Consider the following 71,222-nt stretch of genomic DNA (forward strand, 5'->3'; position numbering starts at 1 on the left):
AAGTACGTGGCACGTTCTCTACCGCCCGTACAAACCTTTTTTGCAACATATGAAGTTTGTTTATGCTTTCTTTAGAAGTTAGAGCCCAAACTAGATGGCAGTAATTGATTCTTGATAAAAATAAGGTATTGTAAATTAACAACAAAATATTCCGAGGAAGCAAGTGCTTCTTTCGGTACACAAGGCCGACTACCTGAGAGACCTTCGTAGCTAAGAAGTGTATGTGGTGATCCCATGATAATGTTTCTTGAAATATTACTCCTAATATTTTAAGAGAAGGGACTATCTCTACAGGGGTGGAATTTAAAAAGATCGTTTGTTTTACAATTTCCGCTTTATTTTTAGCATGAAATACCATAGCCTTAGTCTTTGTAACATTTATTTTTAGACCGTTTTCTCTTGTCCATTTTTCTAATCTAATCAGCAGTAGATTTGCATGTGTTATTAATTCGTTCACAGATTTTCCCGTTAAAAATATATTCGTATCATCTGCATATATTATAAATTTTACGTTAGAGGAGATGTTCACGATATCATTAATGTAAATATTGAAGAGTAAAGGTCACAAAATGCTTCCCTGTGGAACTCCTGCAACGATTGACAAAGAATCGGAATTGCAACCACCCAGGCTAACAATCTGATTACGGTGTTGCAAATAAGACTGTATTAATGATCCCGCCGTTCCCCGAATACCGTACCGTTCCAGTTTTTCTATAAGTAATTTGTGGTTAATGTGGTCAAAAGCTTTCGTAAAATCTACGAACAACCCCAACACAACGTTTCCCTGTTCGAATTGCTGATAAATGTACTCTTTCTGTGCCATGAGAGCATATTCTGTACTGAAGCCTTTGCGGAAACCATACTGCGAGTCATGAAGCAAGTGAAACTTCCTTTCAAAATTAGTCAGCCGTTTTAATATTAGTTTTTCTAATGCCTTTGATAGGACTGGCAGAATGGACACAGGCCGGTAATTCGACATGTTATTTCTATCGCCTTTCTTGAAGAGGACGGTAACGCGTGCAACTTGCATTTTAGTGGGAAAAACAGCCCGGCCAAGGCACAAATTGAATATATGTGGTATATAAGGAAGAAGGAATATAATGACATGCTTTATAGGTTGAACTTGTATCCCGTCAATATCAAGTGCTGTACTGTTTTTCAAATTCAAAACTAATTCTTTCACTTCATTCTCACTTGTCGGATCAAGAAAAATGGTACTGTCGATAAATGGGACACTTCCAAGGTTACTACTCACATCACATTTTTCTGCGACATTTACAAAATATTTATCGAAAGTGTCGGCCAAGGGTTTTCCTGATATGACCTCGCCGTTAAGATTCATGCTATGTACTGAACCCGTGGACACATTGCGATTTAAGAGAGAATTTAGCCTTTTCCACATTATATCTGAACACCCAGAAACTGAACTAAACATATTGTTATAATATTCTTGTTTTGCCTTTTTGAGATCTTTATTTAGGCGATTTCGTTTAACCTTGAATTCTTTAAACAATTTAGGGTCTTTCGTTTTAAGATAGCGGCTAAATAACATATTTTTTTCTTGTATTCTTTTCCGAAGTTCCGCGTTGATCCAGAGTTTACGAGCTTTCCTGTTCTGCTTTGTTTTAACCAGAGGAAACGAAGCAGTATAAATTGGCTTTAGTATGTTCAAAAATTCTTCGTACGCCTTGTTTGGCTCATTCATTTTAAGTATATTCGTCCAAGGAGCCCTCAAAATCTTTGTTCGTTTATACGCTGGGTGAAAAATGTGGTTGGTTTGTTTTTGTCACATAAGTGGTTCCTACAACAAATGTATATTGGCAAATGATCACTCATATCTACAGTAATAACACCAGCCTTGAGGTTTTCTGTCGGTATATTTGTTAAGAACAAATCAATCAAGGAAGAAGACATTTGTGTGATTCTCGTAGGGACAGTGATCATATTTGAAAAGCAATGAGGTCTCAGCAAAATATCAAGTTTTTGTACTATAGCTTCCTGTTTGAGCATATTTATGTTCATGTCACCGCCACACACAACGTCTAAGCGATTTGTGTTAGTGAACGCAAAAAACGTATCCAGGTAATCCAGAAAGGATGCCGTTTCGCCATTTGGTGGTCTATAACAAACGGCAAGGACCACATTTTGTAGTTTAACTGATAGAAATTCGAAATCATTGCAAGAGTGGGTGAAATTTTGAATCAGGTCACAGTCAAGGACCCTTTTCACTAGAATACATACGCCACCGCCACGACCAGAAATTCGATTAAGGTAGAACGTATTGTACGAAGGCAAGCGAAACACGCTGGCTTCATCTGTTGACCATGTTTCAGTTAACATTATGACGTCGAATACATGATTTAATTGTTCGAAAAAAAGGCTAAGGTCGGACTGTTTATTATTTACCGATTGCACATTCAAGTGAAAACATTTAAACGAGTTTGAATAGAAATTTCCTTAACTCTGCGAAAACGCTTCCGGAAGCACATAAGAATCGTTTCCTACGCAAGCCATGTTCAGCCGATCATTTCTTCTTTCTTTAGCTTAGTTTGTTGTGATCACTAGCATTTGCGATGCGTATGGCTTTCTGCCCATCAGCTTTACGCACTAGAACTTTCCCGTTTGAGTGCCATGCATACTTGAAGTTCGCTTCTTTAGCCCAGTTCTTTGCCTCAAACAACAGCGCACGCGCTCTTTTGGTCAGGTTTTCCGTCAAGAAGAAGGGCTCATTTAGGCTGCTCAGTTTCTTTCTGTTTTTCCACCAGAAATCTCGGTCCGCTTTCTTCGCAAAACGACAGATAACGACCGGCGTCTTATCTTTTCTGGGCGGAAGCCGATGAATGGCGACCACATCACTTTCTGCGAGTGGTGGGAACTGGTGTTTAATTGCCATTGCATGGATCGCTTCTAGCAAGTTTTCATCTTCCGTTTCCTGTATTCCATGGAATTCTAGGTTGAGTCTGTGGCTCCTCCACTCAAGATTATCTACTTCTGCCTGCACTTCAGCTACTTCTCGGTCCCGCATCTCAACCTTTTCCAATCTGCGCTTAAGGTCCTTGACGTCACGCTCGTTTTGTTCCGTTTTTTTGAGTATTTCGTCGTATTTCTCACTCAAGTATTGCACCGCGTCGTCAATGCTCTCAACTGTTTCTTTGAGCAGTACTAGTTTATCCAGCTTGTCGTTAATAGCTTTCATCCAAATTCGGACATCTTGCATGTCGGCCTCACTGCCCGGTTCTTTTGATTCAGCTGATGCTGCTCGCAACCTCGACCGTCTACAGGTAGGGCAGCGCCATGCATCGCAGTATGCCTGCCCTTTGGACTTGATAGTTGCTTCAGAAATTCCAGCACATTTGCCGGCGTGAAATGCTTGACAGCAGTCGCTACATTCAATCCATACGACGTCCCCAGTGAACGGCTTATCGCACACAGAACATGTTCCATCTCGGGGCATAGTTGCACAAAGCGACAAATGAGAACAGTAGTTTACACAGCAGCACCAGCACTAGCAGCAGTAGTTGCGGCACAACCAAATTTACAGCGGGCATAGAAACAACACCAACCTGCGAAACAGAAGAAGAGACCATGTTCGTTTACGCCGTTCTTTCCGCCGCAACCGCTGCTGCCAAGTGGTTCTCATCTCTTCTTTTTCCCCCCTTCTTTCTCTTTTAAGATGCGTTTCATTATAAGGTATTTTTGGTAAATTTTGTAATTCGCTGACATTTTATTTTGTATTGTACACGTTGCTTGTTCTGATATTTTAGACACTTCTGTTTCTATTTGATCCAATACAGTGTGTATATTAACAGCTGCTGTAGATGTTCTTTTTTTACTACAGATGCTTTCGGTAGGGACCCTTCAACAAATCTGTTGGGTCCCAAAAGTGTGTTTCTTGTAATCAATACATGTCTCATGTCAAATAAACTTCGAAACCTTCAAACATTCCAATCGAACCATTGCGTTCGCACGCGCTGAATCCTTCCGTCAAATTTGGCATGAGGCAAGCTTGAAAAGTTTATTTCGTATTCACGTGTTCCTAAATGGGCAATAATAGTAGCTTTCTTTCTTATTATCAACGCAGTTTTTTTTTTCAAAAAAAAAGTGCAATGCAAAATTGACTGCCATTAAATGGTATATTTTTGAGAGCGTAGCCAGTGCAACGTTGTGTGCATCTGATCGAAGTATCAAATTTTCACTCTGCTTCATGCAGGAAAGTGTCACCCGTGGAGATAATTGCTTACTGTACGGACAAAAGTTAGACTGTTGTAGTCATGCCCAGTAAACCAATCTACTACTTGAGTGCCGTGAGCGAGCGCATGTGTATTGGACCTTTATCTGCCTTTTTTGACCCTTTCAGGAGTGAGAGGGGGGGGGCTGACGGAAAGGGCTAAATTTAAGCCGCCCCCCCCCCCCCTACCTTACCCCTCTGTGCGCACACCTATGGTGGATAGAACGGGTCTGCGGGCTCAGTCCTCTGTTGTTAGTAAAGCAACAGCGAATTCACATTAAAAAATGTACATTTTCTGGGAAGCGACTGTCTTTCAGTAATCAGTTGGACAAATATGTCCCCTTTGTATATTTCTCGAAAACCGGTAACAATAGAGAGCTCGAATTTTGTACGTATGATAAGAAGCAAGATAAGAAACAAAGAAAAGTAGTTTTTGTGTTAGCTGTGGAGGCCGGCAAAGTCGAAGTTTATCGTTTTGCCCCGTGTCTCATTTTACCCAACCTTCCCCTAGACAGGACGCACGTGTCTGTAAACAAGAAAGCTACTTTCCCTGCGTTTACAGACAGAGGAAGCTGTTTTCGCTGTACTCTCCAACGGACGCGTAGCTGTGCGGTAGAACATTCGCATGCCACGCAGACGACCCTGGTTTGGTCCCCGACCTGACCCAGGTTCTCTTCTGTCATTTTATGTTATTTGCATCTTTCTCAATTTTTTCGGTCACGCGTAAGATGACGATTTTCCGCTCACAATCAACGACGCCGATGCAGGAATTTCTGCGAAATGAGCTCTTTAACGCTATCGAGCTAAAAAATTTGAACTCACCCAGACTCACTAAAAACAATTTACCTTGCGCTTTCGACTCATTCGTACTTGTGAATTCACCGAAAATTTTCTGAGCCGGACTCGCTTGGATTCACATTCATGTATATTAAAATTTTCATCAGCCGGACTTACTCGGGCTCAAACTCGCCAGAATACTACCCACCCAGGCTTCTCAGACTCACACTCGCGGCTCGATCTGAGTGTGAGTGAGCCCGAGTGAGTCGCCTCACGAGTTCGTTTAATAATTTCCCAGACTGTTGTCCTCGCACAAATAGAAGACGCACCTAATATACCTCGAGCGTTTTTTTTAGTTAAAATAAATCTTTCAGAGAGAGAGAGCGAGAGAGAGAGAAAGAACACAAGAAGAAAGGCAGGGAGGTTAACCAGGGCTGAGCCTTGGTAGGCTACCCTGCACTGGGTAAGGTGATAGGGGGAAGAAAAGTTATGGAGAAGGAGAAAAAAAGGTCACTGACTGGGCCGACGCGTAACAGTTTCACATCACAAACGATGAAACAGGCCGGCGTCTTTGAGAAATCGCAACAGTGCTATCGTTGCCTTTCGGAATTGGGGTGGGCAGTGCCATGGTCCCAATATTTTGTCGACAGTGAATCTTTCCGAGATTTCGCGTGATTCCCTGTGCAACCGTTGAGAAAGAAATACGAGAACAGTCTCTCCTTGCGGGTCGTCAAGATGCCTCAGAGACACGTTTTTGGTCGCGGCTGTCAGGCTGTATGAATGGCTGGCGCCCGCGGATCTTCTCCTTGAAGGGCGGAAAAACCCTTATAATTACACAGCTGTAATTCATTAATTCATATTGCTTCCCTATAGCTCAGCTGGTCCTTTTAGTTGACTCAAGACAACTGTTGTCCTAATTTTACTGCAAGTTGTCGGGGTGAATATCTTGCCCAATCCCTGCAGAAAAGACACAGTTGCCTGTTTAGTTCTTTGAATGTAAATAGCAAGAAAGGAAGCTTACCTTAACATTATTAGTGAATTACCTTTTCGCAATACGAGAAGCATCGCCCTTCGCCGTGAAAATACGCTTCGTAAGAAAAAAAAAAAACGCGAGGCAGAAATGCAATACAGCTTACAGGTAGTGACGCCACATTGAAGTTCCCGCATTAACTCACCCTAATGTCACAGATTTTCAGGGCGTCTGCGAGGCCCCACATAATGTTTTATTGGTAAAACTGAATCACATTGTGTCCTAAAGGAGCCACACACGTCATGTGCAAGTTTGAGGAAATTTATTGCGCGGACATGTCCCGAACACAAAGGAAGTTGAAACGTGCGTCGCCACACTGGCTTCCAGACGTCGTTGTATCGACATGAAATTAAAGAATGGCAGTTCGACCTTCATTTTTCTTTTCTGATAATGAACGTAGGAGAGTAGAATAACGACAATAGGGCTATGCGCCTTAGTGCTACTTCTTAGTGCTACATTTGGACGTCTCTTTCGTGCCACTATACATTTTTATACATTAGGGTACGTTGGCATTCTTTCAAGTTTATGGCAGTCTTAATGGCTTTCGATGTCGCACTCAGCCTCATGCATTGCTTGAATTTCTGTATTTCCTCTTGCTAGCGTTCAGGGGATGCACGGGCCTCGGTACGGCCTTTCTGTTGTTTTTCTTACGTATTAATGTATTCACTTTCAAAGTATTCTGTCCTCCCGCGCCTGCCTCTTAAAGGCAATCCAAGGCAACAGCTTCTGAGGAATTAACTATCGCTTTGGGCTTCCTGTCGTAAACAAGCTTTTGTCGAAAGTGTTCTCTCATCTCAGCGCGTTCTGTCATCCGCCTGTCTTCCACGGGAGCTGCACAGCCGGAGCTGCTTTTCTTCCACGTAAGAACCCACAACCGACGTCGCACTTATCACTCGGTCCCGAATTGCGTCGCTATAAACAACGACATTACGCAACTTCGCCCTATTCTGATTGGCCGGTATCCTCTTAGCCGCGACGACAAGGCTGATGACGGCATCGTTCGAAAGACGCCCCGGTGCAATAGTGGAGTCGGTGTACAGCGTGCAAGAGGGTGGTGTGCGTACAAGGTGTTCCGAGATGCGTTTCTCAGGGTCGCTCCCTTCACGCAGATAGAAAGGGGAGAGAGGAAGAGATTTGTTGGTTTTGACGGCGATGGATCATCTTCTCTGCTGCTTCTCTGTTGCCGCCGAAGGATGGCCTCTACGCGGTGCGCATTTTCGCGCGGCAGCGAAGGTGTAGACCATGTGCTCGTGACCGAAGTGCGTCGTCAATACTGTGACGTAGTGACATTCGGCGTCGCGGCCTTCGACTCGACTGAAGCGGCGACTCCCCGCGTTGCAGAGGTCGCCGCTGATGCCGCTGAGCGAGAAAGTTCCTCGATGGAAGCGAACCTTTCCCGTCTCTCAACAGGTTTCGAGGTTTTTACTATTTCAGTATAGCCATAGGAATAAAATGGTCTGGTGGCAGTTGCAATGCAATGTGACGCAGTCTTTTTACGGGCAGCTCGCAGCAAGACCCAAATAACAGAATCTGCAGGAAAAGATCGAGTCCCTTCTCGCACTGAAAAAAAGGAGAGATATTCAGGAAAAAGCATATTTAATTAAGCGCTATACTCAGTAATCGTACGACGTAAGCTAAACAGAGCAGGTGTCATGCGTCTATCAGAACTGCGAAAATTCACCAGTCATTACAATACAGCATAATGTGAAGTCTGAGCGCAGCCACATGTTGGGGCAGCACCGAATGTGTTTCAAGTTTGGGCTATTTGAAGTTGCAACACTGTAACCTTCGTTACATATGGCCGCAGAAACTGCCATCGCTCGAGTGGTACGTTCGCCACTCGGCGCCCTGCAGGCGTCGCGAAGCAAGCAAAACATCGGCGGCCCCGTTACGGCAAGCAGAAGCCAATCGCGGTGCACGCGCCAGCCCTGCATGTGCATGAGATCTAAACGACGGCCCAGCGCGCATATAGGAGGGGAAAAAAAAAAATGCGAGGTTAAATGCAGTGGTTCGTGATATCGACAGACTACTCGTTCACTTTCTTTCGTCCTCGTTCACCGTATTGGTTTTGCCAACACCGGCCAACAATGGTGATGCTACTCAACGCAACAATGGGCACACAAGTCTACACTCTAAAATATTTTATGTGCTGCAGTCTATAGACTGGGCTGATCAGTCAAGTAGCAGTCACTGTCCAGTGGCTCTCGATATCGACAAATCCAAGTTCACGTTCACTCTCTTTCATCCTCGTTCACTGTATCGAATATACGCCAACGCCGGCCAACAACGGCGATGCTACTCAACGCAGCAAATGGGCGCAAAAGGCTGCACTCTAAAATATTTTATGTGCTACAGTGTATAGACTGGGCTGGTTAGTTAAAGATCAGTCACTGTCCAGTAATTCGTGATATCGACAAGATCCACGTTCACTCTCTTTCATCCTCGTTCACTGTATCGGGTATACGCCAACGCCAGCCAACAATAGCGATGCTACTCAACGCAGCAATGGGCGCAAAAGGCAACACTTTAAAGTATTTTATGTGCTACATTGTATAGACTGGGCTGGTTAGTTAAAGATCAGTCACTGTCCAGTAATTCGTGATATCGACAAGATCCACGTTCACTCTCTTTCATCCTCGTTCACTGTTATGGGGTATACGCCAACGCCGGCCAATAACGGCGATGCTAACGCAACAATGGGCGCAAAAGGCTGCACTCTAAAATATTTCATGTGCTACATTGTATAGACTGGGCTGGTTAGTTAAAGATCAGTCACTGTCCAGTAATTCGTGATATCGACAAGATCCACGTTCACTCTCTTTCATCCTCGTTCACTGTTATGGGGTATACGCCAACGCCGGCCAATAACGGCGATGCTAACGCAACAATGGGCGCAAAAGGCTGCACTCTAAAATATTTCATGTGCTACAGTGTATAGACTGGGCTGGTTAGTTAAAGATCAGTCACTGTCCAGTAATTCGTGATATCGACAAGATCCACGTTCACTCTCTTTCATCCTCGTTCACTGTATGGGGTATACGCCAACGCCGGCCAATAACGGCGATGCTAACGCAACAATGGGCGCAAAAGGCTGCACTCTAAAATATTTCATGTGCTACAGTGTATAGACTGGGCTGGTTAGTTAAAGATCAGTCACTGTCCAGTAATTCGTGATATCGACAAGATCCATGTTCACTCTCTTTCATCCTCGTTCACTGTATCGGGTATACGCCAACGCCGGCCAATAACGGCGATGCTAACGCAACAATGGGCGCAAAAGGCTGCACTCTAAGATATTTTATGTGCTACAGTGTATACACTGGGCTGGTTAGTCAAAGATCAGTCACTGTCCAGTAATTCGCGATATCGACAAGATCCACGTTCACTCTCTTTCATCCTCGTTCACTGTATCGGGTATACGCCAACACCGGCCAACGACGGCGACGCCACTCAACGCAGCAAATGGCGCAAAGGGCTGCGCTCTAAAATATTTTGTGTGCTGCATGCAGCGCATAGACTGTAGTGACTCGTAGACACATCATTGTTTCCCTGCATTTTTTGCATCTTTACCTAAAGAATTTATAACAGTTCTTGTTCCGTATTTACGAACGCTTCATATAATGAAAATTTTTTGTAAGAGAATACTTTAGCCAATCACGATGTGGGACATATCATTAGCGAAGCCTGCCAAGCAATGGCGCTTACGAAAAAGAAGCTCTGTGAATTCGGTTTCCGGAATAGGAGGCGAGGCTTCTCAAGACCTTTCTAACTTTTCCCAAAATAAACTTTTTAACTTATGTGTTATTTTGGACTCATCGTGTTTCCTTTGCACACGGATGATCAGTTCAATCCGGTACCCTTGACAGCCGGGTCCACTTGAAGGGGTGTCGCCGCTTCTTAGTATCTTTCTTGGAAAGACGTTCTTATAAACACCGCTAATATTTCTGTTATGCTGCTGTAATGACGTTCACGCGATGTGTGGGTGTGTGGACAGATGAACGCGTGCTTCGTCGCCGCGATGCATCTGACATTGTCGTTATGCGTCGAATTGATGACAGTGGTGCAGGAACGGTTGTCGGTGTTCTCTTCGCCACACATACATCACATATTACCTGACCCATGACAGTTCCAACCGAGACTTCAAAGTTTTGTCGGTTCAGAATGCAAGCATTTCGGCGCCTTCTTTCGAAAACAACGGGCCTGTGCCTTTTTGTTTGTATTAGGTGGTGCTGTGTCAGTGCGTGCGTTCAAACTTTCACCGCAATTTACCTCCTCCTTCTTAAAGCGATAGCGTTAGGAAACTTGTTTCGCAGAAATGTCGATGTTAGTGTCGGCGTTGTTGGCAGTGAGCGAAAAATCAGCGTTGAGCGTGAGTGAAAAATCGAGAAACATGCAAATAAAACAACTAATAAGAGTGTTTAGTTTGAAATAAAATCAATCAAGACCTTCTGTACGACAAACAGGTGTTTTACCTCAGACTCTCAGAGCCACATTATTGCTTGAATATGCTTCCAAAAAAAGACAAAACTAAATAAAACTAAATGAATGTAATGTATAGGGGGACGTGCCTCCTTCACGCACGTAATAATGCGTGACAGAAGTTGCGCCGCCGTTCAAAGCATGTGTATTGAGCGACGACACATTTGATGATGATCAATAGTCGCAAAAGCATCAACACAGCAGCTGTGCCGGCTCACATGCTTGTTAGCTTTGTCAATTTCAGAGTACACGTACCCGCACAGAAGTTACGACATTTGCCTCGTCTTTTTTTTTTTTATAGGGCCGCTGACTGAAACAGCCCTTGCCTTCGTGGCCATCACTGTACATTGTGATTTTTATTTCTCGTTACTGACTATTTGTGTTTTTCTTTCGTGACTGTCACCGCTATAATGACCACCCTCTGTATTAAAAATTCCCTTTAAGCGATCCTTAAGGTAGTAAAAATGAAATAAATGCTTAAGCTTTGCCCCAATACTGAAGAATGCCTATAGCGCAATCGGGGCCCGTCTGTAACTCCTTCTCCTTCATTTGTCACACTTCGCTTTTCGTTAGACACTTCAACCGTGCCGTAAGAGCAAAAACTATAATCATTTCTTCGTGTAACGTTAACCATCCTAAACTCTTTTATAGATTGCTTCCTTCAAGAACAGTGGCAATGTACCCACTCCGGCATAATTCATTTTTCGAACTGGCAAAGTGCCCGTCGCATGTCCAGCGTGCACATCTGTGGAGCCGCACGCATTGCCGATGCTGTGGCTTTAACTACAATTAATATGAATTATGGTAACATATACACAGCTTTAAACCACTGAAACGTTACGTAATTAGCTTGGTCTGACACCTGGTGTGATTCTACGCTTCTGCTCCGCAGTATCACATATGTGAACTCGACTCATCGCACTACAAGAAGCCTGTACAGCTTCAGTTGTTTTTTTTAATGATAGCGATCACATGGACACTCTCAGCTGGATTTCGCCGCTGGCGTCGGCGTCGATGTCATGCACCGTATATATATACGTATCTATGTATATAAAAACGTAAGATCATGAAAAAAAATGACCCTGGCGCGCGGAATCTAACGTGCCACCTACTCATCGTGAATGCGAGGCGTTATCCACTGAGCCACAGAGGGGTACCTCCTTCAACGTTGAAAGGGCAAGCTATTTATATCTACCACTTACCGATGTTGGCGGGCATCTCGAGGGGGGGGGGGTGTTATGTTAGATGTCACGGGGTCGTGACGTGGCCGAAGACAGGAGACTTCGTGTTGGGATTTAACTGTTTATTTGGGTGAACCTGTGCCCGATAAACGGAAAGTCCAATTACAGCAGCAGTCTCGCACAGATAGCAGTCTCGGACTGATAGCGGCGAACGGAGCGTCGGCCTTCGATCAACAACTACTGACAAGCGGCGAAGCGAGTCGGCATTTATACTCTTGCTGTCGAATGTTCTAGCGTTATCACTGGCGGTGGCGTAGGTTCCAGAACAATCTGTACCGTTCGCGCAGTGGGCGTGATCTTATCGAAATGATCTACTACAGTCCGGAACCTTCTAGAAACCTGCAGGCGCGGTTTGCGCCGAGAATCGTGTGGTGTTTCGGAACGATAACAAAAACTTGTGAAATGGAACGTGGCATTGCCCCCCTCTGAAAAAGGCATCGTCTCGATGCTTTAACTAAAGATGAAGGTACAATAATAATGCAAGAAAGTACAATGAATAAATTACGATACAACAATAATACAAAAAAACACTGTTTCAGTTTGTTAACGCGCATGAAACGGCTTGAGGCGTGCGACATGGACGACCTCAGGTCGCGATCGGCGTCGTTGAGAGTTCGTGATGCCGTCGGGGACAACCTCGTAATCAAGTGGGCCGAGACGTCGAACCACCCTGTACGGTCCGAAGTACCGTCGCAGAAGCTTTTCACTTAGTCCACGTCGGCGTATCGGCGTCCACACCCAAACACGTTCACCGGGCTGGTATTCCATTAAGCGTCGTCGAAGGTTGTAACGGTGGCTGTCGGTCGTCTGTTGATTCTTGATACGGAGCCGCGCAAGTTGTCGGGCTTCTTCGGCGCGATGAAGGTACTCGCTCACATCGAGGTTTTCTTCGTCGGTGACGTTGGGTAACATAGCATCGAGCGTCGTTGTTGGGCTCCTTCCGTAGACCAATTTTTATGGAGATATCTGCGTCGTCTCCTGCACCGCCGTGTTGTATGCGAAGGTCACATACGGAAGAATGGCGTCCCACGTCTTGTGTTCGACATCGACGTACATTGACAGCATGTCGGCGATCGTCTTGTTAAGCCGCTCGGTGAGGCCGTTGGTCTGTGGGTGGTACGCTGTCGTCCGGCGGTGGTTTGTTTGGCTGTATGCCAAGATCGCTTGAGTTAAGTCAGCAGTGAATGCCGTTCCTCTGTCGGTGATAAGGACCTCCGGGGCGCCGTGACGTAGGACGATATTTTCGACGAAGAACTTAGCCACCTCGGATGCACTGCCTTTTGGCAGGGCTTTTGTCTCGGCGTAGTGGGTGAGGTAATCGGTAGCTACCACGATCCACTTGTTTCCGGAAGCCGACGTCGGGAACGGCCCCAGTAGGTCCATACCAATCTGCTGGAAAGGTCGGCAAGGTGGATCAATTGGCTGCAGAAGTCCCGCTGGCCTTGTCGGCGGTGTCTTGCGTCGCTGACAGTCCCGGCATGTCCTTACATAACGAGTGACGTCGGTGGTAAGACGCGGCCAGTAGTACCTTTCTTGTATCCTCGCGAGCGTGCGAGAAACACCGAGGTGCCCTGCCGTCGGATCGTCGTGCAGGGCCTGCAGGAGTTCTGGTCGCAGAGCTGAAGGCACCACAAGGAGGTACTTAGCCCGAAGCGGTGAAAAGTTTTTCTTTTGTAGAAGACCGTTTCGTAGAAAAAACGACGCAAGTGCGCGCTTGAATACCTTCGGGACTTCGGCGGTCCTGCCTTCGAGGTATTCTATTAGGGCCTTAAGTTCCGGGTCGGTCCGCTGTCGTTCAGCGAAGTCGTCGGTAGTGATCGTTCCCAAGAAGTAGTCGTCATCCAGGTCGTCGGGTAGCGGTTGGTCGACAGGCGCACGAGAGAGACAGTCGGCGTCGGAGTGTTTTTTTGCCGGACTTGTAAATGACAGTAATATCATATTCTTGAAGTCTCAGGCTCCATCGTGCGAGGCGACCTGAAGGGTCCTTCGAAGTGGCTAGCCAACACAAGGCGTGGTGGTCGCTCACAACTTTGAAGGGCCTGCCGTAGAGGTATGGGCGAAATTTCGACGTAGCCCAGATGATGGCGAGGCACTCCTTTTCTGTTGTGGAATAATTTGCTTCTGCTTTGGATAGCGATCGGCTGGCGTAACTAATAACCCTTTCAAGTCCGTCAGCCCTCTGCACAAGAACGGCGCCAAGACCTACGCTGCTTGCGTCAGTATGTATTTCTGTCTCGGCGAATTCGTCGAAATGGGCAAGTAACGGAGGCGTCTGGAGGCGATGTTTAAGCTCCTGGAAAGCGTGTTCCTGTGGCGTTTCCCACTTGAACTCCACGTCGGCCTTGGTAAGGTTAGTGAGAGGATCGGCGATGCGGGCGAAGTTTTTCACAAACCGCCTATAATAGGCGCACAGGCCCATAAATCGGCGCACGGCTTTCTTGTCAGTGGGCGGCGGGAAGTCGGCGATGGCGGCTGTTTTCCGTGGATCAGGACGAACTCCAGACTTGCTGATAACGTGCCCCAAAAACAAGAGCTCTTCATACGCAAATCTGCGCTTTTCTGGCTTCAGTGTGAGTCCGGAAGTCTTGATGGCTTGAAGTACAGCTTCAAGGCGCCGAAGATGCTCGTCGAAACTCGAGGAAAACACGACGACGTCGTCCAAGTACACAAGGCAAGTCTGCCACTTCAATCCTGCCAGTACTGTATCCACAACGCGTTGGAAAGTTGCGGGCGCTGAGCAAAGACCGAAGGGCATCACCTTAAACTCGAAGAGGTCGTCCGGTGTTATAAACGCCGTCTTCTCTCGGTCTCTTTCGTCGACTTCGATTTGCCAATAGCCAGTCTTGAGGTCCATTGACGAAAAGTACTTGGCGTTATGGAGCCGATCAAGTGCGTCGTCTATTCGTGGGAGAGGATACACGTCCTTTCTTGTGATTTTGTTCAGGCGGCGATAGTCAACGCAGAAACGTAGGGTCCCATCCTTTTTCTTCACTAACACCACGGGGGATGCCCATGGGCTCTTGGACGGCTGGATAATGTCATCCCGCAGCATTTCATCAACTTGTCTCTTCATGGCCTCACGTTCTCGCGTCGAAACCCTGTACGGACTCTGACGGAGTGGTCTGGCATTTTCTTCGGTTATGATGCGATGTTTCGTGATTGGGGTCTGCCGAATTTTCGATGACGACGAAAAGCAATCTTCGTATTGCAGGAGCAGGGCCTTGAGCTGTTCTTGCTTATCGTTCGGAAGTCCGGGATTGACGTCGAAAGCTATGGGAGGGGCTTGGTTCCTCTGAGCAGGTTCCGCAGAGTCGGCGAGGGCGAAAGCACTGGTGGCTTCGACAATTTCTTCGATGTATGCGACCGTTGTTCCTTTGTTCACATGTTTGTACTCATTGCTGAAATTCGTGAGCATAACCGTTGCTTTGCCTCCCCGCAGCTCTGCAATTCCTCTTGCGACGCAAATATTTCGGGTGACCAACAGATGCTGACTGCCTTCAACGACGCCTTTGAAGTCAGGTGATTCAGGAGCGCCGACAGAAATAATGACGCTTGAGCGAGGCGGAATGGTGACTTGTTCTTCCAGCACATTCAAGGCATGGTGTCCAGACGGCGTGCGCGGCGGTAGTGCTTCTTCTGTGGATAACGTTATGGACTTTGTTTTTAGGTTGATGACAGCACCATGGAGGTATAAGAAGTCCATGCCAAGGATGACATCTCTCGAGCAACGCTGTAGGACTATGAAGTCTGTAGGATAAATACGGCCGTTAATGGTGACTCTTGCTGTGCAGATTCCTGCAGGCGTTACGAGATGACCTCCGGCTGTGCGGATTTCAGGGCCTTTCCAAGCTGTCCTAACTTTCTTTAACTTCGCGGCGAACGACCCACTGATGACAGAATAGTCGGCTCCAGTATCGACGAGAGCGGTCACACTGTGGCCGTCGATAAGAACATCGAGGTCGCTAGTTCGCCGTCTCGCATTACAGTTAGGGCGTGGCGTCGGGTCACGGCTGCGTCGGCTTGTTCCGCTGCTTCCATGTTGCGTCGTCAGGCCACCTTCGGTAAGTGAGCTTTCGCCGTCAGGGCTTTGCCTGGTTGGCGTTGTGTTCGGAAAGCTCCGTCGCGGCGTCGTCGTCGTCGGAGCATCTTCGGTAGTTCGTCGCACAGCAACCGCACCTCCACCGGTTTCTGCCCTTAGTTTCCCGGATACGGGCTAGGAGACCGGCCCCGCGTTGGGCCAGAGTACTGTCGGTGGTGCGGTGACGTGCGGTGGCTGGGCGACGGCGAACGCGAAGGGCTTCGTGGTGTCCACCGAGTTCCTGTCAGGTAGTCGGCGATGTCACGTGGTCGTTCTCCTGGCTGCGGACGTGGTGCATCGACGGCGAAGCCACGCAGTCCCAGCTGTCGGTACTGGCAACGGCGGTAAGTGTGCCCGGCCTCGCCGCAGTGGTAGCACAGTGGGCGGTGGTCAGGGGTGCGCCAAACGTCGGTTTTCCTCGGCGCACTGCGCTGGCCCGCTGGTGAACGGTAGGTCGTCGGTGGGGGTGGTGGCGGCGGTGGTGTCTGGCGACGGAAGTGCGACGGGGCGGCGTTTTGGCGTGAACGGGGAGGGGCGTTGTGGCGCACTGCAGCGGCGTAGCTCATAGTTTCTGGCTCGGGCAGCGGTGTATGGGGAATTCGAAGTGATTGCCGAACTTCTTCTCGCACAATGTCGGCGATCGAATCCACTTGAGGTTGCGCCGAAGGCAACAGTTTGCGCAGCTCTTCCCGCACGATCGCTCGGATCGTTTCACGCAGGTTTTCGGAGTCACTGGTTTGAGCAGCAGCGCATTCTGGAGTCAGGCGACGATTATACTGTCTGGTGCGCATGTCAAGGGTTTTTTCGATGGTGGTCGCCTCGGATACAAATTCTTGGACAGTGTTCGGTGGATTCCTCATTAGTCCCGCGAAGAGCTCCTGTTTGACCCCTCGCATGAGGAAACGAACTTTCTTCTCCTCAGGCATGTCTGGGTCAGCGTGACGAAATAGGCGGGTCATCTCCTCTGTGAAAATTCCAACCTTCTCATTCGGTAGCTGAACCCGGGTCTCTAGTTGAGCAGCGGCCCTTTCTTTGCGAGCGACGCTCGCGAACGTTTGCAGAAATGCGCCGCAGAAGACATCCCACGTTCGGAGCGTGGACTCACGATTCTCTAGCCAGGTCCTTGCGGTGTCTTCCAGGTAGAAGTACACACGCCGGAGCTTTTCTTCATTGTCCCAGTGGTTAAGGGCGGCCACACGGTCGTATGTTTCTAACCAGGACTCCGGGTCTTCGAACGATGACCCATGGAAAATTGGTGGTTCCCTGGGTTGATGCATGACCATCGTGGGCAGGGATGCGGCGGTTGTCATTGTCGCTGCAGTCGCGGTCATGGCCTTGGTCTTCCGCGCCTTGTCTTCTAGAATCCCGTACTCCGGTGGTAGCCCTTGCTGTCGGCGGCTTGTTCGCTGCTCCTGGTTGGCGTCGGTGTCTTCTCCGCGGCGTGGGCTGGGTTCACGGCTTGACGGGGGCGTGCGGTATATGAACGAAGCAGCACCTCCACCAGATGTCACGGGGTCGTGACGTGGCCGAAGACAGGAGACTTCGTGTTGGGATTTAACTGTTTATTTGGGCGAACCTGTGCCCGATAAACGGAAAGTCCAATTACAGCAGCAGTCTCGCACAGATAGCAGTCTCGGACTGATAGCGGCGAACGGAGCGTCGGCCTTCGATCAACAACTACTGACAAGCGGCGAAGCGCGCCGGCATTTATACTCTTGCTGTCGAATGTTCTAGCGTTATCACTGGCGGTGGCGTAGGTTCCAGAACAATCTGTACCGTTCGCGCAGTGGGCGTGATCTTATCGAAATGATCTACTACAGTCCGGAACCTTCTAGAAACCTGCAGGCGCGGTTTGCGCCGAGAATCGTGTGGTGTTTCGGAACGATAACAAAAACTTGTGAAATGGAACGTGGCAGTGTTTTCAGCATTATCAGCAAGATGACACAATGAGCGCACGTCGGCTCTCATCTCACGCGTACTTTGGCCCGTGGAGAGGAGGGGAGTGGACGATTCGTCGCGCGCCCTTATCTCCCGGTGGGGAGGATCATACATCTTGACTGGCGTTTGGCTTGCACTGGAACGATTCTGTTACATTTATGGGGCGCGAAAAGGTCACTGAAATCATTGCACGCCTCCGTTTGCAAAAGGAGCGATGATGATGAACAAACTTTATTTAATTAGGAGAATGATTCTCCTCTCCTTTAAGGTGCGAGAGGAAAAGGGAGGACCAAACCTAGACGACGGCCGTGATCCCATGGGCCCTGCCGGCGTCTTCGGCGAGCTTTTCAGACACAGCGAAGGAACAACTGAGACGCTTATTCGCGTTCATCTGTACCTGTGAGTATGTTTCGTGCGTCATTTGTGCGTGAGAAACGTGGGGAACGTTTGAATCTGCTTTTAATTCTGCGTATGACCTTCCAATATGTTGCTATCGCATTGATTGCTTCGCTTTTGCGGCATAGCTGCGATTTTTTTCTCACTTTATATTTTCATTTTACCCTTTGAAAAAGTAGAATATATCCAAAAAAATATTCTGCAATATCTCCGATTTACACATCTATCCAGAGCTCCGCCGAGCGAACAACAGCCGCGCCTTACGTCCTGAGCTCTCGCCTGCATTCGCCCATGGCATCTTGGGCAAGCCGCCTGGCCGGGCACCGATCGATCTCCCAACATGCCTTTAGTACTTCGAAAGTAAGTTTCCTGGTACATATCTACAATCGTGCGTGTCTGGCTCCTCCGAATCTATACGAGATACCTTCGCGCAGGCATCGCAAGCGACTAGCAGGAGTTTCGTCAATTAACTTTCGACACTTCACGTGCGAGACGTATAGCTGGTATACCGCTTACGAGAAAGCACGGTGGGACTGGAGCGATGGACGCGGAACTTACTAATAAGGCTGCAAAGAGGGGCCAGTTCGTTCGTCTTCATATTTTGATGTGCCACCCTGCGCATCACCCTGCGTTGTTTCTCGATTTTTGCCGTTTTGTCTCTTACTTTATAACGCAGCCTATCGAAACATGAAGTGGAACACACACCACACGCGACGTCTCCAATGAGTTCCCAAATAAAAAGCGCCTGTTGACGCGATCTGTGTACTGGCTGTAACACTTCAGAAAAGTTTATACTTATAAATATAGCTCATCGAGGGCGTAGCCAGAATTTTTTTTCGTAAAGGACAGGAGTTGAGACGGTACTTTATGCATGCTCGTGTGTGCGTTTGTATGCTTGCGTATATATATGCCAGAAAAATTGAAAACTTTTTGGGGGTGGAAGAGAAGGGGGGCTATAACTCCCTTTGGCTATGTACATGACCGCATTGCTCTATTTCTCTACTCTTTTCTCATTTCTTTCTTCCGAGTAAGTCAATTAAGTCAGTCGGGCAGCGGCCGTTTTTCATACGCTCGTATTGCAAGTGCCCGTGGCACAATTTTTCGTATTTACTCGCGCGCCCCATCCCACAGAGAAGCTCCGCAAAAATGTGCACGTGTGGCGCAGTTCCTCGACGTTTCAGGGACAAGCGTCGTTAGCACGACTTAGGCCCGTGTTCATAAATCAACCTCAACCTTACTTCGAGTTTTCCTCATAAGTTTTAAGCCGTTGTTGCGCTTGCTAAACAAAGTAGGCTAGTATACATGGAGCAATCTTGTTGTTATATTTTACCCTATTACCATTTCTGTGCCCTTATAACGCACGTAGAGAGTACATAAACTTGAGGAAAACGTGAGGAAATGCCAAGGTTGGTTTTGGAATACAAGCCCTACAGCTCGGTGTCGTCGACGCATTCCCTGAATCGGCACGTGGCTCTCAGTTTTCCGAAGGCCGCTTATAAGTTCACATTACGCTTAATCAAGGACTGCACAACGAAAAGAAGCAGACCGCAGGAAGGCCGTTTTCCTCGTCACCGCATCCTGAGGCACTCCGCCGTAACTAAACCAACAACGCGGTGGTGTCACCTTCGGAAAACCACGACGGTAACGTGAAGCAACCATGGTGACCCAAAAGCGTGACAAGGCTCTACGTAGGCGCATAAAGAAGGTTAACAAACGCTTGATGCGTCCACACCAATCCTCAGCGTCAGGCGCTGCACGCGTTTCGTAGTGTCAGCTTCGCTGGAAGCGTTGTGCAAGAGTACAGTTACGCACAAGCGTCAACGTGAAGAAAATCGGAGAAAGCGCGAGAGAACTGGTAACCACTGCTGCGGACGATGTCGTATACCTTTTCAGATTTTGCTGTTTATTCTGACCACGGCGGGCGTGCCCAGTTGCTTGCGTCTTGTACTTTCTTCTTGCTTGCTTCGAGTATTTATGGTTCATAAACAAAAGAAGCAGCAGTTTCGACGCAGCGTCAGCGAGTGAACGTGAAGCTATTCACGAAACAAGCTTTTCCAGTCGAGTTTTCCGTAGGCACTATTTCTGACGCAACAAAGAAAAAAGCCCTCCCCCCCCCCCCCCCTTTTTTTTTTGTTGCCAGCCATTTTTGCTTCTACCTCTTACCGCTCAGTTTAAGGAATAACAGCCTGCTTATAGGCTTAATGGGAGAGTGGGTTTATATACTATCCACCATCAAATGTACGGAAAGGATTTGATTGATATGTCAGGTTTAACGTCCCAAAATTACCGCTCGATTACTGTGCCCAATTCGATGAAGATCGCCGGACTCTCCAGTGTGCCTTGAATAGACTCGATGACCGGCCATTTAATGAAGCAAAGATCTTAGGAACCTGGTCGCGCAGCACATCAGCACAGAAAGCCACACGAGCCCTCCTGAGATGCTTGTCAGCAACTTCATTGAGGGACCGCCTGTGAAACTCGGCATTGTGTGTGTGATGTGAGATGTGCCTATCCTTCTCTCTCTCGTTTACTCCCCTCTCCCCCTCCCCATGTGTGGGGTAGCAAACTGGACGCATAGTCTAGTTAACCTCCCTACCTTTCCTACATTCCTTCTCTCTCTCTCTCTCTCTCTGTATGAGAGACGCCGTTGTGGAGGGCTCCGGAAATTTCGACCACCTGGGGTTCTTTTACGTGCACCCAAATCTGAGCACACGGGCCTACAACATTTCCGCCTCCATCGGAAATGCAGCTGCCGCAGCAGAGATTCGATCCTGTGATTTGCGGGTCAGCAGCCGAGTACCTTAGCCAGAAGACCACCACGGCAGGGCAAAAGAAAAAAAAAAAGGTACAGAAAGGGAACACCAAACCTGTTTACACAGATAAATCACTCTTTCATAACTCTATTGTTCTTATTCTCACACTTACGGGTTAAATACTGGAAGAGTAAAGGAAGGTCAATGCAATTCTGCTTGAATATTACGTCGTAACGTGAATGTAGGTTTGACATCACAAATTTCAACGTCCGTTCGCGTAGTTTGGCCGCATTGTTTCAGGGAAATTTCCTGAAACGCCATGTTGTTTTACAACACCTTCGTCTTGTAAAATACGACATGAAGCAATTCTAGCGATAAACGATTGTGTATATTCAGACTGACCCCGTCAATATCCATCAAATGTCGCGGCGGGTTTGTGGCCACACCTCAAGACAGAGTCGCCACCTGTATTTTATTTTAGCACATTGTCTTGCTTACGAAGAGTGTTTTCACCCTAAAAGCGGTGCATTTTGTATTGTGGAATACAAATTTAGTGAAAGGATACACCAAGAAGAGAAAGCGTGACTAGATGCAGAACATCAAGGGGAAAAGGGGTTCTAGGCATCCCTGTCATTTAACCAATTAATTTTCTCGGACTCAACACTGAGTCAAAAGAAAAGAACGGTGAAACTCTTCTACCGGTGTCACACGAGAACTTTTGATTGTGATCGTGACCTGTCTCGATTAGACTCGTTTCGGATAAAGTGCTGCTACATGGTCACATATAATCGCGATCAGGCCCGATCGAAATCAAGGGGATCGTGATGTGCATGTCGTGACGAGACTCCGTGATCGTGATTTCGCTGATGTCAGCGCGAAACACGATTCAGATTAGGCTGTACACCGTGTAGCAGACACAAGTTTGTTGATCGCAATCAAGAAGTACTATTCGCACCGGCCCTGACAGCGGCCAAAAGTGCTTGAGTGACGTCAGCGTTACGAAAGTATTACGTCATAAGGCTGCATCAGGGTGCACCCTTCGCGCTTGCACTGTTGGACGCCTTCCCTCTTCCTCTACTAACCGCATCAGTTACGTTTTAACTTAACTGTTATAAGGGATAAAAGGACAACATCGATACGATCGCCAGGAAAGTGTTAAAATAAGTCCCAAGATTGCGCGCCAGCACCAGCACCGAGAGAATAATGGAATATGGTGTAAATAGGACGCCTTGGATGAAATAATTGAAGCACCGCTGATAGTCCAGTTGGCAGTGAGATTGGCAGAAGTGTACACGATAAATAAAAAAAAAACAAATTACCACAACTAGAAAAAGTCGTGAATTGTGTTAGCCAGACAAATCAGTGGAAAGATTGACGTCCCCAATTTACCCAACAATATGCACATGAAATTCAATCATGGCAGAGTCGGAGTTACGCTATTGTGAGTGACTGTTCAACATATGTCGGTGTGTCAACATAAGTTTAGCGTTGTTTCGTAGCGTTTCGCTAAATGAAAAAAAAAGCACCACAGTCACGCTCCCTCCACATGCTTCGCATAACATCAGTTATCATGGTACGAGTAATCTGCCGAATTTTTAAAAATTTATTTTATTTTCATGCTTTGTCGATTTTTCCCGTCCCGCGCAAGGTGATGATTTTTCGCTCACAACCAACGATGCTCTCAACGACGTCAACGTATACAGGAGTTTCTGTGAAACGAGCTTTTTAACACAATCGCTTTAATAAGCTTGATTTTTTCACGTATACGGTTGGAAAATCAGCCTTTTTTTAACAATTTAATAGACGTTTCGGGCCCCTAATCAAAATATTTGTTCTTAAAGTCAACAGAAATTATATTGAACTTTCATGTGCAACGCATTCATTCCGCAGTGGTCCATCCCATCGAAGCATTCCTGTGGTTTGCGTGGATTAGAATAGGAGACGCTTAAGAGGGTCGTAGTATACGACTCATGGTAAAAGCAGTATTTACACGCGACATGCACAAAAAAATGGTATTGACGACATAATTCTGGTGAAAGGTGGAAATTTCCCGACCGAGAGTACCGGTAAACAGATTACGCAATTTCTGATTACGAGCTCAGAGTGTTTTTCTTTTCGATAATTTATGCTGCTGTGCTTCAAGCGCACGCTGCTGTCGACAAACAGGAGTTTTGTGCAATTCTTGCAAAACAGCTGGACATTTTTGTTATTATCTTTCGGAAATTCCCCAGATAAATGGCTTGATAGGTGCTCATGCGAAGACATGTAAGCCCGTGTGCTCAGATTCGGGTGCACGTTAAAGAACCCCAGATGGTCGAAATTCCCGGAGCCCTCCACTACGGCGTCCCTCATAATCATATGGTGGTTTTAGGACGTCAAACCCCACATATCAATCAATCAGTCATCAAATTTGAAAATGTTATATCTAATCTAATGACGCGTGATGGTGTTTCTAGAGGTCGTTTTCTTAGTGCTACGAGCGCAAATAACTGGCGTGTATGTGCCACAGATATCGGGAAAGCCCTGCTTTACCCACCGCTGGTCCACTAAAACATAGAAGGGAACACACGAGCGGCAAAAACTTAGTAAGATTTCCGGAGAGACGTAAAAAGCAATGGGAAGACGTAATGAACAGTGCGAATTAAGCCAGTCAGTCATCAACGCCTAGGTCGCACGTTCCGGCTTTTCTGGTAAACAACTTGTACGTAGTTGTTCTCGTTTTTGGCCAGTTGGTACATTTCTAAGAATCAATAGTCAACGTGACGCTCACACACACACACACACACACACACACACACACACACACACACACACACACACACACACACACACACACACACACACACACACACACACACACACACACACACACACACACACACACACACACACACACACACACACACACACACACACACACACACACACACACACACACACACACACACACACACACACAAACACACACACACACACACACACACGCACGCACACACACACACGCGCGCGCGCACGCACGCACGCACACGCACACACACACACACACGCGCGCACGCACGCACGCACACACACGCACGCACGTACGCACACACACACACACACACACACACACACACACACACACACACACACACACACACACACACACACACACACACACACACAAAGGAAACCTATATGCACCCACCCAAGTTTCGCATTGCCTCTGTGATCGCCTCCCCCCACCCCACTTTGACCAAGCGACGATGTTATGTGATGACGTCGTGTTATGTGATGTCATGATGACGTCGTATAGTGAAGTCACCACTTTATGACTTTTTGCACCACTTGTGCTGACGTCGATGCCACGAGACGCCACCGGCAGTCTATTTTGTGCGCTTGATGAGGCATAAGGTTTTCTTCTTATCAACACGTAAATGAATGTATACGCATGTACTGTCTTTAATCATACTGCAAGAACGCCACCCCGAACTGTACAGTCGCGCTCAATATAAGTTGCAACACCCTGGCTGTGGTTAAAGTGGTCCCAAATCTGAACAATCGCACGGGCAAGCGTTAAATTGGTTCTGAGAGTGCCGCCAACTGAAAAAAATCAATTCACCCTTTTTCTCTATCTAATTGCCAATATGCAGTCTTAGCGCCATTTTGAGCCCTGACGGTGTGTTGCAACTCATTGAGGCCCCGCCGCGGTGGTCTAGTGGCTAAGGTACTCGGCTGCTGACCCGCAGGGCGCGGGTTCGAATCCCGGCTGCGGCGGCTGCATTTCCGATGGAGGCGGAAATGTTGTAGGCCCGTGTGCTCAGATTTGGGTGCACGTTAAAGAACCCCAGGTGGTCTAAATTTCCGGAGCCCTCCACTACGGCGTCTCTCATAATCATATAGTGGTTCTGGGACGTTAAACCCCACATATCAATCAATCAATCAGCAACTCATTGAGCGCAACCCCACATATTCCGGACAGTTCCCGTTCAGGGGGGTTTCAAGACCGCTGAAACGCTCATCACTACAGCGCAAGTCACACCGTACTGGTTACGACGGCAGGACTAGTTACCCCCGTATTCTAGAACGTCCCTTCACTCAACGCTTCACCTTCACTTGAGAAAGCCGATGGAAGCGCCGTCTCTAGGCACGGCAAATCACTGCATATCAGTGATAATATGCTGTGTTTTTTTACTAGCGTAGCGTCATTTTCAGCCGAGCGGTGGCGCAGTACTTAACTCTGTCCAGTGAAGGGTGGAAGTCGAGTGGAAGAGCTTTTGTGAATACGGGGGTAATCCCCAACCACCGACCGCGAGCTGTATACGCGAGCGATTGAAACACTTATATCCTACCCACCAATAACAGGTGTTGCGTCGACCGTGTCAGGGCGGCTCCCATCCCCTCAGACGCCGCTCATTCTTGTCGGCGGCTTTATTGTTGCGATTGGGGTCCACGCACCCTACGTATGTTTTTTTGTTTTTTCTTTCTTGGCACTACGCCTGCGGCCTCTCACGTGAATAGGACTCCACGCCGTCTTACGCCACGCCGCGTGCATTTGCAATTAGCTTTCTCCGGTCGTGTCCTCCCTTTCATCCTGTCGTGCCTCTTTGGAACATACCCATCTTTCTGTCTTCATTTCACCTTGTACGAACTGGCGATGAGTGTAGACTTCGTGCCACCTAAGCCGCGGGGTGTGACAGGCCTTATAGATATTCTCGCCGGTGTTTTCACCCATTTGGGAAAGCGGCACAGTATATCGAGCACAAAAAAAAAGGAGTTTAAGAGAAACGAAACGATAGAAACCTTGCTTAGATTCCACGCATTGCTTAGATATCAGGAGGAGGCCTTGCGCACAATAATCTGAACGTCTCCGTTTCTTACCCGCCACGGGGGTCTAGTGGTTTTCGTGCCTGACTATATACTGACCCGAAGGTGGCGGGGTAAAAAAAAAAAAAAACATTTATTTCAACTATTTACAAGTGAGAGATCGTGAAAGCATTTCGATGGGGATGGAATGTTATAGACCCTCGTGCTTAAAATTCAGGGCCAGAACCCCACGTGGTCGAAATTTCCCGAGCCCTGCATGATGGCGTCACTCATACCGTGGTTTGGAGACGTAAAACGCCAAAAATTGTTATTATTAGTCTTGTTTATTGCTGTTAGCGTCTTTTACACTGCGCCTTAGTCACCTACGATTACATGACTTTTTTTATCGTACACCAAACTTCAATTGTGAAAGCAGAAAAAAAAAGTGAGAAAGCGAGAAGTCCGCATGAAAGACAAAAGACGTGAAGATGAAAAAAAAATGAATAACGAGCCTATTGGCACCTTGTAACAAGTTTAAAAGGAAGAGCGAATCTGATAGATAGCTAATGTTGGCACACATAGGTAACACTTTAACCGGTAACGCTGTTAAGGCTAACCGTAATTTTGTGTGGTTTACGGGTATCTGCCTTGTGACGTATGCGTGGAAACTATAATACTCATAAACGATTATGTTCCACAGAAATGGCGTAAATATAAATAGCACAACCAGTCTTTTTACTGGTCCCCTCCATTCTTTTCTCTTTCTTTTTCTGGGAGAAATAAACATACCACCACCCGCACCACTATACTCACTGATGGTCCGCTAAAAATGAAGGAGGCAACAGTTAGCCACACAAATGGTTATGAGGCGATGGTGTCAAGCCGAAGACCACGAGTACGTACGACGAGAGGATACTATACTCTGTTTCATACGTCAGGTGCAATGCTGTGGAAGCCACGCTAGAAGTTCGGTCAGCAATATGTGCGAATACGCACACCTCTCGCTTGGCTTTCGTCGCTGTAAATGTTCGTGCGAGACGAGCACGAACGCGCATTCACAGCGTCGCGAAAGGCTACAAACAAAACATCAACAAATGAGAACAAAGAGACGCTGAGTGATTCGGAACAACATAACGGGGTGTCTTCATGTCTGACGCGCGAAAAATCTTCATTTATTACTAAGCCCGAAGAGGAAGGGAAATCATGTCTCGGATGGAAAAACCGTCGTACTATTTCTGAGTGTGAACGCAATCATTGCAAGAAGCCTCGCTAGCCTCCACAGCGTTGCACCTGCATGATGTATACAACGGAGTAGAGGTAGCGAGAGAATACTATAGGGAAAGGCAACGACGATGGCGAAGAGACCCCGAATCGATGGAAGGCACACGCCAACGATGACGACATCTCAGCGGTGCCGCGTCATTTTTGTCGATGCGGTCTCATCAAGTGTGAGACCCAAGGGACGGATTTGAGCTCTCCCATAGAACGAGTTCTTTAAATCGTTAACCACTTTTTCAAAACACACGTGCCCATAGATCTATAACGAGTGCGAACTCTTGGTTTCAGCGCCAACTTCTGTCCCTCGAGTCGGGACACACGTGTTGTGTTTGTGACTGTCTGTGGTCTAACTCGAACCTCTTTTCCCCGACAAGCAACCGAGAAACAACGTAAACACCACGTTGATAAAGCCCTTACTAACTACTTATAGACGCGATGAGATTAGTCTTCAGAATCATCTGGTTTCGCTGTTTCGAGCCCTGCGCGGGTTAGAGCAAACTTTGCCAAGTTGTATCTTAAGTCTTCTACACATCCATATATGTGCGTGTTAGCGGAAGATGACGTAATACAACGAACTTCATCCGTAGTTTGACCCGTACTGACTGTACGAGGAGACGGCGATTGACCGTTGAGATTTAAGTATACTCAATAATCAATATGTCAAACATGTCATAAAGGATTTTGTTGACGCGTGGTCTTCGGAGTAACCACGCAGTGAGAAGTAGTGCAAATAAGGCTGGACACTGGGAAACGACGCGTACAGTACAGGTGCTCAGTGCTGAGTCTATCGAGAGAGAAAAAAAAAATCCTGGCTTCTTAAATTTGGGCCGAACTTCTCCACAGATCAACTATGAAATATAAACATATGCGTCCCTGTGTTCGGAGCAAAGCCATACAATTCCCTCTATTTTCTACCCTCATGTGTCTATAGTTTTCCTCGCGCTGTATCGCGATAACCCTGCACCAGATCGCTGGGTACACCACCTTGAATATGACCAGCTGCGGTATTATTAGCGTCCATGTGAAGCATGGTGCGACTTCGTCGTATTGTACTAAGTACTCTGAATCGTTAACCACTTTTTCTGAACAATTTTTCATTGGTGCGTGGAACCTACGGGCAGGACAGAAGCACTAATCCTCTCGTTACGGACGCCAGTATAAACCAACGGTCAATATAAAAAGAAATAGTGAGGCTTATAAGTAGGTTATTCCAGGGGAAGTAAGAGTAAGGTAACTATTCCCAGCTTAGAAGCCGATATTTGTGGCGCTTATAGACCCCAAGATGAAAAATACAGTGCCACAAGGTGAAACATGGTGCTGTTCTCTCGGTGTAGCTCCTTACATCACGAATAAATAGACCTAGTTAGGCCATATGAGGCTCGGGCAAAATTATAGTCCACAACCGCGATCATTTCATACGACGATAAGGCAGCGATTGATTGAAACGAATGTTCTGAACCGCGCCGTTCGCGTATGAACCATCTCGACAGCCACCATTCAGCGCTAACCTCTAACGCCTAGATTAAAGGCGCTGCGTTCATTTTTGCAGCAATTTCTTCGTGTGTAACCTCATTAGTCACGAAGAAGAGTATAGTGGCCAATCAGACACGCCAGCCAGTGTGGAAAAGAGTGACAATCGTTAGAAAATAAAAAAACAACAACGTGAGTGATTCAGTTTATCGCGAAACCATCCGGTCACTCAACTACGTTAGGTTAATTAGTCCTTGGTTCAAAACCTGCCACGTGGCTGTCAACTAAGAGTTACTCTATGTAGTTTCCTTTATAGGTTAGTGTTTCAAAACATGCGTTGCTGACCAGTTTTTCCATTCGTTCTTCGTGCTATACAGCAAATGTACGTGCAAACTTTTCCTCGTAATGTCCGTACCCGATACACCACATCTCCGCCACACGAATGTACCGGCATTCCGAGCATACGTCAAGCGCTATTCACTCGTAAATGTTTGAGCAAAGAGAAAAAGAGGCCAGACGAGGAGGGCTTTGTCTTTGATCGAGTCTCTTACGCAGCGACGGGCGCCAAGGCGATCACGATGGAAGCAGCGTGCCTTTTTTCGCGTAACTTGTTTCGCCGTACACGTTCGGCGACATTCTCGTGGTACATACCGCACTCGCACGAATGCAACTTATAGCTTCGTAAAAGCGAACTTTTTTTGATACCGCAGTAACGTCGCACTTGGCGTGCACTTCATCAAGTTTTCTCGATGACGTCGTATGAATTGTGTTACCGTTAGGTTGTAGTCAAAAAATTAAAAAATTGTCTATTCTCTGTGATTTACTGGTGACAAACACTTCGGCAAAGAAACGTGGACGTTTGATGGTTGCAGTGGTGCGTGCAAAGCTGTTTGACTCTTGGTTCTCCAATAGAGAATGAATGCCAGAATTTTGGCGCGCTACAACTTTTTTCCCGTTAAGTTCACATCACGATGAAGGTAACTGCAATGAGTGGCACGCTCACTTACGGGATTTTTGTACATTGTGGTGGCGTTTTTTTTTCTTAGCTAAACACCTTTTTTTCTTCGTGGCAGACAAGTGAACATGGAAGAAACCAAGTCATACCTAAGCAGTACATTATGGTGATAAAAATTAGGATCTTTCAAACAGGAATCGCCGAACACAAAGGGGGCTGTATTTGTTTCTTCAACTTCAACTTTATTATTTATTTTATAGAGGACCGTCTAGAAACGTCCTCCGGTGCTAAAATCTGTTATCAGCAGCTTTACTAGGCTCAGGAAGCGTTCTACTTGACAGACTCAACTAAGTAAAAACAGAAATTCGATACCGAGACACAGGCTCTACAAAAGGGTGTCTAACATTTAACGACAAACATTCTTGTATAAGTACAGCGAAGCAATAAAAAAACGTCACTATTTTTATACATTGCTATACATGTTTACATGTTGACGAATTACAACTATTCATTGCGAGATAATTTAGCCTCGTGAACATGAATGCTTAAAATTCTCGGCAAATTTTGTTTGACGGATTGCATCTTATATTCAGTGCGAAAACCAAGCCTCAGGATATCTTAAATGCACAGGTACGGTATGGTGTTGCAAGATTGCTACTAATGCAAGAAAACTGTCTTTCCAAACATCACGATATTCATAAGCTGTCGTTTCTGTCGCCTTAACTTCACGGCAAACAATTGTCCAAACAAAGTGTGATATTATTTATTGGGAAGGCGCGACATTTAACCATGAATACCAGTGCAGTTACTCTATTTCAACTTAGTAATCCTATACGCATAGTTACACCAGCAGCGTATGTTCATTATGTTTTACGTAGGTTTCTCTCTCCCTCTCTATATATTTCTTATAATGTCCGAGGTTTAAATAACTATTACGATTACCACATATATGCTTTTCTAAGACTTCATTGTCTGCGTTTCATTGTTGCACGGTTGCAGTTATATTTGCGCATAATTGTAAATATATTGTAATTAAAAATCGGCACGCAGCCCTTTAATATCATTACGTGATTGTGTTTATCTAGATGGCGTAGTAACAGGTGACAACACCCATGAAAAGAAAATTCACTGAGTAACAAAAATGAATTAGAGAGAAGCAAAGGAAAGGCGGAGATTAACCAGGTCGCACTCGGTTCCAGTTAACCAGTTAGCCAGGTCACACCTGGTTCGCTACTATACACGGGGTAGGGGGAGAAAAAGGATAGAGAATTAAAGAGGGGTAAACTAATACGCTAGCGTGCGTAGCAGCGTGTCCCGCGCACGCCCAGAAGGTCACCAGTCTGCGAACTCTGACAGAGTACGGATCGACTGTTATAGATGAAGTGCACTGCAATCCATAATGTTACATGAACCAGAACGTTGTACACAGAAGGCGTTACCTAGCCACCAGCGACGACTGGCACTCTTCAAAAAAAAAAAAAAAACGCGAAGCGTGCATTTGTCGAATACGGACTGTGTCAAAGCGAGGGGCAGAAACGTAGAAGATGTCGACGAAAATTCTGCCGAAGTTAAAAATGACGCGGAGTGTGACAGGGCGGAAAATTGATGCAACGTAACGTGAATAGACAGGAAGACAACGTATCGCATTAGAGAACAAACATGAATAGCTGATGTTCTATAGTTCGCAATAGGAGGGACAAGAATGGACGTGGACCGCTAGGACACTTCCGCATAGATAGGTAACCGATGGTGGTCACTTCGTCGGTATGAGCAATAACGAAGTGGAAGCGCAGTGGGGTGTGGCAGGACAATAGGCGATATATCATGAAATTAGGTAGTTTGGTGGCGTCAGCTCGCTAGAAGTGAACACACACGCAGGTCATCGCGAGAGACCTCACTTGAAGTTAGACTAATGATTGGAGTGATCTAGATGATGATGATGATGATGGTGTGAGAACGTTTATTGACTTAGTGATATTACTGTCTCAGTGAAGCATCTGACGGGACGGGTATCTAGACTGCGGACGACAAAATAGATAGATAAATAAATAAATAAATAAATAAATAAATAAATAAATAAATAAAGAAATAAATAAATAAATAAATAAATAAATAAATAAATAAATAAATAAATAAATAAATAAGGCACAATTCTGACGTGGGTGGTAAAAGTCTACATATGGCATACGTAAACGGCGGAAGAGACGGCCTTGCCGGAAACGTGTCGGAAATAAAAAGTTCCTCGACGTGGTCTTTGCCGCCCTATACGGATGTAGATGCGGTAGCACATCCACGGAATTTCCTCCAGAGACCACTTCTCTCCGCAATCGAGTGTGCACGGACGCGTTCTGCCCGAGGGAAGACACCTTTCTCACTAGGAGGTACCGCCGTGGATGTCTCTGTTTCTTCTTCTTTTTTTTTTCTCATTCTCTCTTTTGTTTTTCATACCTGCGCACCCTTCTCGCCTCCCTCCCAATTCCTTCCGAGGCCTCGGCATCTTCCAAGGATGCCTGCATGCACGCAGCGTTAAAGTGGAACATTTTCACGGGGCGTTGTATGAATGCCACGCTTAGCGCCATCTGGTATTAGAGTTAGATCGTGATAGCGTATATTCGTTTTCTGTTCTATTATTTGTGACAGATTGTTATTATTACTATTAGTTGGTTTTCGTACACAATCACTCAAGGACACAGAGGAAACAGGGGGACAGCATGTTGACAACTGCCACCAAGAGAGGCGCAATGCCTCCTTGCACTTTCGTTAGGAAAGAGGAGACCGAGGAAAGAAAGATAGGAAAAGAAGAAAAAGAAAAGAAGGTGCGAAAGTAAACGGAAAAATACTAACGAGTCATCAGACTTGATAACTCTTTCAATTTTATTACGTTCAAGCTACGCTTCAAACTAGTGAGTATTGGTGGGCTCGAATGTTTCCGGTCACACGGGACAAAAATTTGACCAGCGAAAGAGTGCCCATCATACAACATGTGGTATGTTTAGTGGGACAATGGAAATTGACTGTCCCTCTGAATAAAGCTAACGAGAGAACACGCGAAACCCTACGCTATCACGTTTGATGCACTTTGATTCCCTCTCACATTTCACTTGATTAACAGAAAATTCGAGCTTCGTTTGCCTCGAATTCATTTGATTCGATTCACCTGTGACGTAAGGAGCAGAGAAGCCTTAAGTCTATATACTCACGGGTCCGCTTCGGTGGATCAGTGACTAGGATACTCGGCTGATGACCCGGAGGTCGTTGGTTCGATCCCGGCTGTGGTGGTCCATTTCGGTGGAGGCAGAGTGATCGGCAGAGGACCGGTGGAGGCAGAGGACCGTATACTATGCGATGCGTGAGTGCGCGTCTAAGTACACCGGATGGTCGAAATTTCCGGAGCCCTTCATTAAGGCGCCCCTCATACCGTGCTTTTGGTACATTATTATTATTATTATTATTATTATTATTATTATTATTATTATTATTATTATTATTATTATTATAAAGGAGATTTATTAAGCAGAAAGGTTGAAGCTTGGAAGGCTTGGAAGGCGATGCACCAGCCGCAATTTCAGAGCTCGAGCCGCTCCTGCACACTCGATGCTGCTGCCTCTGCGCCGAAGTACTTCCTCTTCTTTACAATATTATTATTTACATGCGTGTTATTATCATACGGCTCTTCTCGCACCGCTCCTTCCTCAACAGAATTAAGTCTGTTGTGTAGCGACTTCACGGATACGTAGAGTCGCAACGCGGACGTCTTCTTGAATTTAGAGGTGCGGCAGCTTGGGATAGTTGGTATGACACGATGATAGTTATCTCTTGTCTTGTAATGTCTCTTGTCTGTGTGTGCTCGTCCTGTTCTCGCGCTATAGCTATCATCGTCTTCGTGAAGTTTTGCCTCCCGGCTCAGTGTTGAATAAAACGCGAGTTCTTGTTGCATGGCCTGACCTAAATTTGGAGGCAAAAAGAAACAAGAAGAAAGGACAAGACTGCCACAAGTCATGTCTTTTTTCTTGTCCTCCTTTTTTTGTGCCTCCAATTTTCGTTTCAGCTTGGTCTTGCGTTACCATTTAATCACAGCTGGCGTATAATCAATGTGGTGCATGTAGAAAAGTAATTGAATAGGGCTAAAATGACCACAACTGTGCGCATAGCAGAACCACTTCGCACTGAGTCCAACATTCACGTTCGAGTTGTGAACGTTTGTAGGCCCGTGTGCTCAGATTTGGGTTCACGTTAAAGAACCCCAGTTGGTCGAAATGTCCGGAGCCCTCCACTATGGCGTCTCTCATAATGAAATGGTGGTTTTGAGACGTTAAACCCGACACATCATCATCATCACTTGTAAACGTTCCTTTTTCTATAAAAAAAAGAACCTTGATTTGGGGAGAAACGCAATGAAAACGACGCCCCAAAACACACGGAAGCGAGAAACAAAAAATTGTCCCCGTATCTGCATGTTTAACTGCAAATGTCGTCGAGAGACGAAAGTATTGCGTGTGAAGAGTGAGTGAGATTGACTTTATTTAAACATATCCAAAGGAGGATGAGAAGGGGCCATTCGGACTTTTAATTCAACCCGGAGGCTCCGCCCATGATGGCGCTGGCAGCCGAAGGCTTGTAGCGATGTTCCGCTGCGTTAGAGAGTCTCGAGCATTGCAGCGAAGGCAAACGAACGCATCGAGGCACGTTAGACACGAGCGCTATCTGGCAGTTATCTTCGACAACGAAGTAAGGCGTGCGCGCCCACGGAGAAAGATGCACGCCTGTCTCGGAGGCGATAAGGTGTACAACGCAAAGCGATGGGCAGGTGCACCAGCGTGACGTCTTAGGTAAACGTTGGAAATACTTGCCTTTTTGAGCATCACGTTGCTCTGTCAGCGCACCGTGATTCACGTTACGGTCCTTAGAATAACTTGTGTGTGCTTTCTCTATAGCATAAAGTCACATATACAAAATATTGACGTGTTATTATCGTACCTCACTTATGCGCAATAATTACTTTTTAATTGACAATCGCACAAGTATGAACGCTGAAACTTGAGCAATATTGGTGGGCGCTGCGGATGGGGTTGGCCGTTTGAGGTATTGCTTGGTGTCGTTTGGGGTATCATTCCGGTGGACAAACAGACAAATGCACAGACAGACAGACAGACAGACAGACAGACAGACAGACAGACAGACAGACAGACAGACAGACAGACAGACAGACAGACAGACAGACAGACAGACAGACAGACCAAAATTTTTGCGTCGAAGTACCCCAAGAAAGACTGTCGTCTTTAAAAAATGACAGCATATCCACAGGGTGAATGATGGAGAGTGTGGTGAACGGTAGGCCGAGCCGCTTCGGCCTCCCGTTCCCGTTCCCTGGGATCTTGTCGGTGCCGCCACGCAGCTTCACGGCACGCTTCTGCCTCGCGCGCTCGCACATCGGGGTTCCGTCTTCGAGCGCGAGCCGGCACCGTCTTGCGCGCACGCCGCTCCGCAGCCTTGTCCAACCGCCGACCTTCTCGACGCTGGACGCATGGACGGACGCACGGACGGATGGATGGACGCACGGATGGAAACACGAGAAGACGGACGGATGGGCGGACGGACGCGCGGATGGACGGGACCAAAAACGAACGGACGGACGGAAGCGCGGAAGGACTGACGGATGCTTCGCCCTACTCGTCATCATTCATTCTATGGATATGATATGATTTTTATTATTTATCATACTACAACTAACGTCCTCTAGTATCGTATCATTTGCATTTTTTAGCGTATGTGCATTTCGTTATATGTACAAGTACCACCCTCTACAGCCGGGTCAAGAACTAACGAGAGGTGGCTACATACAATTACGACGGGACGCTTAGCCCACGCCTTAAGGAGTTTCGTTCCTGAAAGGCATATCCACGAATTGAAATGATGATCGGTGGGCGAAGCAGCGAGATCGTGTGGCGTTAGCATTTTTCACCCATGACAGTGACCAGTCATACGAGTGACCAACTGGCGTACAGTTATATGCAGTGTCTATCAGTCATAACTGGTATGCTGTGTTGAGCCGTGGATTACGTTTTGCCATTATAATTACTGCTTTTTGGTTCTGGTCCTACCCTGAAGTTGACAAAGACGAGGTCTGTGCACGTTCCTCTAATTGTTGTTGGTTGTTTCCAGTCATACGAAATACATCGTAGAGCATCTCGAGACGTCATATACTGCACAAGCTAATAGTTGTCCCTGATCATCATCGTCATCAGCATCATCGTCACGGTTTGTTGTGGGTATACTTTTCTTGTGCTCAGCTACGGCGAACAACGCCAATGCCGACGGACAATCTCCGATCTTGAAGAGCTTCTCCCCGAAAAAGGAAAAAAAAAAGAACTTGCTTTCAAACTCGTTCCTGTCGTCATTCTGAAGTTTAGGCGGAATGTTTTATTTATTTATTTGCTTATTTATTTTAAAATTTAATTCGCTTCGTGCAATGTTTATTCCTCCTTTTTCAATAAATTACACATTTGGCGTAAACAGCTGGAGAATCAGAAACGGGTATAGTTTCCTTCTCATTTTCTCAGCGCACTTTATTTCGGGCTTGTTTTACCTGTTGGATAAAATTCTGTTGCGTGTTTTTTTATTTATTTAAAGAGGTATCGTCTTGCGAACTTTACGTTTAGAAGAACGCCCGCCTACTGCGTTTTCACCCGAGTAAACGTCATTGGAAGTTTACTAAAACGTGGTTTTCTTCTCGCTGAGAAGGCCTTATCACAAACGAATTCGAATCGTACACAACTTTCATCACCATTTTGCCGCAGTGTAGTACATACGCAGCGACTGGCGCGCATGTTTGCGGCGGTGACCTATAAGAACGATAGTCTTAACGTTCTTGCGCTGCCTCCAAGGTCGTATGTACAATTCCAATTGCTAGTTGCAGCATGTTTACTTTACTGTACTAAGTTTTTTTTTTCACATTGGCGGGAAAGAAAGTGAAAGTGCAGCACCGTTTTGTATATGCGAGTAGATCCCTGGCTTGTTGAAGGACAAGAACGAGCTATAAATCCGGTAGCCTTACCTTAATACCCGTTGGATCAGTGGCCTTTGCGTTTGTTTTTTCATGCCTTTTATCCTTTTCTCTTTTAACGCGACAAGCACAACACTCTGACCTAGCGACTGTATTGAGGACAACTTGGTTGTACACTACCGAGGCACACTTTTACCTAACTCAATTGCTTTTTTTTTTCGTATGACCTCGTGCAATGCAAAATGGTGGCCGTGATGCAAGTTAAGGTGGATTTCGGACCTCGAGGCCAGTACCAAAGGGTCACTTCGTCGTGGATGTAGCGTGCGTGTGTGAGTGTGTGTGTGGGGTGCGTGCGTATGTGCGTGTGTTGTCTGCGTGTGTGCGTCCGTAGGCGTGTGCGTGTGTGCGTGGATGTATTTGTCTAAGCGCGCTTATGTTTTGCGTGCGCAACAACCATGGTTTCAACGAAACCAACGAAACTTATGTTTCATACGACCTGTTTTAGCTACAATATTTCGTGGAGTTGACGACGCTCGCAGCGTTATTGAAGCCCAACAGAGCAGTAAACGATGCGTGAAATCATGCAGGCTCGCGCGCATGTTGGATGATTCAATGCGAATGTTTGAGAAAAACAACAACGCTACTTGTAAAAGAAAAATAAGCGACACCTCTAAACACACTTGCTAAAGATATATTTAATCCTCTCATGCTCCAATAATTGGAAAATGACGTTGGTGGTACCGAGCATTGGTGGTGTGTTGCATTCATTTCTGTAGAGTATTTCGTCGTGTTTCATTGGTACACTAATATCTTGATCGACTGAGTTCAGTGCTCCCGAAGTGAGTGAAATACAACAAACTGCATCATGTAGATGTTTTGTGTTCGGATCCCACAGCAGCAAGTTGTCGTTTTCTCCGCCTTCGTTCTATTCTGTTTCAATTACCTTGCTGTGGGGAAGTTGAAGTTCATATTACCCCGGATACGCCATAACAAGTACTGCTGCAAAAAAAAAGAAGATAACAAAAACTAAGGTTGTCCAAAATTGGCAATGAGCTTTCTACGAGGTTTCATTATGTACTTAGATTTTACATCACCATTTCACTGCTATCCGTAAATAATCAGTTCAATACAGCATGAGATTTTCTTTAGCCTTTACCTCATGCAGTCGTATTCAGGTACGAATGCAGCTCATTTTGAATGTAAGTGTTAATTCTAAAGTGTTCACAACATGTGAGAACTTTGTTTACGTTGTCACGTAGTTTATTCTCTACAACGTAAAGAAAAATAAATGTCACACTTCCTTTGTTTCGTCGCATGTATATTTCTGTTCTTTAGTGTGTTTGAAAGAATCAGCCTCTTCCTCTGCATACGCGCACAACTTCACAAATCAGTTAGGCACAGCTCGTGTCTTCTATACACTTTTCTCGTCAGTAGTAGCGTTAATTGAAGTTGTGTTCGTCGCAAACAAAAATGAAGGAAGGAAGGAAGGAAGGAAGGAAGGAAGGAAGGAAGGAAGGAAGGAAGGAAGGAAGGAAGGAAGGAAGGAAGGAAGGAAAGAAAGAAAGCAGACAAAGGGATGAGGCAAGGGGGGGGGGGGGGGTTAACCAGAAGGACGTCCGGTTGGCTACCCAGCCTACCATACACTGGGGGATTAGGGTTGACACAGGTCACGGAAAAAAAAAAATCAGCAGTTTCTCTTAAATGAGCTATTTTTCTAAGTGAGTAAGCATAGTGTTAAATGCATTGAGAATATAATAATCTGATGTAGTAAATACTTTTTGAAGTCCTTACCCTCGGCCCTGTGCAGACCCACTAAACTGTACTGGACCTTACCGTGGCCTGTGCAGACCCACTCCATTGTACTGGAGCTTCCTGCTCTGAGATGTATTGTTTCAGTCCTAAGTTGTTGCCGATAGCTCCTTGAACCCATCTTTTTTGTCATTACTTGCGTCTTCATCTAAAACTCAGGGACCGTATAAACAACACTTCTCTGTTCATGAATGGTCGGTGGGGCTCTGCTAAATTCCGCATCGTGATAGGCTAAAATTTTATCTCTGGAATATATTTAGCGTAAGACGTTTCTTAGATTACGGATCCTTTTTTTTCTCAATTGGGTCATACTAAAGGATGCTGCTTCAAAAAGACACTCTTGTCAGCCGTGATCAGATAACGAAGCGCCGACAACGTCTCTTATTTGCTGAGGTCAGCAACACTGCATAATTTGATCACACGAGGCAAGTTCATGTATCGAGCCTATATAGACGATTCGCATCGATGTCGCCTCATCCAAGCCAGCCATTCAATGGCGTAGCCAGGGGGTGCCACACCAGACCCGTGCCGTCGCCCCCCCCCCCCCCACCCCCCGACAATTTTAGTGCCATGGTATTCTCAGCGAAAAATGGTCATTTCCACCTCCAAAATCAAGGTGTCCCCCTCCCTGCACCCATTAAATATTTCCCTTGCGGCCATCTGTTCGGCATTTTGGCCCTTGCAGGCAACTAGAACGGTCCTCGAGTTTGTCGTGTTTCTGCGTATATATAGACGAAACCAGTGTCCACACGATACGCGTTCAACGGGCCGCCCAAATGACGCAAGCGATCGGACCGCTGCTACGTCGATTCTTCCTGCCTATTACGGCTGCGCGGAGGACGAGTTGGCACTTTTGCCGAAACCAGGAGTGCTGGGTGGGGGCGCTCGCTTCCAACGCCCATAAGTGCAGGAAGTGGCGTGTACACTCGCGGGGCGTCAACTTTTGCACGGCGTCGCAAATATCTCTCGATATGCGGAAGCTGGCAGACGGAGAGGCGACGTGCTTTTCCTCGCAGGAAAAAAAGACTAAACACCAGAGACATTTTAGTGAGCAATCATTAAACCGAACGCCCTGCGCGTTTGAAGAACAAAACCAAAATAAAAAGGAAAGTGTTTCCGACGCACGAAACAGGGATCGCTGACGTTTTCTGGCATACGTTGAACAGTGGCTTCATAGTTCGAATAAATTTCTCGCGCGCCAACATTCTCGGACTGAAGCGCGGGCTGCACGACGACAGCACCTGAAAGATTATTCTTAGTCTATAAGTAAAAAATAAATCGAGGAAAAAGTGGACAGACTTGGGCCTTATGGTCATGCCTCTGGGGTTACCCGTCAATTTTCGACGATTCGCAGAAGACGCATGGAGGAAGGACGGTCACACGTGACGCCTACGAAGCAGACGCGCGCGCTAATTAACCGGACGGAACTCGACAAACAGGAAAGCTAATGTCACCATGTTATAGATTGTTGACGTGTTTCTATTGGCATACCGCTCTCGGCACAACAGAAGTGGCGTGCACTTTTCTCGCTGACATAATAATATCGTAGTTGACTTCATGGCGTCCGATAATACCATCTCATCGCCATCGAAGATGGCAGATCGGGAGATGACGCAGCTCTCCTCGTAAAGGGAAAAAAAAAAACTAAACGGAGATAGATTTGAGCTAGTAATCATTATGCCTAATACTGTGCGCGTTTTAAAAATGCCCAGAGCCTTGACACAACGATAATCGTCAACGCATTCCTACGACATCAGCGATATAACATTTCACCGGATGAGAAATCGAAGGAGATCGAAAAAAAAAAGACAAGAAAAGTGTCTCAAAGTGTTCCTCACAGTGACTGTGTAGGTGAATGATGATAATGATAATATCCTTGAATCTTTGACACCTACGCACTCGGGGGGATCGGTCATGAGTCGGGCGGATCATACATACTGAATTTATGATTAATATTTAGTAAGAGCTAAAATAATTCGGTGATGATTTAATGTAACGTTAATTATGAATAATTGTAATTTTAAGTAGCACTGTTATGTGTATTATCCCAGAGGTAAACTTATGAGCACCTAAATGTATGTCGACATTCTTTGTCTTCTCACAGAAAAGGATGTTGGTTGGTTGGTTGTTCCTCAGAGTCATGGCGCCACCCACCAGGGGGGATCGGCCATGAAGTGGACGGTGCCTCATTTGTGAGATCGAATGGTTTTACCAGCCGAGTTATTTAGATAGGGATGTTTAACCAAAGAACCAAGTGATAAACAATAAATTAGAAAATAAATAGAGAAAGATGTGGTCCGGAACGCACTTATTCTTCATCGTCATCATCACCGCGAGCGCGGACAACGGACAATTAAGCCTAGACCTTATAAGGTGCATCGCCGCTGAAAAGTGATATTCCTCATGTACTCCCGCGTTGATCCCGTCAGGCACGGCGCATTTGCATCTAGCCCTTGTGTGCCAGAGATTGTCGTCCCGAAAGAAACAGCTGAATGAAATGGCAGAATTTGAACGCAGCTGCGGAAATGACGGGAAGAGATAATAGAGAAAGCGTACGTGATTTAGGTGTATCTATCAAAGTGAGAACAACACTTAAACTTTTGGAGAAACTTATAGACATTAAAAAGAAGCGCTGACAGAGATGCAGGGATCGTTAAACTTGAAAAGAAAGTTTTCGTAAAAATAAATCGGTGTGAGGATTGCGACATATTGGTCAACTAAAGAGTAATTGTAAACGAAATTTGAAATGTAGATGCTATTCTTCTAAGAACAAAACAAAACAAAAAAAGAAGGCTAGGTAATTTTTTAAAACTTTATAGTGTTATTGCATCAAGCACTTGAAATAGAAGGATGCGTGTCTAAGTTAATGTGTCTCAAACTCATTAATTAAACAGGCGAAAGCAAGAGACATGGCGTTGAGAAAAGCAATATTTATTCAGAAAATCTCGGTTCTCGCTTTTTCACGAACAACACGAGAACCTTGGGGCTCAAACAACATCACTATTCAGCATCACCAGATTTCAAACTGTCAGATGAAAACGTTCTTACAAAATAGAGCGATAAAACGAAGACGTGAAGACTTCATGCTCTGATATATATCAGTGAACATCACAAACATGTACCTGAGTTGAAGCCATCGACCGTCCGTCGCTTCTACGTGTTTATGAATGCCAACATTGTGAAATATAGGATGTCATTAAATCGACCCAACAACTAAAAGAAAGAATTGGCATCTGCATTAGTGTTCTAAAACAAATTGATTGAAAGCAAGTTGATTGAGTCGATGCGTGGATCTTACAGCGAAAGCTGTTATAAGATTGCAACAAGGGTAGCGTGCGCCGTAAATGTCAGCACCTACAGTGGCTATTCTAGCCAGTGGCTATTCTAGCCACTGTAGCTGCTGCCTCCACTGCTGCCGCTGCCCGTAACCACAATCGCGCAAATTAAGCGAAATTCAGTAAATAAAAAGCACCTAGGATACATTGAGATTTGAACACGGGTCAACTGCGTGCCAGCCCACTATTCTACCCCAGAGCCATGCCGGCGCTTGAAACTCGATGGCCTTATAATCAGGCTTCATGTTGGGAAAGCAATCGTGTTAATGTGAGTAATAAAGCGTTTTAGAACAGCCAAAGAACAACCAGGTGTCACACAATGTGAATCGCGTAACAAGTGGGTCGTCGAACGCTCCAACCCATTACAGAAGCCTCAAGCACAATTTCTCATCGTCGTCATCAACAGCATCGAAAAAAAAAAGTTCAAAACTTCTTGCTAGTGTGTAGCGGGTGCCATGCTTCTCGAAAGAAAGACAGTGGAATTGAGAATGCTTCCGTGCTGCGCAAAAATTATGACTCTTAATGGCGTTGTGGGTCCCCTGCAAGTGTGCTTGTAACAGTTACCCGAAGAGTGTTTAAAAAAGGCTACGAAAGGCCGCCTTTCCAGCTTCCGCTGTGACGGTGCTGCGCGTTCTGCGCGCAGGCCTGGCGGTTTTTTATCTCCACGTGACTTTCAATTAGAAATTCAATTGTTGCAGAATTGATTGATATATAGGGTTTAGCGTACCAAAACCACCATATGATTATTAAAGACGCCGTAGCGGAGGGCTCCGGAAATTTTGACCACCTGGGGTTCTTTAACGTGCACCTGAATCTGAGCACACGGGCCTACAACATTTCCGCCTCCATCGGAAATGCAGCCGCCACAGCCGGGATTTGATTTCACGACCTGCAGGTCAGCAGCCGAGTACCTTAGCTACTAGACCACCGCGGCGGAGCTTTAGAGAATATATCACGTGCTTTTATTACATCACGAGAGAGGCAAACATGAACCTTACTGTAAAGGGTATAATTTAAGTTGTCATACAAGTTGCCATTAAGATCAACCTGCAAGCGACACAACCCTGATTAGCAATCGGTCGTCTTGAAACGTTAGGTTTCTGTGATATGTACAGTTGAAATGTAAGATATGTGATCAAAGTCATTTATCAATATTGATACCACATCTTTATAAATTGCGCAGCATTATTACGGGTATTTCATGAGTGCAGAACAATAACTATTTGCTTCGTCATTCAGGGAACGCCAGTACTCATATGGATGTCGTCACATTGCTACCGTAGAGTACAAACCATTATTACAACGTTCACAAAAGAACGATGAATCACAGCAGACACAAACCATGATCACATGCATTTCACAGAACCGTTATCGAAAAACGCAATGTTCTGCAGGAAGCACGTAGGTATATACACAGGTGCGACCTCCTGCTTTCAAAGAGTACTTCGTAAAGCTACTGACACACCAACGCGAGGTTTAAAGTCGCTCATACTTGTTTAAAAAGAGTAAACACATTTGTTTTCGAAACCATGACTATATAATTGACACCTCTCATGTGATGTGGTCAGTTCAGCCATCATACACGTAAACGAGCGCAAATCTTGGACTGAAGGCACGAATTGTTTGATCCAGAAACATCATTTGCCGTTGGCTGGCCACCTTTGCCGATTTCATCTGATGTTGGCTGACATTTTTATGGCGAGCAATGATGGCGCAGAAACATTTCTTCTTTCTAAGTGGCAAACAACAATAGAAACAGAGGTTGATCGAAAAGAGAAAACTCACGAACAAGCGCTTTGATTTCAGTCACAGGTTCATAACTTTTAGGTTGAAAACACACCTTGTCCGTTAAGCCGGTCCACATGAAACGGTCATCAGAATGCGATAAGCAGCTGCGCGTGTCACAGCGTCAAGTGACTGCACATGCTGGATGAATATGGTATGCGGTTGACGCAGACTCTAGAAATATTTGTGTGTCGCTCCAATCAACACTCTTCCGAGGGGGAACAAATCAATCAGGATCTAAAGTAAGTTTTTTGTCACTACTATTGTTTCGATGCTGAAACAGAAATAAGGGCGGCAAAATACAGGTATTAAAATGTATATGAGTTTTCGCAAAAATAGACCAGAACTTTTATTCACGAGAACGCCTTTTACTGGAACCTTTTCTTAATAGTTTTGCCTCTCACAATATTGCGCACATAAGCTATAGATAGCTAATTACAAACGAATAAAAACCGTTATGCATTCGAACCCACCAGGCTGACGCGTTTTCTAAATTAAACCAGTTGAATCCTTGAGGTTTGCTTGTAAGAGAATGGTTGACACCACTCACACACGCTTACTTGGTAAATGAATAATATCTTAGGGTAGAATCTCGAGGGGAAAGTTACACACCAATATACGGGATGGGATAATGTTATAACCAGAGCCCTATGAACCAAACAAAACTGTCACTCTCCATCGATAACGTTAACCAAACCAAGCAAACAGTACCGCGCGTAATTCCTCAAAACTGCGAGACATTCAGCAATATGCCACGGTGGCAAGTGTTTGAAGCTCGGTCTATTACCGTGCGTGTATACAGGCAGCGGAGACCACATGTATGAGAACAGGGGTGAACACTCTGCACACACATGGATGGCTCGTAGTTTTCACGCACAACACCTCTACGGCTTCGAGTGTCCGAGCAGGCAAAGAATGAAGATTAAATACAGTCTGGGGGGGGGGGGGCATCACTATTGACCCTTGAGTTTCGTACTAGATTCGCCTTGCTTCGGGGGTCCGTAGCTCTTCACGTAGAAGTCACTGAAAAGGTAGAAGAAGAGCGCAGCCTCCAGGGCCATGAAGACCGCGAAGGGCCGCGGGAAGTCGCAGTCCTTGAAGACCGGCACCAGGCTGTGCACCATGAGCACGAAGAACTGCGCGATCTGGAATATGGTCACGTAGCGCTTCCACCACAAGTTCGGCCTGATCGACGGCGGCAGTGCGGCCAGCGCGTAGTACGAGTACATCACCACGTGCACAGAGCAGTTGAGCAGTGGGAACAGGGCCACCTGTCCCATGATGGCCAGGTTCACGTCGAGCCACACAGTGATGAGGGCCAGCGTGTGGTGCAGCACGTGCAGGAAGCTGATATGATCGTTCTTCTTGCGTAGCACGAAGAACACAGTGTCCAGGAGCTCGCCCACCTTGAGCATCACGTACCACCAGCAGTAGTACAACATCACCTCGAAGAACGGGTTCGTCTTGGAGTCGTTCGCCTGGCAAACCAGACTGTAGCCGCTTCTAAAGTACGCCAGCTTCGCGGTCTGGTAAGCGAAGAACATGCTGAGCGCCACCATGGCGAGGTTGTACGCGATAAGAACGGGACGCATGGAGAAGGCTTTGCAGTCCCTCATGAGTCGGGGTCCCACGTAAAGGCATCCCACCAGGTACAGGGCCAGGATGCTGGTGATTGCCACTGGGCTTCCCATGAGTGGCCAGTCGCGGATCCGCTCGTCGGGCTTGAACCAAGAGAACTCCGAGTGATTGCTCGTGGCTTCCGTCCCGTCGACACCCTGTGGCTGCCACATGTCCTGCTGTTGCTGCATTTTGGCGACTGTCTCTGCTGCTGCTGGTGCTGTCTGAAACGTCAACGAGAGAAGAAGACGCGCTATACAGAGGTGGCATCGTCAATCCTAGCAGTGCAAGTACTGCGTCTCGTCGATTTTGTACCACGCCTCTTGGTTTACTCAGTAGCACACGTTCGAGCTAAAATTATGTCTTTTTTTTTCTCTGTGCACCTTTGGAATGTTTTCATGTTGCCTTGAATTTAGCAAACGTAGTAGCATGTTGCCGCAATATCGGGCTCAAGGGCTGCTGTTCATGTTACATCGTCGAAAAAACCTCAGTTATAAGGTGAATTGCGTGTATTACACCGAAACACACACACACACACACAACACACACACACACACACACACACACACACACACACACACACACACACACACACACACACACACACACACACACACACACACACACACACACACACACACACAAGCCTTTTTTCGCCTCAAGCTACATAGGATACGGTTCATTTACTTGTTTGTTTAATTATTTACAGATATAGGTGGGTGGGTGCGCAGTTACGAAAATAACAGGATCAAATAAATGGTATAAGGGCATCTAAAGTTCTTTTGTTTAAATTAAAAAAATACATGTTTTGCGTACGTGCACTATATGAGTGTTCTTTCAGAAGAGCATGGTTGGACCTCAGTTTTGATTGATTTCCTTTTCTTCGTCGCAGCAGCGCTCTTATGCATGAGGTTTATCGTGTCTCATAGATAGATCATCTTGAACCGAAACGCCCTCTCTTCTTTCGCCTATTTCTCGCTCTCAGAACACGTGCCCCGATTTGTCCGGCGTGCGATGCAATAACTCTGACGTGAGAGAGCGCAAGCATGTCAGAGTGCTTGCTCTGACGGTCCTAGCTAAGGTCCATAATGCTAGGTCCAAGCTAGGTCCCAAGGTCCATAATATCTACGTTTAAATTGTCGGCTAGTATAAAGAACGAACAGATTCACATACGGACGGATGGACGGACGGCCGCAAGGATGGACATCGGATGCGAGAAAGTTGCAGTTGAGGCGTGATTTTATAAATTAAATTATAAATTTCACGAGTTGTTCACAGCTATATAGGTGTAGGCCCGTGTACTCAGATTTGGGTGCACGTTAAAGAACCCCAGGTGGTCGAAATTTCCGAAGCCCTCCACTACGGCGTCTCTCATAATTATATGGTGGTTTTGGGACGTTAAACCCCACAAATCAATCAATCAATCACAGCTATATAGCCTTTTAGACTTCTTTGTGTACCTTAAATCTGAACATTTTGACAGAGTTGCCTGTCCGGTTGGGTAATTAATTAAGGCTCACAATGCTCCAACCCAAAATGGGTTTCTTTTTCTCGGAACCAACTCGGCTCCTTCTTTAGGGGAAGCTATAGCGGATGTGTTCAGGTGCAACTCTTAACGTCTTTGACAGCCCAGCTGTCGACAAGGAGAGAAGGCACGTCTTCTTTCTTGCTGAAAGTGGTAAGGGTGTTCTGGTTACTGTGGCTGCGTGGGGTTCAACGGCCGTGAGCGGCCCGGGACCGTAGAGGTCTCGGTTTGGCTTGCTTTTCTTGCAGTAGTTTAGCCATGGTCGTAAACAGACGGTAGGTTTACTTTTTAACGGCTTAAGTGGTTTTTTTTCCAGTACTTTGAATTTACCATGAACTGTCGTATTTGTTGGTTTGTTTATATTGTCAGAGTGTCGTTTTATTTTTCGAGAGACAATAAAGTTGACCAAAAGAGAAAATTTACGGTTTACTACCCTGCTGTGGGGAAAGGAAAATAAGATAGAAAAATCGGGAGGGAAAAAAGTGGTATGGTTAAAAAGAAAGAACAAATCGTGCACACGTACAAACACGAAACCAATGTTATGGTCGGTATCTTTCGAGTGTTATTCAATGGGGTTTTGATGTCTTTACAACGTCCTCATCTCGTTTTTTGGTGCCTAATTTTTTGGTAAATCTTTTAGGAGCAAAGCTCCTAAAGCCGTGGGTCTGTCTGTGCATGTATATTTGTTACCCGTTCGTAACCACCTAGTTGTATGACTCAATCAGCAGGTGGCACTCGTGTGCAAGTAACAGACAGACAGACAGACAGACAGACAGACAGACAGACAGACAGACAGACAGACAGACAGACAGACAGACAGACAGACAGACAGACAGACAGACAGACAGACAGACAGACAGACGCACGGATGGATGGACAGAAGCACGGACAAACGGACGGAAGCATGGATGGGCAGACATACGGATGGACGGAGTCAAGGACGGACGGACGGACGGACGGACGGACATAAGCATGGACGAGTAGACTCACGGACAGAAGCACAGACTAACGGAAGGACGGAAGCAGGGACGGATGGACGGACAGATGGACGCACGGAAGCATGCACAGACAGGCGGACGAATGCACGAACGAATGGAAAGGTGGGATAGTTGGTAATTCATAATTGTTCAGTGAACTGGGAGCGTGGGAGGAATGAAGCAAAGAGGAGGCACACAGTATGGACTCACGGATGGATGGACAGAAGTACGGACGATCGGACGGACGGATGGAAGCAAGGACGGATGGATGAGCGGGTGAAGGGACAGACGGAGGAAGGGCATATTGCCTCGGTTCTCAGCCGAGCATTTTGAGTTCAAAACTTCCATCGCAGCCTCCCAATGAAAGCTCTCAGCACAGTGGTACAGAACAACGGACACCCTTTGGCAGCGACACTCGAAGAATAACACCTATCCGCTGCTATTCGCGTCTTTAAAACAACTTTTTTTCATCCCTAAGCCGACGCACTAGTCAGCGGGAAAAGCGCAAAGCGCGTCAGTATATCGACCTGACGATTGGTCGAATAATAGCATTCCGTGACAAGTTTAGATGGCTGAATAGGTTGGTGTTTTGAAATTTCTTTATAACGAAGAAACAATCGTCCACATGCCTGAAGAAAACTTTGAGATTTTGCGCAAAATTTTAAATTTTGGCGTAAAAGCGATTGCGAATGCAGGTCTCGTTGCTTTTTCGTCAGAGCAGTGGTCCCGTATCCTGAAAACTGAAAAACCGTTAGTGAATAATGAAGCTGAAGCCTAAAATCCCTTCATGGACCACTATGAAGCAGGGACCGGATTCAGAAAGTTTACTGTAGGAACCGTTCGCTAATTGGATTCGCTAATGACCCGTCGAAGATCACGATAGCATGTCCACTCCCTCCTAATGAACTATTGAATAGACTGGACCGCACAGTGATGCCTTTTCATGACTCCCTTTGCATGTGCCATGAAAAAAGAATGGCTGACGTTAAGCATTTATGAATCGTTTGTTTTCTGGATTAACACGTATGACTATGATTGGACTGCCGCTCTCCCGCCCACTAATGATAATTAATGATGGCAACAGAGTTACGTGGTAAGTAATGCTAAAGATTCTGTTTTGTACTAGACCATATGCAGATATGTGCTTACTTTTCTGTGTCTTCTCAAATGCGCACTCCACCACTCTCTCACTTCTCTTCCGAAGATCTGGCTTTCCGAGTCAACAGCGACGCTACTGAAGAGGTATTTTGAGGCATTCGTTGCGATACATGGAACTTTATAGCGTCTGTAAAAAAACTCGTCACAAGAAAGAAAGAAACGAAGAACCTTATGAAAACAGTTTGCTTTAGGCATACATGTAATGTAGCTCTCTACGGCAAACTTTTTTTGCTGTTCCTTTTTTGTTCTTGCTTTTCAGACTACTGCGAGAGTTTCGCCTCGTTCTGAGGCGCTGGGTATTTTACTTATTTTTATTAGAAACTAGTTTATCTTGCTCAACAGCGCACACTGGTTAGTTTAGTCTAACGATATGCACCCTAAGTCTACCGAGACACCACGCTTGGTCATCGAACGAGCAGTACTGGAAAGAATCTCGAAATTGCGTTCTGAAAGGCTTACAGAAAAAAAAAGTCTGCTTTTTTATTTTAGTGTCGAGGCAAATGAGCTGAAAGCCGGCCGTTGAAAGAATGGAGACAGCATTAAAGAAAAATTTTTTAGTATTCCCCAATTCGACTTAGTGGTAACCTTTTTTGATGTGCAACGAGTGAACAAAATTAGTTCAGTTTCATTGATTCACATGTGAGGTTTAACGTCCCAAAACCACCATATGAGTATGAGAGACGCCGTATAGTGGAGGGCTCCGGAAATTTCGACCACCTGGGGTTCTTTAACGTGCACCCAAACCTGAGTACACGGGCCTACAGCGTTTCCGCGTCCGTCGGAAATGCAGCCGCCGCAGCCGGGATTCGATCCCGCGACATGCGGGTCAGCAGCCGAGTAGCTTAGCCAACAGACCACCGCGGCGGGGAAAGGTTGGTTCAGTTTCCAACGATAGATAACATACCCGCAGGTCGCGGAGTCGAATCCCGGCTCCGGTAGCTGCATTTTTAATGGAGGCGAAATGATGTAGGCTCGAGTGGTCAGATTCGGGTGCAGGTTAAGGAATCCCAGCTGGGTCGCAATTTCAGGAGCCCTCCACTACGGCGTCTCTCATAATCGTTGGTATGGTGGTTTTGGGACGTTAAACTTCACATATCAATCAATCAACGATGCAAAGTCTGTGCTCAAGTAAACAAGAAAACAAGGAAAAGAAAGGTTTTAGAGATGATAAAACTCTAAAACTGGGAAAAACCACTACACAGGCGTTATGTAATGCGAGAAATGGCGTTAAATATTGCGTGGCAGAAGCGCAGGATCGCACCAGGCGTCGATACCCCGTAGGAAGTGGGTGGTTTAAAGGGCCTCCCATTACAAAGCGCTATGAGGTGATTAATCACCGTTACCAACAGCAACAGCAAAGTGTGCGCAGCTGCGTAGGCGTGCGTATGTGTGCGTAGGCGCGCTTTGTCGACGTGCAGCGGGGAATCCCCTGGTTTGCGAAATGGACTATGGCGTAGTGTGCACTTATTTAATTTACTTGTGGTATAAGCATTCCAGGAGAGCCTCAAAAGGCAAGCTTTCTTCTTGCGCATGGATATTCCTTTACTTGTGGCCCCGTTGTCGTGCTGACTGAGGTGAAATGCGAGGCTAATGACTTAGAGTGTGGTATGAACAATATCCAATAACGCTAATGCGTTTTACATTGAAGGTGAAGATCAAGTGCCCTTGAATTTTTTTTTGGGGGCGGGGGGGGGGGGCTGAACATTTTGGACGAATAATGGAAAAAAATTCACATTTCACATGTTTAAACGCGGTATTTTTAAGAGCGAAACTCTCAAAGCTTGCGGTAAAACACACCCCCCCCCCCCCACACACACACACACTTCTTCGCACCGTTGTCTAGCAATAAACAAGCCACAGTTGCGCACCAAATGATTGTGAGCTCGCCTAGCCACGCATGCGCCAAGCAGCCGCCGGCAAGCCACGCCTACCGATAAAGACAGCTCGCGCAGCCGAGATTTCTCGGTGCGGCGCGAGCCGAGCACAAGCGACGAAAGGCCTGCGATTCTAACAGAGGGCACTCGGAAACATTCACGAGAAATCGTGGCGCTGGAGTAATGACATTATTGGATGGCTTGTGACCTGCTGTGGTTCGACGCTACTCAGCCTACACCAAGGAAAGACCGAGCGACAGCGCAGAAGGCCACGTTAATCTTCTATAAGATCGACCAGCTTCGCTGTTTCTTGAAGGTTTGACACGGCTAGATCTAAAATTATTCATTTATTTGTATGGAACGCTCTTTATGACTTGCGCATACAAGACGAGGCTTGAAGACATTGCAAACAGTTGAACATGATCGAAATTATTGAATGAATGGCAATGTCGTTGGAGCCTAATATTCGACAGGACATCAGGGCAGCCCTATATCTAAAACGCTGGCACCTGTGGCATTTATTTATTTATTTATTTATTTATTTATTTTATAATGAGGCGTTTTAGAGTGGCACTCTTTTCTAAAACAGGAGAGCGGTCACGACACGTCAAGTGGTAATGGCGGAACTAGCCTGAGTCCCCAGCCAACCAAACGTCGTCTTCTTCACCGACTGAGTCATACCCCCTGCCCTTCTGAGTAGCATTCATCTTCTTCACTACATTTTCCTCCCCTCCGAAAAAGAGCCATCCTGGCGACTCATGGGCAGGAGACAATAGAGGGATCGTAATACGGTTTTAGGCGGTCTATGTGGACGGTCTCACGTCCACGGCGTCGTTGATCATGGGGCTGCTCAAGTGGCTTCACGATGTAATTGACGGGTGAAGTTTGCTTAACCACACGGTAAGGTCCGTCATACTTGTACATCAGTTTCGTTGAGAGACCAGGGCTGGTTGAAGGGATGCGAAGCCAGACAAGGTCATCCGATGCATAAGAAGCCGGAGGCGTCGGGCTATTGCGGTGGTGTTTCTGGCGTTGCTGTTCAGCACTTGTGAAGGAGCGGGCAAGCTGACGACACTCTTCCGCGTATTTAGCAGCTTGTGACATCGTCGTCGACTCAGCAACATCCGGGTGGTAAGGAAGGATGGTGTCTAGCGTGCAAGAGGGCTCGCGACCATAAAGGAGGAAATATCGCGAGAAACCAGTGATTGTCTGGACAGCAGTATTATGCGCGTAGGTTACAAAAGGGAGAATACTGTACCAATTGGTGTGATCGGTTGCGACGTACATCGACAGCATATCTCCTAATGTACGGTTGAATGTTTCTGTAATGCCATTTGTTTGAGGATGATACGCGGTGGTGGTGCGATGAATGACTTGGCATTCCTTGAGAAGCGATTCGACAGCGTCCGACAAAAACACACGCCCTCGGTCACTCAGCAGCTCACGTGGTGCACCGTGACGTAAAATGATCTGATGCAGTATGAAACGACCGACGTCGCTGCCTGACGCAGAAGAGAGTGGTGAAGTTTCTGCGTAGCGCGTAAGGTGATCGATAGCGACGATTACCCAGCGATTTCCAGCCGGTGTAATCGGAAGAGGTCCATACAGATCAATACCAACATGGTCAAACGGTCGGGCAGGACAAGGTAAAGGTTGTAGTGGAGCTGGAGTACTTGGAGTGGGATTCTTCCGGCGTTGACAAGCGAGACAGGAACGTACGTAGCGACGAACGAAGCGATACATTCCACGCCAGTAGTAGCGGTGGGACAGGCGGGTGTAGGTTTTTAACACTCCAGCATGGGCGCATTGTGGGTCGGCGTGAAAGGAGGCGCATATGTCTGAGCGGAGACGTCTGGGAATGACTAGAAGCCATTGGCGTCCTTCGGAGAGATAATTACGCCTGTATAGCAAACCATCTCTGACAACGAAGTGCTGTATTTGACGGCGCATATCTCTAGGGATATTTTGCGAGGGAGTTCGATTCAACAAGTTGATAAGTGAAGCGATCCAAGGATCTTTTCGTTGCTCCTGTCGCATGTCACTGACACTAAGTGCAGATACGTCGGGGGCAGGCGAAGACGGCGGCTTGTCACTGCATCGTAGAGGTGATCGGGACAAAGCGTCTGCGTCGTAATGTTTTCGGCCAGATCGGTAAACGACGTGGATGTCGTACTCTTGTAGCCGAAGCGCCCAACGGGCAAGCCGGCTGGTGGGATCTTTTAACGAGGAGAGCCAACATAATGCATGATGATCTGTAACCACGCTGAATGGGCGCCCGTAAAGATATGGTCGAAACTTGCCTATGGCCCATATGATGGCTAGACACTCTTTTTCGGTGACTGAATAGTTGGCTTCTGCTTTTGTGAGTGCACGGCTGGCGTAAGAGACGACGTACTCATCAAATCCAGGTTTACGCTGGGCGAGCACAGCACCGAGGCCAACTCCGCTAGCATCCGTGTGTATTTCCGTCGGCGCAAGAGGATCAAGATGTCGCAGTATAGGAGGTGACGTAAGAAGGTGGCGGAGTGTGGCAAATGCATCATCACAAGCTGACGACCAACTAGAAAGGTCGTTGTTGCCGGCAAGAAGGTCAGTCAAGGGCGATATGATGGAGGCGAAGTTGCGAATAAAACGACGAAAATATGAACATAAACCGAGAAAGCTGCTAAGTTCTTTTAAGGTCTTCGGCTTGGGAAATTCAGCAACGGCACGGAGTTTCGTCGGATCCGGAAGAATGCCATCTCTAGATACAACATGGCCCAAAATTAGGAGTTGTCGAGCGCCGAAGCAGCACTTCTTCAAGTTGAGCTGTAGACCGGCGGCGGTGAGGCAAGGAAGCACTGTCTCGAGCCGCTGAAGATGCGTTGAAAAGTCGCTTGAAAATACTACGACATCGTCTAAATAGCACAGACATGTCTGCCATTTCAGGCCACGGAGGATGTTGTCGATCATGCGCTCGAAAGTGGCAGGCGCATTGCAGAGCCCAAAGGCATGACGTTAAATTGATATAAGCCATCAGGGGTAACAAAAGCCGTCTTGGGGCGATCAGCCTCAGCCATGGGAACCTGCCAATAACCTGAACGCAGATCTAGTGACGAGAACAACTCCGCGCCTTGTAAGCAGTCAAGGGCGTCGTCTATGCGAGGTAGCGGGTAAACATCTTTGCGCGTGATCTTATTCAACCAGCGGTAGTCGACGCAGAGTCTTATTGAACCATCCTTTTTCTTGACTAGAACAACTGGGGAGGCCCACGGGCTGTTAGAGGGCTCAATAACACCTCGCTTCAACATGTAGTCAACTTGTTCCGCGATTATGCGACGCTCAGATGCCGATACTCGATACGGATGCTGACGTAAAGGAGCGTGAAGGCCAGTGTCGATTTCGTGAGATACTGCGAAAGCACGGCCCAAAGTCAGTTGCTGGTGGTCGAAGCTGGCGCGGAAGCGCTCGAGGAGGGCGATGATGTCGGTGCGCTGCTGGGCCGTAACGTTGGTGTCGATGCAGCGCGAAATTGCGTCGGTGAATGATGGGGAAGAGGATGACGCGCAGCAATCAACAGCATCAATAGGTAGCGTATATAGTCGAGTGGTCAGGAACTACACGTGCACTCGAGGGATCAATGTCATCGGCAAAGCCCAGGCACTCTCCGCACAGTAACTTGGAAGGCGAGGGAAACGGATTTGATACATAAATTGCACTTGATCCATCGTGAATATTAAGAACGGCGAAAGGAATCAGGAAGCACTTGCGGCGAACAGCGGTTTCAAAAGGCGTAAAAAAAAAACAGTTGAGCCACTAGAGACGTCACAGGAAAGCGGAACTAGGGCGGACGAGAACGGGGGTATCGAAGTGTCGGCGGCAACGAAAACTTTTGCAGGTGAAAGGGACGAGTCGAGTGAAGCAGCGTCGCATAACGGCGCGAACTCCACTTCCACGCGAGCACAGTCGATGACGGCGTGATGAGTGCAGAGAAAGTCCCAGCCTAATATAATGTCATGGGAACACTGCGGGAGCACTACAAGCTCGACGACATAAATATTGTCAGCAATAATGACACGTGCTGTGCATGCAGCGAAAGGGCGAATTCGTTGCTCACTCGCAGTGCTTAAAACGAAGTCGTGTAGAGGAATTGTGACTTTTTATAGTCGACGGCAAAGTTTTTCAGTCATTACAGACACTGCGGCGCCAGTATCGACCAATGCAAAAACACGTATACCTTCAACGGAGACAGCAACGACGTTGGAGGGCGAAAAACAAGGTCTTGTGGAGTTCGAAAGATTCGCAGTTCTTGCCCCCGGAACTGCGGCTCCTAGTTTTCCGCAGGGACAGGGTGAGGTCGACGTAGCATAGGGGAAAGGGAACGGCGTTGAGGTGAAGGCCACCGGTGTCTGTTGAAGTTCCGGCGAGGTGAAAATGTGTCCATGGTGGTAGTCTCGCCATATACAGCCGGCTCCGGTCGGGGGGGTAAATCATAATTGTTGGGCCTGACGTCGTCACGCAGGAAAAACTCACGCCGTCGACAAAATCGTGCCACGCGACCCGCAATTCCACAGGCGAAGCATATGTGGCGGTTGTCTTGAGTGCGCCAAGGGTTCTGAAAGCGTGGAGGCTGTGGTCGGGAGAAAGGACGGGCAGCCTGGTACATAGGCTCAGTCGGTACGACAAAGGGACGCGTGGACGTAGGCGTTCGCGACAAAGAAACGTGGCCGTTCGCGACAGGTGGACGTCGGGTTCCATTCAGTGCTTCGGCATAGGTCAATGGAGCAGCCACAGGTGGTGCGTGAGCTGTTGGTAGCGCCTCGGACACTTGCTCGTGAACTACTCGCTGTATTGATGGCGCTAAAGTAGATGGGGCACCTTCGGAGGTATAAGGCACGAGGGAGAACTGGCGTGTGACCTCCTCTCGTACAAATCGCTTGATATCGAGAAGCAAAGTGGTGTGATCTATAGAGCTAGCCGACGTTAAAGCGGAGATTGTTGCACATTGCGCGGTGGCACGACGAGTGGTGTCACGCTGTTTCCAGAGCTCATCATAGCTCTGACACAGTTGGATCACTTCCGCTACCGTTTGCGGGCTTTTGGCGACAAGCATCTGAAATGCGTCGTCAGTCACGCCTTTGAAGATGTGTTTGATCTTCTTGGCTTCTGTCATGGCCGAGTTGACACGCCGGCAAAGGTCGACCACATCTTCGATATAACTGGTGTAATTCTCACCATTCTGCTGAGCCCTGGTACGCAAGCGCTGTTCGGCCCGTAGTTTGCGAAGCGCTGGACGGCCAAACAAGTCCGCAAACGCCATTCGGAAGGCCGACCAGGTGGGGAGGTCTCTCTCGTGATTACGGTACCACAGACTGGCGACGTCGGTCAAATAAAATTGGACGACAGTAAGCTTGTGCGCACCATCCCACTTGTTGTGCTTGCTCACCCGGTCGTATTCGTCGAGCCAGTCTTCCACGTCTTTGTCATCGGTTCCACTGAAGGTAGGTGGATCGCGTTGCCGAAAGGAGCCAACACAGACAGGAGCTGCAGTAGTTGGAGCCGAGGCGGCCGCCTGCTGATCGTCGTCCGTGAACATCGTAGCAACTGGAGGCAACGTACGGTTTCGCAGTTCCAGGATTAGGCGTTACCCAGCACTCTCCACCAATTATAATGAGGCGTTTTAAAGTGGCACTCTTTTATAAAACAGGAGAGCGGTCACGACACGTCAAGTGGTAATGGCGGAACTAGCCTGAGTCCCCAGCCAACCAAACGTCGTCTTCTTCACCGACTGAGTCATACCCCCTGCCCTTCTGAGTAGCATTCATCTTCTTCACTACATTTTCCTCCCCTCCGAAAAAGAGCCATCCTGGCGACTCATGGGCAGGAGACAATAGAGGGATCGTAATACGGTTTTAGGCGGTCTATGTGGACGGTCTCACGTCCACGGCGTCGTTGATCATGGGGCTGCTCAAGTGGCTTCACGATGTAATTGACGGGTGAAGTTTGCTTAACCACACGGTAAGGTCCGTCATACTTGTACATCAGTTTCGTTGAGAGACCAGGGCTGGTTGAAGGGATGCGAAGCCAGACAAGGTCATCCGATGCATAAGAAGCCGGAGGCGTCGGGCTATTGCGGTGGTGTTTCTGGCGTTGCTGTTCAGCACTTGTGAAGGAGCGGGCAAGCTGACGACACTCTTCCGCGTATTTAGCAGCTTGTGACATCGTCGTCGACTCAGCAACATCCGGGTGGTAAGGAAGGATGGTGTCTAGCGTGCAAGAGGGCTCGCGACCATAAAGGAGGAAATATCGCGAGAAACCAGTGATTGTCTGGACAGCAGTATTATGCGCGTAGGTTACAAAAGGGAGAATACTGTACCAATTGGTGTGATCGGTTGCGACGTACATCGACAGCATATCTCCTAATGTACGGTTGAATGTTTCTGTAATGCCATTTGTTTGAGGATGATACGCGGTGGTGGTGCGATGAATGACTTGGCATTCCTTGAGAAGCGATTCGACAGCGTCCGACAAAAACACACGCCCTCGGTCACTCAGCAGCTCACGTGGTGCACCGTGACGTAAAATGATCTGATGCAGTATGAAACGACCGACGTCGCTGCCTGACGCAGAAGAGAGTGGTGAAGTTTCTGCGTAGCGCGTAAGGTGATCGATAGCGACGATTACCCAGCGATTTCCAGCCGGTGTAATCGGAAGAGGTCCATACAGATCAATACCAACATGGTCAAACGGTCGGGCAGGACAAGGTAAAGGTTGTAGTGGAGCTGGAGTACTTGGAGTGGGATTCTTCCGGCGTTGACAAGCGAGACAGGAACGTACGTAGCGACGAACGAAGCGATACATTCCACGCCAGTAGTAGCGGTGGGACAGGCGGGTGTAGGTTTTTAACACTCCAGCATGGGCGCATTGTGGGTCGGCGTGAAAGGAGGCGCATATGTCTGAGCGGAGACGTCTGGGAATGACTAGAAGCCATTGGCGTCCTTCGGAGAGATAATTACGCCTGTATAGCAAACCATCTCTGACAACGAAGTGCTGTATTTGACGGCGCATATCTCTAGGGATATTTTGCGAGGGAGTTCGATTCAACAAGTTGATAAGTGAAGCGATCCAAGGATCTTTTCGTTGCTCCTGTCGCATGTCACTGACACTAAGTGCAGATACGTCGGGGGCAGGCGAAGACGGCGGCTTGTCACTGCATCGTAGAGGTGATCGGGACAAAGCGTCTGCGTCGTAATGTTTTCGGCCAGATCGGTAAACGACGTGGATGTCGTACTCTTGTAGCCGAAGCGCCCAACGGGCAAGCCGGCTGGTGGGATCTTTTAACGAGGAGAGCCAACATAATGCATGATGATCTGTAACCACGCTGAATGGGCGCCCGTAAAGATATGGTCGAAACTTGCCTATGGCCCATATGATGGCTAGACACTCTTTTTCGGTGACTGAATAGTTGGCTTCTGCTTTTGTGAGTGCACGGCTGGCGTAAGAGACGACGTACTCATCAAATCCAGGTTTACGCTGGGCGAGCACAGCACCGAGGCCAACTCCGCTAGCATCCGTGTGTATTTCCGTCGGCGCAAGAGGATCAAGATGTCGCAGTATAGGAGGTGACGTAAGAAGGTGGCGGAGTGTGGCAAATGCATCATCACAAGCTGACGACCAACTAGAAAGGTCGTTGTTGCCGGCAAGAAGGTCAGTCAAGGGCGATATGATGGAGGCGAAGTTGCGAATAAAACGACGAAAATATGAACATAAACCGAGAAAGCTGCTAAGTTCTTTTAAGGTCTTCGGCTTGGGAAATTCAGCAACGGCACGGAGTTTCGTCGGATCCGGAAGAATGCCATCTCTAGATACAACATGGCCCAAAATTAGGAGTTGTCGAGCGCCGAAGCAGCACTTCTTCAAGTTGAGCTGTAGACCGGCGGCGGTGAGGCAAGGAAGCACTGTCTCGAGCCGCTGAAGATGCGTTGAAAAGTCGCTTGAAAATACTACGACATCGTCTAAATAGCACAGACATGTCTGCCATTTCAGGCCACGGAGGATGTTGTCGATCATGCGCTCGAAAGTGGCAGGCGCATTGCAGAGCCCAAAGGCATGACGTTAAATTGATATAAGCCATCAGGGGTAACAAAAGCCGTCTTGGGGCGATCAGCCTCAGCCATGGGAACCTGCCAATAACCTGAACGCAGATCTAGTGACGAGAACAACTCCGCGCCTTGTAAGCAGTCAAGGGCGTCGTCTATGCGAGGTAGCGGGTAAACATCTTTGCGCGTGATCTTATTCAACCAGCGGTAGTCGACGCAGAGTCTTATTGAACCATCCTTTTTCTTGACTAGAACAACTGGGGAGGCCCACGGGCTGTTAGAGGGCTCAATAACACCTCGCTTCAACATGTAGTCAACTTGTTCCGCGATTATGCGACGCTCAGATGCCGATACTCGATACGGATGCTGACGTAAAGGAGCGTGAAGGCCAGTGTCGATTTCGTGAGATACTGCGAAAGCACGGCCCAAAGTCAGTTGCTGGTGGTCGAAGCTGGCGCGGAAGCGCTCGAGGAGGGCGATGATGTCGGTGCGCTGCTGGGCCGTAACGTTGGTGTCGATGCAGCGCGAAATTGCGTCGGTGAATGATGGGGAAGAGGATGACGCGCAGCAATCAACAGCATCAATAGGTAGCGTATATAGTCGAGTGGTCAGGAACTACACGTGCACTCGAGGGATCAATGTCATCGGCAAAGCCCAGGCACTCTCCGCACAGTAACTTGGAAGGCGAGGGAAACGGATTTGATACATAAATTGCACTTGATCCATCGTGAATATTAAGAACGGCGAAAGGAATCAGGAAGCACTTGCGGCGAACAGCGGTTTCAAAAGGCGTAAAAAAAAAACAGTTGAGCCACTAGAGACGTCACAGGAAAGCGGAACTAGGGCGGACGAGAACGGGGGTATCGAAGTGTCGGCGGCAACGAAAACTTTTGCAGGTGAAAGGGACGAGTCGAGTGAAGCAGCGTCGCATAACGGCGCGAACTCCACTTCCACGCGAGCACAGTCGATGACGGCGTGATGAGTGCAGAGAAAGTCCCAGCCTAATATAATGTCATGGGAACACTGCGGGAGCACTACAAGCTCGACGACATAAATATTGTCAGCAATAATGACACGTGCTGTGCATGCAGCGAAAGGGCGAATTCGTTGCTCACTCGCAGTGCTTAAAACGAAGTCGTGTAGAGGAATTGTGACTTTTTATAGTCGACGGCAAAGTTTTTCAGTCATTACAGACACTGCGGCGCCAGTATCGACCAATGCAAAAACACGTATACCTTCAACGGAGACAGCAACGACGTTGGAGGGCGAAAAACAAGGTCTTGTGGAGTTCGAAAGATTCGCAGTTCTTGCCCCCGGAACTGCGGCTCCTAGTTTTCCGCAGGGACAGGGTGAGGTCGACGTAGCATAGGGGAAAGGGAACGGCGTTGAGGTGAAGGCCACCGGTGTCTGTTGAAGTTCCGGCGAGGTGAAAATGTGTCCATGGTGGTAGTCTCGCCATATACAGCCGGCTCCGGTCGGGGGGGTAAATCATAATTGTTGGGCCTGACGTCGTCACGCAGGAAAAACTCACGCCGTCGACAAAATCGTGCCACGCGACCCGCAATTCCACAGGCGAAGCATATGTGGCGGTTGTCTTGAGTGCGCCAAGGGTTCTGAAAGCGTGGAGGCTGTGGTCGGGAGAAAGGACGGGCAGCCTGGTACATAGGCTCAGTCGGTACGACAAAGGGACGCGTGGACGTAGGCGTTCGCGACAAAGAAACGTGGCCGTTCGCGACAGGTGGACGTCGGGTTCCATTCAGTGCTTCGGCATAGGTCAATGGAGCAGCCACAGGTGGTGCGTGAGCTGTTGGTAGCGCCTCGGACACTTGCTCGTGAACTACTCGCTGTATTGATGGCGCTAAAGTAGATGGGGCACCTTCGGAGGTATAAGGCACGAGGGAGAACTGGCGTGTGACCTCCTCTCGTACAAATCGCTTGATATCGAGAAGCAAAGTGGTGTGATCTATAGAGCTAGCCGACGTTAAAGCGGAGATTGTTGCACATTGCGCGGTGGCACGACGAGTGGTGTCACGCTGTTTCCAGAGCTCATCATAGCTCTGACACAGTTGGATCACTTCCGCTACCGTTTGCGGGCTTTTGGCGACAAGCATCTGAAATGCGTCGTCAGTCACGCCTTTGAAGATGTGTTTGATCTTCTTGGCTTCTGTCATGGCCGAGTTGACACGCCGGCAAAGGTCGACCACATCTTCGATATAACTGGTGTAATTCTCACCATTCTGCTGAGCCCTGGTACGCAAGCGCTGTTCGGCCCGTAGTTTGCGAAGCGCTGGACGGCCAAACAAGTCCGCAAACGCCATTCGGAAGGCCGACCAGGTGGGGAGGTCTCTCTCGTGATTACGGTACCACAGACTGGCGACGTCGGTCAAATAAAATTGGACGACAGTAAGCTTGTGCGCACCATCCCACTTGTTGTGCTTGCTCACCCGGTCGTATTCGTCGAGCCAGTCTTCCACGTCTTTGTCATCGGTTCCACTGAAGGTAGGTGGATCGCGTTGCCGAAAGGAGCCAACACAGACAGGAGCTGCAGTAGTTGGAGCCGAGGCGGCCGCCTGCTGATCATCGTCCGTGGACATCGTAGCAACTGGAGGCAACGTACGGTTTCGCAGTTCCAGGATTAGGCGTTACCCAGCACTCTCCACCAATTATAATGAGGCGTTTTAAAGTGGCACTCTTTTATAAAACAGGAGAGCGGTCACGACACGTCAAGTGGTAATGGCGGAACTAGCCTGAGTCCCCAGCCAACCAAACGTCGTCTTCTTCACCGACTGAGTCATACCCCCTGCCCTTCTGAGTAGCATTCATCTTCTTCACTACAATTTATTTATTACATACCCATTGCGCCTAATGGTATTACAGGTAAACGAGCTTTCATCGAGTTAAATTGGTGCAGTAACTAACTACAGTATTGTTTTTTCCTATAAAGGAGATTCATAGTTAAGTGATTAAAAAAATTAAACCCGTGATCATCGTTAATAAGTAAAGAAAAACGTTCATTAGCAACAATTCGCGTTACTATCACATTACGCAATTTATACGTTTGAAATTGCGTGTATTCCGGCGGATATTTCTGCGGCACTTGACTTGAACAACAAATTTTGACGCACCTCAGATAGCAGGCCCGTAGTCAGGATTTTTTTTTTGGTGGTGGACAGGTGTGGAAACCTTGGAAAACCCCATTTTTTATTTATTCCCAGCCAAACACCCCGCCTAATCTGAAATACTGGGGGTAAGGTAGGGTCTAGCTTCTTCTCCAACCTCCTGGACGGGCCTGTCAGCTTATGCACTGTATAGTCGATGACGATAGCCTAAGCTGCCCGCAATGGGGTGTTTTACAGCCTATGCTACATGATTAATTCGCTGGTCAGTTAGTCGCGCCACTTCAAACCTGTAGACTGTACAAGATTGACCTGCACTCCAGCATGGTTGTTCGAAGTAAAGGGGGCTCCTTTCGCATTGTATATGAGTGTGGAGAAGTTGAGAATACCGGCCAAGTGTTCAGACTGTTGGGCTGGTTATTTCGGTACATTCAATGAGGTCACAGCGCTGGAAACAAGGGGACAAAGGACGACGACAAGACGTGCGCTGCTAACAGGTGATTTTTTTAAAGCCCACTACAGACTACTACATAGACCACCGCATCTAGTCGTGCAAGTGCTTTTTCCCTGAAAGGGCGAGCTCCATGGACACTATGAAGAAAATGGGGCTTTTGTGTTTCCGGAAGTTGCGCGGATGATTAGCAAGAAAGTGGCTGCCATTCTTTCACGTTTCAGGAGAGATACCAGCTTGAGTGGTGTGTGTAGTCAGGCATACTGCGTGAAAAGTTTCGCTCAGGTGAAGCAAGTGCGAGCTTCAGGCATGGCCGACTTCCCGAGTTTGACCGCTAGATTCATGGACCTCACCGCCGTTCTTTACTGGACTTTATATATGAAATAAAACCTGTATGTGCATTTTTGAACCAGAAATTATTATGCCTAAGGGCAGCCTTTCGAAATAAAAAGAGCAATTGCCGGCCGGGTCTGTGGCATCACCACCACCACGAACACTACCATAAATCAACCCCATCAGTGTTGACCTTTGCGTTGGATAAACTACCATACAGGATAGGAGATATTTCATTCAGGTTTTCTTTACCATCCATTACATATACGCTCGTGATTATTTGCGATAACTAGCGTACTAAACAAGAGGAGATGATTCTCTGACAAGGCCACCTGTTCCAAAATATTATAGCCACATAATAGTGCCGTTTAACGATGATAAGAACCTTTCTGAATAACTACATAAATCACCTAATACAAGAATAGCAAACAAAAAATTGCGTTCCCAAAAGTACAAAGGCTGTAATATAAATACGGTAAACCAGCTTATCAATAATGGTGCGCACGACAGTGTTGTTAAGCGTTCCTTAGCGAAAACGTTTGCACAAAAGCCGGAAAGTATCATCTAAAAATTCAATTTCGACTTTGCTTAACGACCGAGTTAGAGTATTTATTGCGACGCTATATACTCACGAGAAAATTCTGTAAACGTGCACTATTTCTTCCCTTAATCGACGTAGCGCGTTTTGAAACATAGGACAAGGGAAGGGACAGAAGGGAGCGCTTACTTCCAACAAAACTTTATTTCGAGGAGCGTACATATATATGCTCATGAAATTCGAAAACAACAGACAAACAGATGAACAACCCTCTATTGCCATGCGCTAAATACTTATGATCTCAAAAACGACAATTATTTTTCACAAAGACCGAGAGAAGGATTGCTGACGCAGTTCAGTTCTAATCTACTGATCCTTTCTGCTTCAATAATCTCCCTTGTCACTTTATTTCTGTTTTTTCCTATGATTACCGTACCATGAAAAAGTGGTTTGCAGCCACACGTGCTGCAATGTAGTGGCAAAAAACCATCTCGACCATTTTTTACGTTGCAAGCGTGTTCGCGGACCCGGTCATTAATACACCTGCCAGTTTGTCCTATGTAGTGTTTACCGCATGAAAGAGGTATCTGATAGATTACAAATTGCGCGCATGTGACAAACAGTGTTACGTGCTTTTTAGAGCATCCCGGTTTAGCATGTGAAACAACTCTGACAAGGGAGATTATGTGCGCATATTTCGAAGGTATATAAGAGGCCCCGTGAATATTTAAGAAGCACCACTCTTGCTAACAGCAAACATGGCGTCGGTGTCTGCCGATTTGATTGTGAGCGAGAAATTAGCGTCGTCGAAGAGCGAAGAATCCCGACAGATGAAAAAAAAATGAAACATTTGTTCAAGCTCCAATATAGATATAACTGCAGGCGATTAGTCAAGTCGAGACAGAGCCCTGTCTGGCATGCCAGTACCCAGTATTGCTCCAGAAAAGGCCCCATACAGTCGTCATGTCGATGTAATATTGCGTGACAGAAGTGTAGATTCCAACCACGCGTCCATCAATGTGAATGGTGCAACGACTGGACTATCTAAAGGTGGCAACCTTTCACAAAGGGCTGAGATATAACTTTATATCATCATCAACATCCACAAGCATGGCAAGCGAATGAGTATAGGCTTGTCGAACGGGGCCTGACAACGCTATTTGTGTTGCACATTTAACGGCGTAGCCTAAGTGTTCTCCAAGTTTTTCATCCTTCCTAAGAACGGTATATGCGAAGCGCGTATCTTGCTTACCTCTGCAAACATGTCCCCCTCAAAAAAAAAAAAACAAAAAAAAAACGTCTCGCGCTAATAGGGCTGTGTGTGTAAGAAAAAAAAATTCTACTTAACTCGGTGCCACATATCAGAGCGAAGGTTGATGACAAAGTGGTATACATACAAATAAAAGACGTGCTATCCGCCCATGTCTTCGTTAGCTTGTCCGTGCAATCTATCAATCTATCATGGCCAATTAGCTTTGATTTTCTTGCTGCTTGCACACCTGCACGCTTCTATGTGACTTTTGTTGTTCTATATATATATATATATATATATATATATATATATATATATATATATATATATATATATATATATATATATATAAGGGAAAGAAGTGTATATTTGAGGGCTCGTTTTTCCGTTTAACACAATAATAATGAGATCTAACAGAATGTAATGCCAAGGAATGTACAGGGGAAGTTATTAGAACCAATGGAATGTAAATAAGAAGAAAGAAAAGTGGAGGAAAAAATAACCAGCCATGAGCAGAATATATATATATGTATATATATATATATATATATATATATATATATATATATATATATATATATATATATATATATATATATATATATATATATATATATATATATATATATATATATATATATATATATATATATATATATATATATATATATATATTGTGAAGAAGAAAACGCATCGTTGGCAAGCAACATCGCCACCACTTGGGTACTGGGTGCTGGGCTTCTGTGCTGATCATCGCCGGCATCTTCTTGACCGTTGCTCTTGCCCGATCGTGTTTCATCGTAGGACCACCGTCGCAACAGCCGCCAATAAACCCTTTTTCAATTGGTGGGGGTGCTGACATTCCCCGTCGCCTAAACCTGGGTGCTGCCATTCACCGTCGCCTAAACCTGGGGCTGCGCAACCGAACGCTACCTCCCATCATGGCTACCAACAACGCGCAACCTGGCTCTTCCACTCTATCCCCCAGCAATCCCGGCGTTCTTCGTTTGCGAGAGCCCAAAGTCTTTAGCGGAGCTGATGAGACCGACGTGGAAGACTGGTTCGCTAACTACGAACTGGTGAGCGCAAACAACAAGTGGGATGACACGGACAAACTAACTAACGTCATCTTTTATTTCACTGACGTGGCCGAAATGTGATATAACAACCACAAAAACGACATTACGACGTGGTCCATCTTCAAAACGTCGTTTGCTGACGTTTTCGGCCGACCCGCTGTCCGCAAGTCCAGAGCCGAACAACGCTTGCGGACTCGCGCACAGAAGCCATCTGAATCGTTTACAAGTTACATCGAAGACATTATTGGTCTTTGCAACCGTGTGAACAACGCCATGCCCGAGTCGGAGAAGATTCAACACATCCTCAAAGGGATAAATGACGGCGCATTTCAGATGCTCCTGGCGCGCAATCCTGCCACCTTAGCGGAACTTGTCACTTTATGTCAAAGTTTCGACGAGTTGAGGAAGCAGCGCGCCCTGACTCGGCCATTTTCCTCACGCACTGACTCACTATCTAGTCTTACTTCTGTTCCCGATTACTCAACAACCCTGCAAGAGATCAAATACTTTGTGCGTGAAGAAGTAGCTCGACAGCTATCGTTGATTCCCTTCACGCAGCAGCCGCCGTCCTCTCGTCTGCCCTCACCACTCCGCGACGTTATTGCCGAAGAGGTAGCTCGGGCTGTTCCCGTCGCTGCCCACCAGCAGCCTGTGGCCATGCCTGTTCCCCAAGCGCCAGCTATGCAGCCCGTGGCCGCGCCTCTTACTTATGCCCAGGTGGTACGCAGCAGACCCCGCCAGCAGCTTTTGCCACCCATGCCTGCAGTTGCTCCCCACTCTACCCCTCTGTCGACACCTTGGGCCGCACCGCGAGTCAGCAATTCCTGGCGCACTGCTGACAATCGACCGATCTGCTACGCCTGCGGTACTCCAGGACACGTGGCACGATATTGTCGTCGTCGCTTCCAATCGCAACACAACGCTACTTGGCCGTTACCGTATGACCCGCAGCCCACGCACCTACCTGCTCCCTATCCTTCACCGCAGTATGGCTACACTAATCTTCCCGAGTCTCAGTCACCCCAGCCCCCAGCTCCGACTCACTCTCCCCGCTCGCCGTCTCCTCGCAGGCGATCTCTGTCCCCAATGCGTCCCCGACCCGCTTCCTCCAACCGGGAAAACGGAACGCCGCAGTTCCAGAGGCAAGAACTGCGCCGTCATCGAAATGCCCAAGTCCTCGCACTTCACCTGCTAACGTCGTCGCCATATCTGTCGATGGTGTTTCTACCTTTGCCCTCATCGACACAGGTGCTGCCGTTTTTTATAGCCGCCCAGCTCTGCCGCTCTTTACGCAAAGTGACCACGCCGCTCTCTGGACTATATCGCTTCGTACGGCTAGCGCAGAACCAGTTCGACCTCTCGGCACCCGTACAGCCCGCATTTTCATCCAAGGCTCTATGTACGTTGTCGAGTTCATCGTTCTTTCGGTGTGCTCGCATGACGTTATCCTCGGGTGGGACTTCCTGTCACGTCATCATGCCGTCATCGACTGCGCACGCGCTGAAGTTCAATTTTCGTACCTGTCTGACGAACCTTTGCACGAAACTTTTGAGTGGTCCCCAAAACTCGTCGTACGTGAAGACACTGAAATTCCGCCAGCCTCTCTTGCCGTTGTCCCTGTTTGCTGCAATGACCATAACGACGCTACAGTAATGTTTACACCTTCCGACATTTTCATGAGCAGCAGAGCCGTTTCCTTGTCTTTCGCTACACTCGACGTCACTGCGGGCCGAAGCAATATTTTCGTCCACAACCCCCTTTCTGCACCGCTTACGCTACTTGCCGGCGAATGTCTCGGTCGAGTGGAGTACCTCGATTCCTCTTTATTCCTTAACATGCCAGACGAATCGTGCAGTAGCGCCTCGATCGAACTTCATGCCCTTTCCCCACTGGAATGCTCATCGAGTGACACCTTCTCGAGTTCCATCGACGACACCTGAAGTGCCCATGAACGCGCCGAGCTTCTTAATCTCCTCCAGCACTTCGCGAACTCATTCAACGTTTCTCAGCCGCAATTGGGTCGGACTTCCGCAGTGCACCACTACATTGACACCGGTTCGCACCAGCCATTGCGTCAAAGACCGTACCGTGTCTCTGCTGCAGAACGTCACGTCATCAACGACCAGGTCGAAGAGATGCTACGCCGTCGCGTTATTCAACCATCGCACAGTCCTTGGGCATCTCCTGTCGTTCTAGTTCGAAAGAAGGATGGATCGATTCGATTTTGCGTTGACTACCGGCGATTAAACAAGGTGACGCGGAAAGACGTCTATTCATTACCGCGCATCGATGACGCCCCTGACAGCCTCCAAGGAGCCGAATTATTCTCCTCCTTAGACTTACGATCTGGATACTGGCAGGTTCCTATGGCAGAAGCTGATCGCCAGAAAACTGCGTTCATTACACCAGATGGCCTGTACGAATTTAACGTAATGTCATTTGGGCTTTGTAATGCTCCTGCCACGTTTGAACGACTCATGGACAACACACTGCGTGGGCTGAAGTGGTCTGTGTGTCTATGCTACCTCGACGACATTGTCGTTTTCTCTCCCGATTTTCCTACACATCTGCTTCTGCTCCAACTGGTTCTGACGTGTTTAACCAACGCTGGGCTCCAACTGAACCTTAAAAAGCTGCCAGAAATGCGGAAAAGTGCCGTGAACTCGCACGCACCTTTACGTCACAAGAACAACAGCGCCAGAAAGAAAACAACGCCGACTCTTCACATAGCCCCAGCTATTCCCCGGGATCACTTGTATGGCTGGCTGTTCCTTACCAATCCCCCGGCATTTCCTCAAAACTTGTTCCAATGTACGAGGGCCCATACCGCGTTTTGGAACAAACCTCGCCGGTGAATTTTCTCATCGAGCCACTTTCCCCATCTGACGACATGCGCCGGCGTGGACGTGACATCGTCCACGTCGCCCGCCTTAAGCCATATCGTAGCCCTCTGCCTCCAGACTCTTAGGTCGCCAGGATGGCTCTTTTTCTGCGGGGACAAATTGTGAAGAAGAAAACGCATCGTTGGCAAGCAACATTTTAACACAATAATAATGAGATACAACAGACAGTAATGCCAAGGAATGTACAGGGTAAGTTATTAACATTAATGGAATGTAAATAAGAAGAAAGAAAAGTGGATGAAAAAATTACCAACAGTAAGCAGGAATCGAACCTACGACCTTCGAATTACGCGTTCGATGCTCGAGCATCGAACGCGTAATTCGAAGGTCGTAGGTTCGATTCCTGCTTACGGTTGGTAATTTTTTCATCCACTTTTCTTTCTTCTTATTTACATTCCATTAATGTTAATAACTTCCCCTGTACATTCCTTGGCATTACTGTCTGTTGTATCTATATATATATATATATATATATATATATATATATATATATATATATATATATATATATATATATAGATGTTTATTATACCTCCCTCAACGCATTTCCCAAAATGAGCGTTAAACAGTTTTGACCCTGAAGACGAACGCATAATTATCAAATAACAACACAGTATCCTTGAATGCATAAAAAAAACTCCAGTTTATTGAATAACGAACGCAGGAAACGAATAAAGAGATGGGAAAGCGGCTAGACTACCAACTGTTAGCATATGGTAGTCTAGCCAACTGCTAACAGTTGGTAGTCTAGCCACTTTCTCGTCTCCGTCGTTTCTCGTGTTCGTTATTTTATTGGCTGGAGTTTTTCTGATGCAATGCACCAACTAGCCCAAGAACGAGTGTCAATAAAATTCTTGAATGGCCTTTGTCGTAAACACGTCGATTACGTCGTTTTACTTCTTGCGCATCACTTGAAGCCTGCTTTGCGTCACTTGTGAATAAATGTGGAGGTATACTCGGCGCCTATATCCAGAGCAGGCTTATGCGTTGTCATTGTTTTAGCATTCCGAGCAGGTCTTTTGCTATGACGTCGTCAAAATCCGGGCATTGTTTTTCTAGCATGGTCATTTGGTCTTCGTTTTGGTGACATAACTCGCTACAGAAAAGATTGCATACTAGCATTTCCTAGATTGGTGGGCTCCGGCATATCATTTGGTGGATGCCTACGCATACAGGGCTTGTTTTACCCCTATTAAAAGCCGTACGCTCGACATTCCCGAAGAAATTATCAGCGGATGAACCAAACCAACTGATGCTAAGAGAAGAACCGAGTAAAACGGATTACTGGGGAATTTCGCGCACGTACTTATTTATTTCGGCACAAAATCAACTTTTTCGTTTTTGTCACCTATTGGTGCTTGGAGTAGTATGTATGAGTTCCATTAGTCTTTGAAACGAAACTTTATACTATGTTTAATGGCGATGAACTGCATACTTTAGAAGGGCTTTATCTTTCCTCCTAGAGTTAAACGTGACTGGAATTCAGGAGTACGGCCCGAAATCATCATGGAACCCAAATCATCGTGGATGATTTCAGAATCATAGATTTGAAAGAAAGCGCTGCAAGCACAACAATACTTTGTGCAGCACATAGGTTTAAGTGAATGACGGACCGCACGAACTCACTTTGATGGCTTCGGAAGGAAGGATGTCGCTAACAAAATAAGGTTCGGAAGATGACGTTCATTAGATATGAAAAAAAGTAAACAAAGACTAACCAATTAAGTAACCTTTGGAATGTAAACAAACTAACAAAAACATACATACATACATACATACATACATACATACATACATACATACATACATACATACATACATACATACATACATACATACATACATACATACATACATACATACATACATACATACATACATACATACATACATAAATCAGACAGGCCCTCTATTGAAAATTTCTAAAACGGCTTGAATCATCCTGGTAAACGGTAGAACGCGTATATATACTGGTTAAATTTTCGTGGACTCTCATTGCCTTCGCTCTTCCTGCAGAACGCAAGGAACACCCACGCATCAAAGATGGTGTGGTGACTTCTTATCGTCGCTGCGACAACGAAGTTTTTCTCCGCAATGTGATGCATTTTTTTATATAATCACCGTAGTATATCCAGATAAGTTCGTTATTCGAAGAGTAAAGAAAGTGAAAGTACTTCATTTCGCGATGCACGCCGCGCAATCCGACGCGGTTTCCGGGGAACAGAAGTGAGTCGAGGCAAAGGGGTCGCCGATCGGCTTTGTCGCCGCCCGCGGCTTTGCGGAGATGTGAACGCGTGATAAGCGTAATTGATAGGCGACGCACAGCACGCCCGGACGATCCGTTTGTTATTCAATGTGGCTAACAGAGTGGAATAGAAGCTGTGGAGAGGCGCGGTTGAATTTTCACCTTGAAATGTTGGCATACGCTGTGTGTGGTGTGTGTGTGGTGTGTGGTGTGTGTGTGTGTGTGTGGTGTGTGTTTGTGTGGTGTGTGTGTGTGTGGTGTGTGTGTGTGGTGTGTGTGTGTGGTGTGTGTGTGTGGTGTGTGTGTGGTGTGTGTGTGTGTGTGGTGTGTGTGTGGTGTGTGTGTGTGTGTGGTGTGGTGTGTGGTGTGGTGTGTGTGTGTGTGTGTGGTGTGTGTGTGTGTGTGTGGTGTGTGTGGTGTGGTGTGTGTGTGTGGTGTGTGTGTGTGTGGTGTGTGTGTGTGTGGTGTGTGTGTGTGTGGTGTGTGTGGTGTGTGTGTGTGTGTGTGTGTGGTGTGGTGTGTGTGTGTGTGGTGTGTGTGTGTGGTGTGTGTGTGTGTGTGTGGTGTGTGTGTGTGTGGTGTGTGTGTGTGGTGTGTGTGGTGCGTGTGTGTGTGTGGTGTGTGTGTGTGTGGTGTGTGTGTGTGTGGTGTGTGTGGTGTGTGTGTGTGTGTGTGGTGTGGTGTGTGTGTGTGGTGTGTGTGTGGTGTGTGTGTGTGTGGTGTGTGTGTGGTGTGT

General features: G+C 47.0%; 1 protein-coding gene and 1 pseudogene across 1 annotated transcript; both read right to left on the reverse strand.

The window, feature by feature from the left end:
* Nucleotides 1-2,539: 2,539 nt before the first annotated feature.
* Nucleotides 2,540-3,340, reverse strand: LOC142817503 (uncharacterized). Its single transcript, XM_075894520.1, has one exon. It carries the CDS (start codon nt 3,215-3,217, stop codon nt 2,540-2,542), a length of 678 nt encoding a protein of 225 aa, XP_075750635.1. The 5' UTR covers nt 3,218-3,340.
* A 40,828-nt stretch (nt 3,341-44,168) lies between these two features.
* Nucleotides 44,169-48,693, reverse strand: LOC119173433 (very long chain fatty acid elongase 4 pseudogene; annotated as a pseudogene).
* Nucleotides 48,694-71,222: the final 22,529 nt, after the last annotated feature.

This window comes from Rhipicephalus microplus, chromosome 5 (genome assembly GCF_043290135.1).
Source record: "Rhipicephalus microplus isolate Deutch F79 chromosome 5, USDA_Rmic, whole genome shotgun sequence".
In the NCBI taxonomy this organism is placed as follows: domain Eukaryota; kingdom Metazoa; phylum Arthropoda; class Arachnida; order Ixodida; family Ixodidae; genus Rhipicephalus; species Rhipicephalus microplus.

Bases quoted from the DNA above. Each gene is read 5' to 3' on its own strand.
- LOC142817503 (XM_075894520.1), bottom strand. From the start codon at position 3,217: ATGCAAGATGTCCGAATTTGGATGAAAGCTATTAACGACAAGCTGGAT.